We start from the raw sequence: 72,089 nt of genomic DNA, 5'->3' as shown, positions 1-72,089 counted from the left end.
GGAGAAAAGTTTAAGCTGGGAATGGACATTTTGAAGGCATCAGTCATATAGGAGGTATCAATAGGGAAAACTTTTAGAGAAGTTACCCATTTCTTTTTAGAGAACTACAAAGATGAAATGTTTTAAAGGGTCCCCAAACCTGGAATTTTAGTCAATTAAATGCAGAATGTATTTATGAAATTATAAATGTTGCAATGACATTTTTGTAAATGATTTTTTATAAATATAGGAAAGTAAATTATTAGAAAATTGGTTATATTTTTGATATTGTTGGTATCTTCTCCATTTTGAATTATTGATAATGTTTTATGTTATATAGCATAAAGGCAAGGCAGAAGTTTTAGCATTGAGATCCAAAGACAGAAATTCTGATGAATAAAGGTGACAATTTCCTTGTACTGAAGAAGGAGTATGCTATCCTTGTGATGGCTTTGCTTGGTTGCAGTAATGAGTGAATGACTTTGAATTATACGAAGGTTAATTAACTGGTCATTCTTGATGAGAGTGTAACTCTGTGGTGGGTCATTTGTGAGGCGCCGTAAATTCATGGCAGATTCAACTTGCAACTCCTTTTTCAGGCCATCCTTTGTTCTGAACACAATTCTAAATGCGCTTTCTGTTAAATTTTGACTGCTACCATATGTATGAATTAACAAAGTCTAAACAGCTGGGTAAATACACAAATTAGCTGTGTTAGGTCTATTCAAAGGCATAAGTGTCGGGAGGGATAGGGGTTTGAAGTGTCTCTAATGGAAAAATGGCTCTAAGGGGTCTCTGCAGAGGCAGCCAATGCAAGACTAATTGAGGAAAAAGAAGCTTCACAAAAAGTCAACCACTCAGCGGATAAGAGAGAGGGCAAAACCATTTGAAATGCCATGAATGATTTTTTCAAAAGATAAGGAAGTATAGTAAGCTAGAAATTAGAGATGACATATTATTCGCTTAAATAGTGGATTCTGGAAATGATTCCACCCAGAGGCACCACATGTGGCTGTAAACTGCACAGCTGTCCAGTGAGAATGGCGCCTTCCAGAGGTGAGGCCAGCCTGAACATTCACCTTTTCCTTTATGAATCTGTGAAGGATTCTGCTTCCAGCAAACAATTATTTTTTGCTTTAGACAAACATTTCACCTTAAAAAAACAAGATAAAAAAGAAGTAAATTATGTTTTTCTAAAGCACTACCATATTATAATATATTGATGATTTTTATAAAGCATGTAGTTTAGTGAATTACAAATTTATGACTCACTGTGTAAATCCCTAATATATGATTCTGAGAAATCTAAAACATATTAAGTATATTGCTATATGTATATAATATAAAGTGTTATCTTACAATACTTTATATATATAGGGTTTTTAATTATTCCATTTAGTCAATTATAGCTAGCTGAAATTATTCTAGAATTGTTGAAAAAGCCGTTTCAGTTTACGGTGACAAAACGACATTTGACTGGAATCTATTATAGCAGACACTGTGGCTTTTTTGCTTTATTCTCAGTGCCGAATGCAGATATCATTTATTTTAATATTCCTCTTCTCTGGCAATGTAATAAGGGCCTAGTAAGCCAAGACTTATAAATAAATAAAACATGTGCTTATTTCATTAATATTTTCATGATTAGCTGCTTGGGGATTTATGGATATGTTGTAGTGAACTGAGATTGAACTAGGGTATAGATTCCCTCCATATAGAGCCAGATGCCATGTATTTTTGTAAATATGAATCAGTTGTGTTGATTGCCACATTTTTTTGTAATAATTATAAATACTCAAATTCCAAGGATAACGAAACAAAGCAACATACAAGATTGCTTTATTTAAAGGCATATCATAATTATTTTGTGGTAGAGAAAAAGATTATTATGTAAATGTTTTTCTGTGTATGTCTGTGAGTAAAATGAAAGTACAGAAAGAGGAAAAGAAACTGCCACTTGCTACCTTAATGCTCTGATACGTTTTTGTGTCCTCAAGTACACACAAACACGCTTCCGCATGTCAGAACTATTACCTTGCTATTATCAGGACTACTTCACTGTTTGTGGGTTTGTGTTGTGCTAGTCTGCTTATGGTAAAGGAAGAGTCAAAGCGTATACAACATCAGACACACTGCACTCAATTTTTATAACAGTGGATACACTATGTTCTCTCTGGCTCTGATAATGTGTGGTCTCTCATTTTGATAATTAAACACATGTTTAAATGAGTTGAAGGGTTTCCCTCATATGTTACTCAGATTTTATTAAGTTATGATTTAATAAGTGAAATACAACAATAAGTCTTTGAATCAGTACAGATTGCAAGCTATTTTACAAGGGTATTCAATAAAACATGTTATAAAGACTCTGTGCTTTGGATTTTGATATATTTGTGTCTCTCTGTCTTTTACCACATATGCATCTCAACATTTATCAGTGGTTATCCCACAATCTGCTTTTCTTTTATTCTTCTTTTTATTTTATTTATTTATGTTTAACAGTCTTTATTGCAGTATAATTGCTTTACAATGGTGTGTTAGTTTCTGCTATATAACAAAGTGAATCAGCTATACATATACATACATCCCCATATCTCCTCCCTCTTGGGTCTCCCTCCCACCCTCCCTATCCCACCCCTCTAGGTGGACACAAAGCACCAAGCTGAACTCGCTGTGCAATGTGGCTGCTTCCCACTAGCTATCTATTTTACATTTGGGAGTATATATATGTCTATGCCACTCTCTCACTTCGTTGCAGCTTACCCTTCCACCTCCCCATGTCCTCAAGTCCATTCACTATGTCTGCATCTTTATTCCTGTCCTGCCCCTAGGTTCTTCAGAACCTTTTTTTTTTTTTTAGATTCCATATATATGTGTTAGCATACAGTATTTGTTTTTCTCTTTCTGACTTACTTCACTCTGTATGACAGTCTCTAGGTCCATCGACCTCACTACAAATAACTCAATTTCATTTCTTTTTATGGCTGAGTAATATTCCATTGTATATATGTGTGACATCTTCTTTATCCATTCATCTGTCGATGGACACTTAGGTTGCTTCTGCGTCCTGGCTATTGTAAATAGAGCTGCAGTGAACATTGTGGTACATGACTCTTTTGAATTATGGTATTCTCAGGGTATATGCCCAGTAGTGGGATTGCTGTGTCATATGGTAGTTCTATTTTTAGTTTTTTGAGGAACCTCCATACTGTTCTCCATAGTGGCTGTATCAATTTACATTCCCACCAATAGTGCAAGAGGGTTCCCTTTTTTCCACACCCTCTCCAGCATTTACTGTTTGTAGATTTTTTTGATAATGGCCATTCTGACCAGTGTGACGTGATACCTCATTGTAGTTTTGATTTGCATTTCTCTAATGATTAGTGATCTTGAGCATCCTTTCATGTGTTTGTTGGCAATCTGTGTATCTTCTCTGGAGAAATGTCTATTTAGGTCTTCTGCCCATTTTTGGATTGGGTTTTTTTTTTTTTTTGATATTGAGCTGCATGAGCTGCTTGTATATTTTGGAGATGAATCCTTTGTCAGTTGCTTTGTTTGCAAATATTTTCTCCCATTCTGAGGGTTGTCTTTTCATCTTGTTTATGGTTTCCTTTGCTGTGTAAAAACTTTTAAGTTCCATTAGGTACCATTTGTTTATTTTTATTTCTATTTCCATTCCTCTAGGAGGTGGGTCAAAAAGGATCTTGCTGTGATTTATGTCATAGAGTGTTTTCCCTATGTTTTCGTCTAAGAGTTTTATAGTGTTTGGCCTTACATTTAGGTCTTTAATCCATTTTGACTTTATTTTTGTGTATGGTGTTAGGGTGTGTTCTAATTTTATTCTTCTACATGTAGCTGTCCAGTTTTCCCAGCACCACTTATTGAAGAGACTGTCTTTCTCCATTGTATATTTTTGCCTCCTTTATCAAAGATAATGTGACCATATGTGTATGGGTTTATCACTGGGCTTTCTATCCTTTGATCTATATTTCTGTTTATCTGCCAGTACCATACCGTCTTAATTACTATAGCTGTAGTCTGTAGTGTAGTCTGCAGTCGGGGAGCCTGATTCCTCGAGCTCCGTTTTTCTTTCTCAAGATTGCTTTGCTATTTGAGGTCTTTTGTGTTTCCATACAAACTGTGAAATATTTTGTTCTGTGAAAAATGCCATTGGTAGTTTGATAGGGATTGCATTGAATCTGTAGATTGCTTTGGGTAATATAGTCATTTTCACAATGTTGATTCTTCCAATCCAGGAACATCATATATCTGTCTGTTTGTATCATCTTTAATTTCTTTCATCAGTGTCTTATAGTTTTCTGCATACAGGTCTTTTGTCTCCTAGGTAGGTTTATTCCTAGGTATTTTATTCTTTTTGTTGCAGTGGTAAATGGGAGTGTTTCCGTAATTTCTCTTTCAGATTTTTCATCGTTAGTATATAGGAATGCAGGATATTTCTGTGCATTAATTTTGTATCCTGTTACTTTACCAAGTTCATTGATTAGCTCGAGTACTTTTCTGGTAGCATCTTTAGGATTCTGTATGTATAGTATCATGTTATATGCAAACAGTGACATTTTTACTTCTTCTTTTCCGATTTGGATTACTTTTATTTCTTTTTCTTCTCTGATTGCTGTGGCTGAAACTTCCAAAACTATGTTGAATAATAGTGGTGAGAGTGGGCAACCCTGTCTTGTTCCTTATCTTAGTGGAAATGGTTTCAGTTTTTCACCATTGAGAACGATGTTGACTGTGGGTTTGTCATATATGGCCTTTATTATGTTGAGGTAAGTTCCTCTATGGCTACTTTCTGGAGGGTTTTTATCATAAATGGGTGTTGAATTTTGTTGAACGCTTTCTCGGCATCTATTGAGATGATCATATGGTTTTCCTCCTTCAATTAGTTAATATGGTTTATCACATTGATTGATTTGCGCATATTGAAGAATCCTTGCATCCCTGGGATTAAATCCCACTTGATCATGGTGTATGATCCGTTTAATGTGCTGTTGGATTCTGTTTGCTAGTATTTTGTTGAGGATTTTTACATCTATGTTCATCAGTGATATTGGCCTGTAGGTTTTTTTTTTTTTTTTTTTTTTTTTGTGTCATCTTGGTCTAGTTTTGGTATCAGGGTGATGCTGACCTTGTAGAATGAGTTTGGGAGTGTTCCTTCCTCTGCTATATTTTGGAAGAGTTTGAAAAGGATATGTGTTAGCCCTTCTCTAAATGTTTGATAGAATTCGCCTGTGAAGCCATGTGGTCCTGGGCTTTTGTTTATTGGAAGATTTTTAATCACATGATCAATTTCGGTGCCTGTGATTGGTCTGTTTATGTTTTCTATTTTTTCCTGGTTCAGGCTTGGAAGGTTGTGCTTTGCTATGAATTTGTTCATTTCTTCCAGGCTGTGCATTTTATTGGCATAGAGTTGCTTGTAGTAATCTCTCATGATCCTTTGTATTTCTGCAGTGTCACTTGTTACTTCTCCTTTTTCATTTCTAATTCTGTTGATTTGAGTCTTCTCCCCTTTTTTCTTGATGAGTCTGGCTAATGGTTTATCGATTTTGTTTATCTTCTCAAAGAACTATCTTTTAGTTGTATTGATCTTTGCTATCATTTCATTCATTTCTGTTTCATTTATTTCTGATCTGATCTTTATGATTTCTTTCCTTCTACCTTTGGGGATTTTTTGTTCTTCGTTCTCTAATTGCTTTAGGTATAAGGTTCGGTTGTTTATTTGAGATGTTTCTTGTTTCTTGAGGTAGGATTGTATTGCTATAAACTTCCCTCTTAGAACTGCTTTTGGTGCATCCCATAGATTTTGGGTCATCACATTTTCATTTTCATTTGTTTCTAGGTATTTTTTGATTTCTTCTTTGATTTCCTCAGTGATCTCTTGGTTATTTATTTATTTATTATTCTTTTTTTTTTTTTTTGCGGAATGCAGGCCTCTCACTGTTGTGGCCTCACCCGTTGCGGAGCACAGGCACTGGATGCCCAGGCTCAGTAGCCATGGCTCACGGGCCTAGCCGCTCCGCGGCATGTGAGATCTTTCCAGACCGGGGCACAAACCCGTGTCCCCGGCTTCAGCAGGCGGACTCTCAACCACTGTGCCACCAAGGAAGCCCCTCTTGGTTATTTATTATTAGTAGTTTTTGTTTAGCCTGCATGTTTGTGTATTTTTTACAGATTTTTTCCTGTAATTGATATCTAGTCTCATAGTGTTGTGGTTAGAAAAGATACTTGATATGACTTCAGTTTTCTTAATTTTACCAAGGGTTTATTTGTGACCCAAGATATGATCTATCCTGGAGAATGTTCCTTGAGAACTTGAGAAGAAAGTGTAATCTGCTGTTTTTGGAGGAAATGTCTTATAAATATCAATTAAGTCCATCTTGCTTAATGTATCATTTAAAGCTTGTGTTTCCTTATTTATTTTCATTTTGGATGATCTGTCCATTTGTGAAAGTGAGGTGTTATAGTCCCCCACTATTATTGTGTTACTGTCAGTTTCCCCTTTTATGGCTGTTAGCATTTGCCTTATGTATTGAGGTGCTCCTATGTTGGGTGCATAAATATTTACAATTATTATATCTTCTTCCTGGATCAATCCCTTGATCATTATGTAGTGTCCTTCTTTGTCTCTTCTAATAGTCTTTATTTTAAAGTCTATTTTGTCTGATATGAGAATTGCTACTCCAGCTTTCTTCTGGTTTCCATTTGCATGGAATATCTTTTTCCATCCCCTCACTTTCAGTCTGTATGTGTCCCTAGGTCTGAAGTGGGTCTCTTGTAGATAGCATATGTACAGGTCTTGTGTTTGTATCCATTCAGCCAGTCTATGTCTTTTGTTTGGAGCATTTAATCCATTTACATTTAAGGTAGTTATTGATATGTATGTTCCGACTACCATTTTCTTAATTGTTTTGCGTTTGTTATTGTAAGTCTTATCCTTCTCTTGTGTTTCCTGCCTAGAGAAGTTCCTTTAGCATTTGTTGTAGAGCTGGTTTGGTGGTGTTGAATTCTGTTAGCTTTTGCTTGTCTGAAAAGGTTTTAATTTCTCCATCAAATCTGAATGAGATCCTTGCTGGGTAGAGTAATCTTGGTTATAGGTTTTTCCCTTTCTTCACTTTAAATATGTCCTGCCACTCCCTTCTGGCTTGCAGAGTTTCTGCTGAAAGATCAGCTGTTAACCTTATGGGGATTCCTTTGTATGTTAATTGTTGTTTTTCCCTTGCTGCTTTTAATATTTTTTCTTTGTATTTAATTTTTGATAGTTTGATTCATATGTGTCTTGGCACCTTTCTCCTTGGAATTATCCTGTAAGGGACTCTGTGAGCTTCCTGGACTTGCTTGACTATTTCCTTACCCATATTAGGGAAGTTTTCAACTATAATCTCATCAAATATTTTCTCAGTCCCTTTTTTTTCTCTTCTTCTTCTGGAACCCCTATAATTCGAATGTTTGTGTGTTTTATGTCATCCCAGAGGTCTCTGAGATTGTCTTCAATTCTTTTCATTCTTTTTTCTTTTTTCTGCTCTGCAGTAGTTATTTCCACTATCTTATCTTCCATGTCACTTCTCCGTTCTTTTGCCTCAGTTGTTCTGCTATTAATTCCTTCTAGAGAATGTTTAATTCCATTTATTATGTTGTTCATCATTGTTTGTTTGCTCTTTGTTTCTTCTAGGTCTTTATTAAACGTTTCTTGTATATTCTCCATTCTATTTCCAAGATTTTGGATCATCTTTACTATCATTAGTCTGAATTCTTCTTCAGGTAGACTCTCTATTTCCTCTTCATTTATTTGGTCTGGTGGGTTTTTACCTTGCTCCTTCATCTGCTGTGTATTTCTCTGTCTTCTCATTTTGCTTAACTTACTGTGTTTGGCGTCTCTGCTTCATAGGCTGCAGATTCATAGTTCTCATTGTTTTTGGTGTCTGCTCCCAGTGGGTAACTTTGGTTCAGTGGGTTGTGTAGGCTTCCTGGTGGAGGGGACTGGTGCCTATGTTCTGGTGGATGAGGCTGCATCTTGTCTTTCTGGTTGGCAGGACCACATCCGGTGGTGTGTTTTGGGGTGTCTGTGAGCTTATTATGAGTTTAGGCAGCCTCTCTGCTAATGGTTTGGTTTGTGTTCCTGTCTTGCTAGTTGTTTGGCATAGGGTGTCAAGAACTGCAGCTTACTGGTCTTTGAGTGGAGCTGGGTCTTAGCATTGAGATGGAGATCTCTGGGAGAGCTTTCGCCATTTGATATTATGTGGGGCCGGACGGTCTCTGGCGAACCAGTGTCCTGAGCTCGGCTCTCCCACCTCAGAGGCTCTGGCCTGACACCTGGCCAGAACACCAAGACCCTGTCAGCCACACGGCTCAGAAGAAAATGGAGAGAGAGCGAGAGAGAGAGAGAGAGAGAGAGAGAGAAGGAGGGAGGGAGGGAGGAAGGAAGGAAGAAAGAAAAAATAAAGTTACTAAAATAGAAGAAAATTATTAAAAATTAAAAAATTAAAAAGTAATACAAAAAGAGAAAGAAAGAAAGAGAGCAACCAAAGGAAAAAATAAGTCAACCAATGATAAAAGTGCTAAAAAGTATACTAAAAAAAACAAAAACAAAAAACAGACAGTCAGAACCCTAGGACAAATGGCAAAAGCAAAGCTATACAGGCAAAATCACAAAAAGAAGCATATACACATACACACTCACTAAGAGAGAAAAAGGAAAAATATATATATATACATAAAATTTAAAAAAGGAAGACAGCAACCAAATCAATAAACAAATCTACCAGTGATAATAAGCTCTAAATACTAAGCTGAGATAAACATAAAACCAGAAACAAATTAGACTCAGAAAGCAAACTCCAAGTCTACATTTGCTCCCAAAGTCTACCGCCTCAATTTGGGATGATTCGTTGTCTATTCAGGTATTCCACAGATGCAGGGTACATCAAGTTGACTGTGGAGGTTTAATCCACTGCTCCTGCGGCTGCTGGGAGAGATTTCCCTTTCTCTTCTCTGTTCCCACAGCTCCTGAGGTTCAGCTTTGGATTTGAATCTGCCTCTGTGTGTAGGTCACCTGAGGGTGTCTGTTCTTCACTCAGACAGGAGGGGGTTAAAGGAGCAACCGATCAGGGGGCTCTGGCTCACTCAGGCTTGGGGGAGGGAGGGGTATGGAATGCGGGGTGAGCCTGCAGCGGCAGAGGCCAGTGTGACGTTGCACCAACCTGAGGCATGCCATGCGTTCTCCCGGGGAAGTTGTCCCTGGATCACAGGACCCTGGCAGTGGCAGGCTACACAGGCTCCCAGGAGGGGAGTTGTGGATAGTGACCTGTGCTTTCACACAGGCTTCTTGGTGGCTGCAGCAGCAGCCTTAGCGTTTCATGCCTGTCTCTGGTGTCCACGCTGAGAGCCATGGCTCACACCCATCTCTGGAGCTCATTTAGGTGGTGCTCTGAATCCCCTCTCCTCGCGCACACTGAAACAGTGGTCTCTTGCCTCTTAGGCAGGTCCAGAGCTTTTCCCAGACTCCCTCTCAGCTAGCTGTGGCGCACCAGCCCCCTTCACGCAGTGTTCACACAGTCAACCCCAGTTCTCTCCCTGGGATCTGACCTCCGAAGCCTAAGCCTCAGCTCCCAGCCCATGCCCGCCCCAGCAAGTGAGCAGACAAGCCTCTCGGGCTGGTAAGTGCTGGTCGGCACCGATCCTCTGTGCAGGAATCTCTCCGCTTTACCCTCCACACCCCTGTGGCTGTGCTCTCCTCCGTGGCTCCGAAGCTCCCCCCCACCCACCGCCACCCGCGGTCTCTGCCCACAAAGGGCCTTCCTAGTGTGTGGAAACCTTTCCTCCCAGAGGGGCAGGTCCCGTCCCTATTCTTTGTCTTTGTTTTTTCTTTTTTCGTTTGCCCTACCCAGGTACGTGGGGAGTTTCTTGCCTTTTGGGAAGCCTGAGGTCTTCTGCCAGTGTTCAGTAGGTGTTCTGTAGGAGTTGTTCCAAATGTAGATGTAGTTTTGATGTATTTGTGGGGAGGAAGTTGATCTCCATGTCTTACTTCTCCATCATTTTGAAGGCACCCCTGCTTTTCTTTTAAAATGCCTATTTCTATAAAATGGGATAGCAATTCCCAGAGATGATACTTCAAATATTTAATTACTAGAAAGGCAAGGTCCAGTCAGAAGGAAAGGTGCTAATTAAGTCACACTGGACAAAGCACTTAAATGTCAGTCCTTATAATACCCATCTTACATAGGAGGTGTGATAAATTTGAGACATAAAACAAATACCATATATGTAATGCACAAGGAGAGAGTGCTTACCAGACATTAGCCAAGTTAACAAATGTTAGCTGAGAGTTTTACCTCCTTCTTTGGCTGATCTCTCAACATTAATTGAACAAACTATATAAATTAGAGGGCAAGTTATTTTTAAATGTTTAAGATTGAATTAAGGACTGATAAAATGGATGAATAATTCTCAATTCTTGTTTAAACCCGACCAAAGACAAGGTGAACAATCACAAAAGAAAAGGTTTCTATGTACTGTGATGAAATTTATAATGTAAATTCCATGATAAATGGAGGACACAGGAATCAATACATTTTCTGCTTAATTGTGACCTCTCCTTGTGCTTATTTGCAATTCCTTGGTTGCTAAAATAAAGCTTGATAAGTTAATACCTGTGCAGAAAGCACATTCTAATTTCCCCAGAAAATCTTAGTGAAAGACACAGTGATTAGGACTGCATCCTCAGGGTTAGGTATATCCTTCAACACTAGTGGGTAAGTTTCAAAAGCATAATAAAATAAATTGACTGAAAATGACAGTTTCTCTCAAAAGCAACTGCTTAGGATTGTTTAGCATGGCATATTCAAATTAGGTATTAATCACAAAGCATTTGTTTAGCTTTTGAAAAGGGTTAATGCCCAGAATGCCATGAGAACTTCTATTTTAAGGCTTCCATTACTGGCTGTGAATACCCATCCTACACAGCAGTTTACAATCTTTAATAGCTACTTATATCATTTGTTTTTTAACTTGTAGAATTTCCTTCTTTTTGTAACAAATTTATCATTGGTGTTCATAAAGTGAGAACTGAAGGAGTATCTATTAAATTTTCCTGTTAAATCAGCAAAAAGCTTGAGGAATGTTTTGAACCTAGACTTTTTTTTTTTTTTTTTTTTTTTTAGTATACGGCACCTACCCACTCTAAGAGAATGGTGTTCATAGAGTAATTTTACTTGTATGCAGTAAAATAAAATTAAGATGTGAAATATCTACTAGTCATTTTTTATGTCAAGCATTGTTCAAGGAATGCTATTTTATATATGTGTAAATGATGAGAAATGGGCCATGGCAGAGACTGGCTGGCTATTCATCAAATAAATTTAACTGCCTCTAGGGTTCAGAGCTAAATTCCCCTTGCAATGGAAGGTGGTCATATAATTGAGTTCCTGCTAATGGAATGTGGTTGGAAGTGATATTGACCACTTATAAGGCCTAGCCCATACAAGCCTTCTGTTTTCCCTCTATAATCTCTATTACCCAATCTTCAGTGGAGTAAGAGGTGAATTCCACTTGGAAGCCACATTTATTTTTTAAAGCAATTTATTTTATTGACCATGCTGAGCAGCATGCGGGATCTTAGTTCCCCAAAGCAGGGGTTGAACCCGTGCCCCCTGCAGTGGAAGCACAGAGTCCTAACCACTGGACCTGGGCCAGGGAGTTCCTGGAAGCCACATTTTGCAGATGTTAAGGCCACTGGCAGCCTGGATCCCCGAGTGACTTCGTAAAGCATAATCTCCCTGTACCAAAACAAATACCCATTCTTGTTCTGCAAGGTCATTGGAAGAATTTACATTCCCACTAGTATTGCGTGAGAATTTTCCTTGGGTCTCAACTGAAAGCAGGGCGTCTTCTTCTGGAAGCCCAAACTTTAATTTTTGTTTCCCTAGCAATATAAGGTTGCTAGAAGCTCTGCCTAGATTTTTAGCCTCTTTGCCTCCATTTTACTAATCTCAGCTTCTCATCCCATGAAACTTCAGCATCTACAAATCTCAAATGAAAATGCAGCTCAGAATATTCTCTCTCTTCTCCATTATTTCCTTGTTTTCCTAGGATCTTGGCCCCAAAAGTCCTGGCTGCTTTAATAGCCCAAATTCCAACTATTCTTTCCCAGTATTGTGAGATTCCTGAAAGCTCTGCTTAACTCAGTTTCTTAGATGCCACTTTAATTTTGGATTCTTCTCTTAATGCATGTGGATTAAGAATAAAGAAATACTTCAAGGAAAATGAACAGAAAACGTCAATTCACTTCAATGATTTTGCCTGTTCTCTGAGATTGTGGCCCCTCCAATTCTGAAGCCTTGATTGCTTTGTAATGCCATAAAAGTCTGTGACTGTCATTGCTTGTTTGCTATTTTGTTTTATTTTTATTTTATTCAACGACTATGGTTATTCTTGATAGGAGGGCTACACTGAGAGCAGCTGCCCTATGTGTATTATCTAGTAGCAGTAGTTTCTCGGTTTCCTTTCAAATATGTGTGACATTCTTTTTGTAGACTGATGATAATTTACTTTAGTGCTGATATTATGAAATGCACTTTTTATTGTTTCATCTGTGGCCCTAAGATTTATTCCCCAAACTGTAGGCCATTCCAGTGACTGTGAGGTCGTGCCTCTCTTCATGTGCAGCTCTTCATCTTCCTCAGTATTACCTTGTAGTATCCTCCCAATTTCAACATTCTTTAAAATAACAAACAATGGATTCTTTTCTTTTTTTTTATTTCTACCTTTTAAAAAATAAATTTATTTATTTATTTATTTTTGGCTGCGTTGGGTCTTCATTGCTGCGAGTGGACTTTCTCTATTTGTGGCGAGCAGGGGCTACTCTTTGTTGTGGTGCATGGGCTTCTCACTGTGGTGGCTTCAATTGTTGCAGAGCACAGGCTCTAGGCACGTGGGCTTCAGCAGTCGTGGCACGCGGGCTCGGTAGTTGTGGCTCGCAGGCTCTAGAGCACAGGCTTAATAGCTGTGGCGCACAGGCTTAGTGGCTCCGTGGCATGTGGGATCTTCCCGGACCAGGGATCGAACCCATATCCCCTGAACTGGCAGGTGGATTCTTAACCACTGCACCACCAGGGAAGTCCCCCCAAAATGGATTATTTTTAACAATGACAATCTGGAAATACAATGTACACATTTGCAGTTATTCAGGATAAAAATATTATGATACTCAGAACAGTGATCTCAAAACTCTTTTGGTGAGCCTCAACTCTTTAGGAGGTAACGTTCCCTCCATTTGAAGAAGACAATAATATTGTTTAGTTTGTAATATCACAATTATTATATGGTCTTCTACAAAGAAGAATTGTGCTTGAAATGCACATCTTCAAGCAAAGTCCTTGAGGTTTACTCATTAAAATATTTTCATAATTTTATTGGCAACATTTTTATGTTTATGTAAAACTATGCATATAAACTTTTCTGGGCAAATCGAAGGCATGGGGCAAAACATGACTGTTGATATCTTCCTTTCTTTTGTTAGGTGAAGTGTTAACTATATACAAATAGATGATTACAACACAACATGTGTGAAATAAAGTAGAATATGTAGTTTCTGACTTGCTGAAGGGACGTTGATGAATCCTAGAGAAAACATACTTTTCATTTTCACCTAGGTTAGATACCCTCCTCTCTTTCAACCTATCCTTGACTATACAGCTCTCCTGTGTCTGTATTTTACTGTATTTATGAAACATCTGCTACATTTCAAAGATTGTGCTAGGTGGCGAAGATAAAATTTTACTTTGACTTATGTTTATTAACTTTCCCCAGATACATAGATTTGATATCTTATATTCTTCTTCATTATTTAAAGTCCTAAATGTATATTACTGAGTGTTTTAAAGCATATTGTTTATATTGTTCTTGTTATCTATTACCAGGTAATAAACCATCCCAAAGCTGAGTGACTTAAAACAACAATTTACAGTAAGTCTCCTACATACACAACCTTCAAGGTGCGAACTTTCAAAGATACAAATGTGCGTTGGCATGTCCAATCACATAAGTTAGTTCACGTGTCTGACATACATTATCACATGCATGCATCCTCTACAAGTGGTTGTGCTTTTGGGTACTTTAGTGTACAGTACTGTGTAGAGTACAGTAGTACAGTATCTTTATTTCAAGCCCAGGATGTCTGGAAGCACGCGTAAAAGCAGTGGTGATATAGCTGGTATTACTGTACTTTTTGAGGTACTGTACTGTAAGATTAAAAATGTTTTATTTTTTGTGTTTGTTTTATATGTATTATTTGGGTGAAAAGTATTATAAACCCATTACAGTACAGTACTCTATAGCCAATTGTGTTAGTTAGGTACCTAGGCTAACTTTGTTGGACTTACGAACAAATTGGACTTATGAACACACTCTCGGAACAGAACTTGTTCGTATGTAGGGGACTTACTGTATAATTATCTTTCATAATTCTGTGTGTTGACTGGGCTCAGCTGGGCAATTCTTGTTTGCAGTCTTTAGTGCTATTGTAGTCATATGTTGCAGGGTCATCTAGACTGAATATCCAAGATGGCTCATGTACATGGCCTGCAGTAGATATTGACTGTTGGCTGGGGACTCTTGACGCCCCATGACTTAGGCTTCTCACAGCCTGTTGGCTAGTTTCACATAGGAAACAACCTGAGAGCGAGTGTTCCAAGAGAGCAGAAGTGGAAGTGGCCAATGTGTTAAGACCTGGGCCTGGAAACCGTTTCAGCAACAGTGCTGCCGTATTCTATTATTCAGTACAGCTCAATAGACTGAGCCCAGAACCAAGGGAAAAGTACACAGCTGCCACCTGTCAAAGGGGGGAATGTTAAAAAAATTTGTGGTCGTTCTTATTCCACCATATATATGTATGTCTGTGTTTGTGCATTTATAATTATACAATAAATAAATCCACAATTATTTTAAAATTTCAAACATACAAAGTAAGAGTGAAAACTTCCTTTTCCTCTCCCCTAATTGCACTTTCTTTTCAAATATTATTAGTATTAGTTGGTCTTTATCCATGTGAATCTTTTTCTACTTACTAAGTATATTTTGATTTTGCTTACTTTTACATAAATAGAATCAAGTCCCTATTTTCTGAAAATTACTCTTTTTATTTAACAATATATTTTAGATAATTTATCAATATATGTATGCACATATAATTTAAAATTACCTAGTATTCTATAGTGTTGATATATTTATTATATTTCTAGATGATGATTTAGATTGTTTACAACCTTTGGTTATTTCATACAGGTTATTGTTTCATAAGGTTATTGTTCCTTTTCATTCCTCTTTGTACGTATGCAAAAGTTTCACTAAGATATATAGCAAAAGTGGAATCACTAAATTGATGGATATCAACATTTTTTAAAAAGATGCTGTTTAAGTAGGCATTACCATTTTATACTTTCTTCAGCTATACTGTATGAGAGTGCTTCTTATTCTTCATCATTGTCAATTCTGGTTATTACATGTCTTTTCAATTTTTTAAAATCTAATGGATGAAAATGCTTCTAAGTGTAGGCATTTCAATTTTCAATCCCTTAGTTTTTGCTTATGCCTATTGCCATTGAGTCAATTTTGTATTTTTTTCTGTGAATTGCCTGTCTTTACAATTTACCTATTTTCCTACTGGTTGTATGTCATTTAAAAAAGTGATATAAAGATACTCTTTACAAATTCTCTACGTCCATTAATTCTTAGTTCATCATACATCACACATAAAATGGGTACATGGGGGCTCTATCTTGCTCCACATCTTGTAACTCACTCTTGGAGATGTGTTCTCGTGGTTCTCCATCCCCTTTGGGAGGCCAGAGTCAGTTTCAGGTTGGTGAAGTTTTGTGACCTGCAATGTGTTCACTTGGAAAGCAGGCTGTGCGTGGTGGAAGGTCAGCTTGCACATGCTGCTGGGATGCTAAGACCGCCACATGTTGGGTGCACCTCAGCAGCAAATGAGTCAGGCACCAGAAGCCCAAATCACAGATATCTGTGAACTTTTGTATGTATTTGTGCTTATTTTTCAGTAGTGAAATGAAAGCATATACAAACAAATCTCAGTCATCATTTTTAGTATCTGAACTTAGACTGGACTTTGTGATCTGGCCAATTTGTTTGATACAGTCCACAAGATAGGCAAGAAGGACATCACACTTTTAGTGGAGGGCAAGTGGAGAAAAATAACAACATTAGCAGGAAATCCAAAGATACTGGACCTCACCCTTTTGCTCACATCCATTACTGTATCCCCACTTGAGCTCGAGCAGAGAGCTCTTTGTGAAGGCATTTAGAGAAAGACTTTGATGGGGGAGGCTGATGAAGTGCTACTGAGTCACCCTCCAGAGTGTTGTGAATGACAGAGAAATTTTAGTGGAAAAGTGTTGGACCCTGCACCTCTAGCCACGTGGACTGTTCAAGACTTGGCTTGGTGGCCTACAGCAAAGAGACGACACCTGGGTTGTCTCAGGTATGATAGTCTCATGGACACATCCAGAGGCCTGGGAGGCTGAGCTGGCCTCCACGGTGAGGCCAGTGCATCCTCCATCGTCTGCCATCAATTTGTGGCAGGTTGGTTGCAGTAGAAGAGTAGCTCCTATAGTTAGAATCCACCTCCTTCTAGGTGTACCGCTGGGTAGAATTAGCAGAGAAAATAGAGGACTCCTAGTTAAATCTGAATTTCAGATTTCAAACAATGAAAATTTTTTAGTATAAATGTGTCTCCTGTAACATTTGAACATACTTATATTAAAAAAAATTAGTCATTGCTTATCTGAATTCCAATTTTAACTGGGTGTTTTAGATTTTCATTAGCTAAATTTGGCAACCCAATACCTAGCTGTCAATTTCATGTAGTATCTTCTTTTGGCCTGCACCTTACAGCTGAGTTTGAACTGGTGTAGAACAGAGAATTATCTGCCAACATTATCATTCTGATTCTTTAATAGAAGTCTGTGGAACTTACCAAGTCCACGTAGGCCTTTGGCTATGTTCTCTCCCATGGGGTGGGGAATCCTGAGAACACATCCTGGTCAGTGAGTCCTACAGAGTAAAGGTCGACAAATAAGTCTTGAGGAACTGTCTGGTGAGGGCAGGCCAGATAATCACTACTTCATAACTGAGGACCCTGAGGTAAAACATAGCAAGTCGCTGAAATGTAAAGCCTTATGAACTGAGAGTCATGTAACGTAAAAGGCAAGTATGTTTCTGCCACATTATAGAGTTGTCATTCCCATGCCCAGTCAGGAGCTAGAGGTTGGTTGTCCACAAGGGCTGGTCACCCATGTTCACAATCAAGGGTAGGATCTTTGAAGAGTACGACAGGCCCACTGCCAGTAGCCTTATGATGTAAGAAAAACACTGAGTGTGGAAATAGGTAATTTACATTTTCTTGTATAGTAAGAGGATGGATCCTGGCATACCTCATCCCCAGCCACAAGAAACCCCATGAGCAGGCTTCCCTGGTGGTGCAGTGGTTAAGAATCCACCTGCCAATGCAGGGGACATGGGTTCGAGCACTGGTCCGGGAAGATCCCACACGCTGCAGAGCAACTAAGCCCGTGCGCCACAACTGCTGAGCCTGTGCTCTAGAGCCCGTGAGCCACAGCTACTGAAGCCCGCGTGCCACAACTACCGAGGCCTGCGCACCTAGAGCCTGTGCTCCGCAACAAGAGAAGCCACTGCATTGAGAAGCCCTCGCACTGCAAGGAAGAGGAGCCCCTGCTCGCCGCAACTAGAGAAAGCCTGCGCACAGCAACAAAGACCCAACGCAGCCAAAAAACTTAATTAATTAATTAAATAAATCTAAGAAAAAGTAACCCCATGACTTCCTCTTAACTGCCACCTCCCTCACTCCATGCAAGCTAAGACTACAGAACTTAAGAGAGTTTAGATTAGCGTCCCCAGACAAAGAGCCTGAGGTGGGGATTCTTACTCAGGTGGTTTACTAGGAGAGTTCTCAGTCGAAGGGAAGTAGGAAAGGGAGAAAATGTTAGTAAATAATGTGAGACTAGCTTTATTCTGGTCCCAGAGGGGACTCTGGAGCTGAATGATGCCATAGACTTGATCCAGCTTTGAAGCTGGTGAGGTGAGGAGTTGAGGATAAGGGGCAGCCTTTTTGTCTCCTGTCAACTGAACTGCTGGGAAGGGGAGATGAAGGGTTGATGAACATTCCAAGACCTAGGTCAATTCTTTGGAGAAAGGGGTGGCTGTGAGCCATGAGTAAGCAACATTCACAGCTGGATATGGGTACATCAGCCTGGTAAAGGGGACCTACGTGGGCATCGACAGCATCTATACACCATCTCATTAGTTATTTCCTTGGTTTTATGTATGCCTTTTGCTATGGGTTTTGCTGGTTCAGTTTTAAACCAATTCTGCTCATTATCTCCAATATTAAAACTAATCTACCCTTGTCTTCTGGCCCAGCTCTACCTTAATTCACTCAAATAGCTTAATTCTCTTGCCAATAACATAAGGAGATTTTATACATTGGTTGGATTCATGTGTCTTTTAGTAAATGAGAAATTCCATCTACCAATTACATCTCTAGAAACCTATATACATTTATAACTCTTCTTTCCCAATCTCTTATATTTTTTCTTTCCCAGTATAGTTAAGATCTGCTCTTACCTGTGTCTTTAATCATTCTTGTACTTTTTTCCCCCTTACAAGAAGAGAAATATGCTTGTTAATCATTCTACTCAAAATCACTAGATGTTTAGGCTTGCTAATAGATGAAGATGAATTTTTCACCATAAGAATCACAATAATTGATAGTGTTTGCTTCCTTGTTAACATGTTTGAGATATGAAGACAAGAATTAAATCATAGAGCATAGCAGGGGAAAAAATCCTCAAAGTGAATGGTAAACAGAAATATCTGAGCTAGGTTTAAGCATGTGTATAAAGAATTAGTTTTGAAAAAAAATAGTCTCTTTCAGAAAACTGAACTAAATAATAAAATATGTCTAAAACTGTATGTCTGTGCTAAAAAAGTATCAGCTTAACCTTTTTGAAAGTGCCATAAAATAAGCAAATGAATGTCTCAAAGAAAATAATAGCCAGCTTATAATTTAAGTATAAGAAATATGTGGACACGGGGAGGGGGGAAGGGGAGGTGGGATGAATTGGGAGATTGGGATTGATGTATATACACTACCATGCATAAAACAGATAGCTGTGGGAACTTGCTGTATAGTGCAGGGAGCTCAGCTTGGTGCTCCTTGGTGACCTAGACGGGTGGGATGGGGGTGGTGGGAGGGAGGTCCAAGAGGGAGGGGATATATGTATACATATAGCTGATTCACTTCGTTGTACAGCAGAAACTAACACAACGTTGTAAAACAACTATACCCCAATTTAAAAAGAGAAATACGCCTATGTGTAAATACAGAAGTCTAGTAATGCAGGTATCTATAGTTGGTGCCCACAGACTTTTGGTTGATATTGTATAATGCAGTTAGGAACTTACCTTCTAACAATACCACATCAGTAAGGACAATAGAATGCATTACTAAGATACTCTTCTATGTGAACTGTTTTTGTTTTTCAGAGAGTCTGTGTAGACCTTGTCCTCTATGAATGGAGTAGACCCACTACTGTTTTTCTGCCTGTTTGGTGCACTTCTCATGGAGATTGAATGAAGAGTGCTTTTCAGACATCATTGTGAATTGTAGGTAGTTTCATGACTATGACATGATCGTTCAGGTCTCTGTGGTAGGTGAGGGCAGTGCACGCTGATATAATACTTTTTTGACTGATACTGTCCTCAGTTGTATGACTCTACACAGGATTTTAACCTCAGGTGAAACCACAGGTTCCACAGTGGTTTGTTCATTTTCTGGTCTTTAAAGGCTTTACCTTAATCTATATACCAAAAAAAGAAAAAGAAAAAAAAAAAACAACAACGAACCTTTAGAGCTTCAGACTGTCAATTCTAGACTAGCTAGCTTATCAAGGGTCAAGTAAAATTATGCCCACGTGGGGCACTGATTGGGTTTTTCAAGGTAGAGTGATGGGGACTTGTACTAACATGGTGGTTCTCAATCTTGGCTGCATTTTGGAATCTCCTGCCAAGATTTTCAAGTGTACTTCTTCCTGGGTTCCATCCCAAGAACTTGATTAAACTGGTGTGGGTATGGCCTGGGCATGAGAATTTTTTTTTTTTTTTTAACTCCCAGGTCTTTCTAATGTATAGCTAAGGATGCAAAGCACTGGGGACATTCATCTGCATGTGCCTGAGATTGTCAGGGATTCAGCTTCCTAGCAGGTAGTCATATGCTTGAGTTAATGTACCAAACAGAAGGGCTTCATTAAGCTCTGCTATAAAGACTATCCTCTTAGTCTCACAGGTTGTGAAATCTTTTGGGGTGGTGAGCTTGTGGCATTTGCTCAGTAAATGATTGTAGTCCCCTCAATTCTAAGAACTTGCTTGTACTTCTTTGTGATAAGTGGAGTTAAATACTGTACTTTCCCAGCTCCTAAGTTTAGTTTTACCAGAATTTTTTGTGCCACAGATAGATTTGCCTGTCAGGGTAGTTTACAAAATAATTTTTCATTACAAATTTAAAGGTCATGCCTAACAAATATTTTTCTCAAAGCTAACAGGTGTATCCTTTGATTAATATTGTTTTAAAATGATTTTTATTTCTCCATGCAAGCACAGCTAACATTTATTGAATGTTTACTGCATGACAGTGTTCTAAGTTCTTATTTTACAGATAAAGAAACTGAAGCAGAGAGAGGTTGTGGGTGTTCCCAAATTACACAGCTAATTAGTGAAAGGGCCGTGATACAAACTGAAGCTGTCTGGTTTCAGTGTCTTTGCATCTGTGTAAGCCTGTCTGTTGAAAGAAAACTAAAAAAATTTTAAACTTCACCTTTAACAGAAAAGCACCAAATTGACTTCCAAAGTAGTTGCACAATTTACCTTTTCCTAGCATTATGTAACAGTTCTAGTTACTCTGCATCTTTGCCATTATTTGACCTTGTGAAATTTTGAAATCTTGTTTAGCTTAGCTGGTGAGTATAAACTCTGATCTCACTATGATTTTAATTTTTAATTCCTTTGAGAGCTCATAATGTGATGCATCTTTTATATATTTATTGGTCATTTGTCTTTTCTTATTTTCTCTTTTTATAAAAGAAGTATCTTTTCCCATTTTTTGGGGGGGGGATTGTCTGTCTCGTATTCATTTGTAGGTTTAAAAACGTTATTTTCTACATAACCGTCCTTTTCAGTTTTATGTGATGCAGATGTTTCACCAAGTTTGCCTTGTCCTTTATGAACGTAAGTTCTAATTAATGTAGTGGAACTTGTAAGTTTTTTTTTTGTTTATGTGTTTTTACATTTATTTTATTAACGTTTTCTCTGCCCCCAATATCAGATGCACCTTCTACTCTATTGTCTTTTAGTAGCTTTATGGTTTTGTATTTTTACATTGATTTTAATCCACCTGAAATTGATTTGGGGGTATGGTATGAATGGGGATCCAGTTTTTCTTTTTTTAAAAAATTTATTTATTTTTGGCTGCATTGGGTCTTCGTTGCTGTGCGCAGGTTTTCTCTGGTTGCAGTGAGTGGGGGCTACTCTTCGTTGCGGTGCGTGGGCTTCTCATTGTGGTGGCTTCCCCTGTGGTGGAGCATGGGCTCTAGGCATGCAGGCTGCAGTAGTTGTGGCACATGGGCTCAGTAGTTGTGGCTCGCGGGCTCAGTAGTTGTGGCTCGCGGGCTCTAGAGTGCAAGCTCAGTAGTTGTGGTGCACAGGCTTAGTTGCTCCACGGCATGTGGGATTTTCCCGGACCTGGGCTCAAACCCATGTCCCCTGCATTGGCAGGTGGATTCTTATCCACTGTGCCACCAGGGAAGTCCCCAATTTATTTTTCAACATGGCTAATTACTTGTTCAAACACCACTGACCATGTTTCCATATATTTGTGGGTCTTTTTTTCTGGATACTCTGTTCTGTTGCATTAGTTTATTTGTCTGTCTCTATATTCATAACATTTTAGGTTCATTTCTGTGGTGCGGTACTTATGAGAAGTAAATCTCTTCTCTGTGTGTTACTTCTTCGGGAGTGTTTTTGCGACATTCAACTGTATTTTCTCAATCCATTAATTAGCGAATCACTTTCTAATGTTATACCAAACATGGATTCCCTCGATAAATCCAACTTGCTTATGGTATATCTTGATTTGATATGTTGGAAGATTCACCTTCCTGATTATTTACTCAGGATTTTTGTTTCTGTATTGATTAATGGAATTTACCTCTATTCTTTCATTCTCTTATGTCCTTTCATGGTGTTGATAAGATTATGCTGGATTTATACAATGAGTTGAAGATATAGAAGATATATCTTTTTTTTTCTATTCTCTGAAAGAGTCATAATAGAGTTGAAGTTATGTGTCTTTTGAGTATTTGGTAATCCTGGTAAGTAATATCACTTAGGTCTATGGGTTTTGGTGAGAGAAAGATACTTAGTTATCGATTCATTCTTAAATGCTTATTGTACTATTCAAGTTGTCAGTGTCTTCTTTAGCCCGTTTTGATGCATCTTATATTTCTAGGAAGTTGTTCATTTCTTACAGCTTTCAAATTTATAAGAATACATTTCTCTTTATCACTCTCATCATAGGTTTTTAAATATTAGTCTTTAAAAAAACGTTTATTCTTTTGACTTTTATTCTTTTGGTTGCTATGTCATGAATTTTTGTTTTTCTTTTTTTATTATTCCTTGTTATATTCTCCTGATGTATTCTGATCTTTTTCTTTCTTCTTATATTAGTGGATTAGCTTATTAATTTTAATCCTTTATACATTTGTATTCTAAAATTAGCATTTAAAATATGCTTTTGACTTAAAGTTTATTTTATCTCAAGTATCTCATAAGCTGAATTCTATAAGTATTTCTTTATGATTTACATCTAAAATTTGTTGCTTCTCAGTATGATTTATCTTTGAATGAGGATTTATTTAGATTTGCATTCTTAAATTTCTAGCTAGGTGGGAAGTTCTACTTTTCTTTAAATTATTTTAAATTAATTTAGGGCATGGAGTTTTATGATAACAGTCATTTTGAATTTGTAGAAATTTATATGAATTTTCATAAATGCCTTATCTGTGCTTAAAATAATTCTCGAGGAATATGTTCTTTATATGCCTATTGTATTAAGCTTATTAATTTTGTTCTTTAATTTTTCTATATACTTTCTGGCTTGGGCAAATGGATCTATCCAAGAAGCTGTGTTAAAATTCTCTTGGTGTGGTGAATCTGAGACCTTCTCTTCGTAATTCTATCAGCTGGTGTTTACAAACTTTATTATTTGATACATAGGAGTTTAGAATTAATTTTTCTAACTGGAAAAACAATTATCAATATATGACTCTATTTTTAATATTGCTTTTTATTTAAAGTCTAGTCAACACCAACTTTCTTTTGGATAAAGTTTTCCTGCTATGTTTGTTTGGTTTTTTTTAAATTGGGTTTTGTCTCTTCTACTCCTATCCTTGTCAGGCATGTAAATGCAAAGTTCACAGCTTACTTATCCAAGCTACCTGAAATTGCTGAGAAATACAAAGAAGCCAGCAAATGTGTTGACAAGTATTTCATCTTACCTAAGATTTACTTAGTAAACTCTTAAGTACTTTAGTAAGCTAAAAGATGTTAGTAAAAATATTGGGGTTAGAATATCTAACTGCTTTGGGATACCGAGAACTTGGGCATGGTTTTATGAAAAGGGCATTTGAGTTATCGGTTATGTGTCCATGATTTGACTAAGAACCATTATTTGTGTTTAAGTTTTCTTAGTAGCTTTTGAAAGTGGAAATGTTGCTGGTCGCCCTTCCTGGCATTCAGTTCTCTGCCATCCTTGGGCGCGCTGCTGCTGTTGTCCTGGTTTTATGGCCGTTCTACTACATGCTGCCGGTTCTGTGCAGCTCTTCCTTTCTTCTGTGCCAATAGTAACAGCTGTTCCTGTTTGTTGCCTGCTTTCCCAAATGTTTTTTATGTTTAGGATGGCAATAGGAGTAAGAAAAAGCTGTGGCGATTTCAGAGGGTTGATAAAGAACAATGGAAAGCTAGACTTTGAGTATTTTGCTAATGTTCTCACCACTTATCAGTGGCCCTTGGGGTGATTTCCAGTTTCCCACCCTCTGTGGAATCTTACTCCATGACTTGGCCTCTTTTCATTCACTCAGTACACAACTGTTTCCAATTCTATTGATGAGCTACAATTCTAAAACTCTACTGTAGGACAAGACAGATATTACCCTTTTTCACTTTCTCTTTTTAAACAATATAGTGATTTTATTAAAATACACAATGACTAAGTATACAGCTTGATACATTTTTACATATATGCACACCTGTAATTAGACACAGATTAAAGATAGAGAAAATTTCATTTCTCCAGAAGGTTCCCTCGTGTCTCTTTCCAGCCTATACCTATACCCACTCATGCCTACACCCATTCACCATCAGAGGTAATCACTATTCTGACTTTTGTTACTACCGATTAGGTTTGCTTGTTTTTGAATTTCATATAAATGGAACATACAGTATTTTTGTGTGTGTGTGAAGTTTCTTACCCATATCAAACTACAGCCCTTAAACTTTGATGTGTGATGATGGGGAAATAGAAAAGAACAGATAAAACTAAGATGAGTTTTATTTAAATGTGCTAGTCAGGATATAAAGGTAGATTATTTCCTTGTAAAAGTATAAAAGTACTACACATGAAAGGAGCTATGGACTTGTCAAAGTTACTGTAATAACACAACAAATGTATATGGCTTAAGAAATTAAACAAACGGAATTTATGACTATCACTTTAATCTCAGATTGCTAACAGTGTTGCAAGTGAAAAAGAAAATTCCATGAATATTATCACATAACTTTATTTTTTTAACATCTTTATTGGAGTATAATTGCTTTACAATGGTGTGTTAGTTTCTGCTTTATAACAAAGTGAATCAGTTATACATATACATATATCTCCATATCCCCTCCCTCTTGTATCTCCCTCCCACCCTCCCTATCCCACCCCTCTAGGTGGACACAAAGCGCCGAGCTGATCTCCCTGTGCTACGTGGCTGCTTCCCACTAGCTATCTGTTTTACATTTGGTAGCGTATATATGTCCATGCTACTCTCTCACTTCGTCCCAGTTTACCCTTCCCCCTCCCTGTGTCCTCAAGTCCATTCTCTACGTCTGCGTCTTTATTCCTGTCCTGCCCCTAGGTTCTTTAGAACCTTTTTTTTTTTTTTAGATTCCATATATATGTGTTAGCATATGGTATTTGTTTTCTCTTTCTGACCCACTTCACTCTGTATGAGTCTCTAGGTCCATCCACCTCACTACAAATAACTCAATTTTGTTTCTTTTTATGGCTGAGTAATATTCCATTGTATATACATGCCACATCTTTATCCGTTCATCTGTCGATGGACAGTTAGCTTGCTTCCATGCCCTGGCTATTGTAAATAGAGCTGCAATGAACGTCGTGGTACATGACCCTTTTTGAATTACGGTTTTCTCAGGGTATATGCCCAGTAGTGGGATTGCTAGGTCGTATGGTAGTTCTGTTTTTAGTTTTTTAAGGAACCTCCATAGTGTCTGTATCAATTTACATTTCCACCAACAGTGCAAATATAAAATTCAATTTTCAATGCCCATAAATACAGTTTTATTGGAACACAATCATGTCCATTCATTGACATATTTTTCTATAGCTACTTTCATACTACAACAGCAGAGAAAATATTTACTTGCTTGATGTTTTACCAGAAAAAAAGAAAGAAAAAATGTGCTGAAGCCTGTACAACAAAAAAGTTTCCCAACCCTTTCTCCACACCCTCTCCAGCATTTATTGTTTGTAGACCTTTTGATGATGGCCATTCTGACCGGTGGGAGGTGATACCTCATTGTAGTTTTGATTTACATTTCTCTAATGATCAGTGATGTTGAGTATCCCTTTCATGTGTTTGTTGGCAATCTGTATATCTTCTTTGGAGAAATGTCTATTTAGGTCTTCTGCCCACTTTTGGATTGGGTTGTTTGTTTTTTTGATATTGAGCTGCATGAGCTGCTTGTATATTTTGGAGATGAATCCTTTGTCAGTTGCTTTGTTTGCAAATATTTTCTCCCATTCTGAGGGTTGTCTTTTCATCTTGCTTATGGTTTCCTTTGCTGTATAACATAACTTTAGACTGAACCTAAAACCAGAAGGAAAATATAAATATGTAAATATATTTATGAATTTGAGCAAATTTATGCCAACTCAACCAAATTCATATCTAACCTTAAATTTCCTAGAAAGGCTAGAAGTTGGTGCTCTTTGAATCTATTTTTTATTAAATATCTAAACTGTTAACTTGCCTGCAGAAATCTTATAAAAACTTGGAGAAAAAATATGAAAAGACTTTATATACTGTTCCAGGAGACTCTTAACTACATGCATTGGTAAAATCCTTGTGTTCAACTAATTTAATATATTGGAGAAAATGTTTTCTCTTATTAAAAACATTAAATTCTTAATATATATGGGAGGGAAAAATGTAAAATGTATCATATTTCTTCTCTATATTCCAGCATCTGAAATATATTACTTTTGTTAGTGGATTTTAAGGGTTAAGTCAAAAGGGTTCAGGAATACACAGACTATAGACTCATTTTTTGTGTCTAAACTTAACCCCTCCACTATAGTATTAGGAAGAAATGCTATTATTTTCCTGTTATTTTTAATTTCTCAACCACCACATAATTTTTTTCTCTTATCCTTCCCTATGCTTTAAGTAATATTTTCAGGATTAAGACTATCTCTGTCACTGCCCCTTAATCTTTCATTGGGATTTAATATAAACAAAGTTATGAATTAATTTACATTACTAGATTGTTGTTATATAATATCTTTGAATTTTGAGAGTTATTTTTGTTTTTCTGGAGATCAATGTTGAAAATAACATGTATGTTTAATGATACTACACAATTTAAATTAAAAAGTAAATATAAAAAGAAAAAATGCTAATTTTATTGTTAAGCAGTGGTCTAAGGGCCTGCCCTATAATAACACATGGAATTCTCACAACCCTCTGAATTGTGTCCTATTATTATTACCAATCAAATATTGCTGTTCAGAAATAGTATGTCAATTTCCCAAGATTACAGAGTTGGTAAATGGAGGAGCCAGGTCTCAGGCTTCAGAGCCTCTGCTCTTAGCAGCTATCCAGCCTCTAAATAATAAAATCTTGGTTTGGGAAACTTTTTTGTTTTTTGTTGAACAGGCTTCAGCACATTTTTTCTTTCTTTTTTTCTGGTAAAACATCAAGCAAGTAAATATTTTCTCTGCTGTTGTAGCTATAGAAAAATATGTCAATGAATGGACATGATTGTGTTCCAATAAAACTGTATTTATGGGCATTGAAAATTGAATTTTATATAATCTTCATGTTACAAACTATTATTCTTTGGATTTTTCCCCCCAACCATTTGAAGATATAAAGCCATCCTTTGCTTGTGGGTCATGCAAGAATAGACAGTTGGCTGACTTGGCCTGCAGGCTCTGGCTGACTGACCCTGTCTATAGTATATACTAGTGACAGCAAGGAACCTGAAACTTGGAAGGTAAGGTTACAGACATTATGAGGATGAATTTAGAAGCAATTGGCATGTCTTGACTGGGATCAATAATGGCTAAGGTGCAGCAAGTCCCACACTAATAAATAATCTGTCAGTGGTAAAGCTAAGGGGCAAATTTGTTAAGATAGCCTGACCATTATTATAACAAATCAACCCTAAAATCTCAGTGGCTTACAGAAGTTAATATGAGGAAGAGTGGAGGAAAAGACTGATAGATGGTTTTCCTGTTTCTTTTTATTTCGAAACAATGGTCAGTTCAGTTCCAAGAATAGCATTAATGTTTTGGTGTGCATTTTCTACAAACAAGGACATTTTCCCACATAATAATGATGCAATAAAAAATCAGGAAATTAACTCATATACATTACTGTCATCGAATCCCCACACCCATTCAAGTTTTGTTGTCCCAATAAATGTCCAGGATTATACATTACTTTAGTTGTCAGGTCCCTTTAGTCCTTTTTAATCTGGAACATTTCCTCAGTCCTTGACCTTCGTGGCCAGGGAATCTTTGAAGATTACATGACTATTATTTTGTAGAATAGCCTCTATTTGTGTTTGTCTAAAGTTTGCTCATGATTAGATTCAGGTGATACATTTTTGCCAGGGATACCTTAGAAGTGATTTTTTTATTTCCTTACATTTTATTAGATGGTACATGATTACAGTGTGCCTTATGAAAGCTGATGTTTATTTTTGTTTTTTTCCAGTTTCATTGAGATATGATTGACATATAGCACTGTATAAGTTTAAGGTATACAGCATAATGATTTGATTTACACATATTTTGAAATTATTACCACAGTAAGTTTAGTTAACATCCATCATCATATATGTGTAAATATATATTTTTCCTTTGTGAATAGAACTGTTAGAATTTACTCTCTTCACTTTCAAATATACCATACAGCAGTGTGAACTAGAGTCACCATGTTGTACATGACATCCCTAGTACTTAACTGATTTTATAACTGGAAGTTTGTACCCTTTGACCCCCTTTATCCAGTTCCCCCTCTTCCCACCCACCTTGTCTGGTAACCACAAATCTGATCTCTATTTCTATGAGGTTTTGTTTTGTTTTGGTTTTTTGAGATTCCATGAGATCATACAGTATCTGTCTTTTTCTGTCTGACTTCACTCAGCATAATGCCTTCAAGGTCCATATATGTTGTTGCAAATGGCAGGCTTTCCTTCTTTTTTAATGGCTGAATAATACTTCTTTGTACTGACGTATTTATACCACAACTTCTTTATCCAGTCATCCACTTATGGACACTTACTTTGTTTTTATGTCTTGACTATTGTAAATAGTGCTTCTATGAACATGGGTGTGCAGCTATCTCTATGACATAGTGTTTTCAATTTCTTTGGCTATATTCCCAGAAGTGGAAATGCTGGATCATATGGAAATTCTATGTTTAACTTTCTGAGGGACCTCCAAACTGTTTTCCATAGTGTCTTTACCAATTTACATTTCCACCACCAGTGCATGAGGGGTCCCTTTTCTCCACATCCTCTCCAGCATTTATCATCTCTTCTCTTTTTGAGGACAACATTGGTGAGGTGGTGAGGTAATACCTTATTGTAGTTTTGATTTGTATTTCCCTTATGATTAGTGATTTTGAGCATCTTTTCGTGTATGTGTTGGCTTTCATAAACCTTCTTTGGAAAAATGTTCAGGTCCTTTACCCATTTTTTAAATCAGATTGTTCCGGTTTGGTTGGTGGGTTGGTTGGTTTGATATTGAGTTGTATAAGTTCTTTATTTTGGATATTAACCCCTTATCAGATATATGGTTTGCAAATATTTTCTTCCATCCCATAGATTCTTTTCATTTTGTTGATCCTTTCTTTTGTTGTACAGAGGTTTTTAGTTTGATGTGGTCCTACTATTTTTTGTTTTGTTCCTTGTGCTTTAGGTGTCATATCCAAAATATCACTGCCAAGACCTGTGTAATAGAGCTGACCATTTGTTTTCTTCTAGGAGTTCTGTAGTTTTGGCCTTATATTTTAGTCTTAATGCATTTTGAGGTAATTTTTGTGAGTGATGTAAAATAAGGGGTCTAGCTTACATGTGAATATCCAGTTTTTCTGGCACCATTTATTGATGAGACTGTCTTTTCTCCATTGGATATTCTTGGCTCCCTTGTCAGATGTTAGTTGATCATACATGTATGGTTTAATTTCTGGGTTCTAAACTCTGTTCCATTGGTCTATGTGTCTGCTTTTGTGCTAGTGTCATAATTCTTTGATTATTATACCTTTATAATATAGCTGGAAATAAGGAAGTATGATGCCTCCCACTTTATTCTTCTCAGGATTTCTTTGGCTATTTGTGGTCTGTTGTTTTATATAAATTTTAGGATTGTTTTTTCTATTTCGGTAAAAAAATGCCTTTGGAATTTTGGTAGGAATTGCTTTGTAGTAGTATGGGTATTTTAACAATATTAATTCTACCCATTCATGAACTCAGGATACCTTCCCATTTATTTGTGTCTTTTCTGATTTCTTTTATCAGTGTCTTGTAGTTTTTGATGTAGAGATCTTTAACCTCCTTGGTTAAACTTATTTCTAATATTTTATTATTTTTAATGCTATTATTAATAGGATCATTTTCTTTGTTTCTTTTTCAGATAATATATTATTAGTGGAGAGAAATGCTATTAATTTTTGTATGTTAATTTTGTATCCTGGAACTTTACTGAATTCATTAATTAGATATAACAGTTTGGTGGAGACTTTAGGATTTTCTATACATAAAATCATGTCTGCTGCAAATATAGCCAATTTTATTTCTTCCTTTCCAGTTCTGATGCTTTATGTATTTTTCTTGCCTGGCTGCTCGAGCTAGGACTTCCAGTACTATAATGAATAGGAGTTGTGAGAGTGGGCACTCTTGTGCTTTCCTGATCTTGGAGGAAAAGTTTTTCAACTTTTATTATTGAGTAAGATGTAAGCTGTGGGCTTGTTATATATAGGCTTTATTACGTTGAGGCACTTTATTTCTATACCTAATTTGTTAAGTGTTCTTATCATGAACAGGTAATGAATTTTGTCAAATGCTTTTTCTGCATTTATTGAAATATTTTTTTCATTACATTAATACAATATAACACATATACTGAGTTGTATATGTTGAACCATCCTTGTATCCCAGGGTTAAATCTCACTGATCATGGTGAAGGATCCTTTTAATGTGCTGCTGAATTCATTTTGTTAGTTTTTATTGAGAATTTTTATATCTATATTCATCAGGGTTATTGGCCTGCAGTTTGTTTGTTTTTAGTAGTATCCCTTTCTAGCTTTGGTCTCAGGGTAATGCAGGTTCTGAAAAATAAATATGAGAGTGTTCCTTCCTCTGGGATTTTGTGGGAGATTTTGAGAAGGATTAATGTTAATTCTTTAAATGTTTGGTAAAATATATCAGTGAAGCCACTTGGTCCTGAGTTTTTCTTTGTTGGGAGATTTTTGATTACTGATTCCATCTCTTTACCAGTAGTTGGTCTTTTCAGATTTTCTATTTCTTTTCAGATTTTCTATTTCTTCCTGATTCAATTTTGGCATATTGTATGTTTCAAGAATTTTTCCATACCTTCTAGATTTTCCAGTTTGTTGGCATATATTTGTTCACAGTAGGCTCTTATGATCCTTTGTATTTCTGTGATGTCACCTGTAATGTCTCTTTTTTCAGTTGTAATTTTGTTGATTTGGGTCCTCTTTTTTTTTCTTGCTAATCTTTTCAAAGAACCAACCCCAGTTTTGTTCATCTTCTCTATTGCTTTCCTGTTCTCTGTTTTACTTATTTCTGCTCTAATCTTTATTCTTTCTTTACTTCTGCTAACGTTGGGCTCAATTTGCTCTACCTCCCCTGTAATTTCTTTTTTGTTCTATTGGTTTTTCAGGAGAATGTTGTTTAATTTCCATGTATTCGTGAGTTTTCCAGTCTTCCTCCTGTTATTAATTTTTATTAATACCACAGGATCAGAGAAGACATTCATATGATTTCAATCTTCTTGAATTTGCTAAGGCTTATGGACTAACATATGATCTATCCTAGAAAATGTTCCATGTGTACTTGAGAAGAATGTGTCTTCTGCTGCTGTCAGATAGTGTTCTGTATATGTCTGTCATGTTCATTTGATCTATAGTGTTGTTCAGATCTGTTGTTTCCTTATTGATTTTCTGTCTGGATGATCTATCCATAGTTGAGAGTGGGATTTAAAGTCCTCAACTATAATTGTATTACTGTTTATTTCTCCTTTTAGCTTGGTTAGTTTTGTTTTATATATTTAGGTGCTCCAGTGTTGGGTGCATAAATATTTACAATTGTTATGTCTTCTTGATGGATTAACCCCTTTATCATTATAAAGACCTTCTATGTTTATTTTTACCATTTTTAGTTTAAAGTATATTTATGTCTGACCTAAGTATAGCTATTCCTTCCTTATTATGTTTACCATCTGCTTTCCAGCCCTTCACTATCACTTCATTCTCATTCTATGTGTGTCTTTAAGGCTAAAGTGAGTCTCTTATAGGCAGCATATTGTTGGATCTTCTTTTTTGATTCATTCAGCCATTCTATGTCTTTTGATTGGAGAATTATATCCATTTACATTTAAAGTAGTTATCCATTTGTAAGGACTTAGTTTTGCCATTTTGTTCATTGTTTTCTGGCTGTTTTGTAGATTCATTGCTCCTTGCTTCTTATCCCGCTCTCTTTTCTTGTGTCTTGATGTCTTTTGGCATCAGTATGCTTTGATGTATCATGCTCTTTTATGTAATTACTACAGGTTTTTTCTTTGTGGTTCCCATGGCGCTTATATTAACACGCTATTTTAAGCTAATAGCAATTTAACATGGATGGCATTTCTAAACATTCACCTCCCCCTCACATTTTAGGATATTGATGTTACACTTTACATACTTTTATATTGTGTATCCAATAACAGATTATTGTAGTTACGGTTATTTCTACCATGTTTGTTTTTAACTTTTAAACAACTTGTAACTAAATTATGCACCATCATTACCATATTACAGAATCTAATTTTGACTAAAAACTTACATTAGTTTCTTCTATTTTTTGTTGTTGTGCTCTTAATTTAATTTCTATTTTATATTGGATTATAGTTGATTTACAGTACTGTGTTAGTTTCAGGTGTACAGCAAAGTGATTCAGTTTATATATATATATATATATATATATATATGTATGTATATATTTATATATATATATATATCCATTGTTTTACAGATTCTTTTCCATATAGGTTATTACAGAATATTGAGTAGAGCTCCCTGTGCTATACAGTAGGTTCTTATCGGTTATCTATTTTATATATAGTAGTGTGTATATGTTAATCCCAAGCTCCTAATTTATCCCTCCCCTCAACCTTTCCCCTTTGGTAACCATAAGTTTGTTTTCTAAGTCTGTGTGTCTGTTTCTCTTTTGTAAATAAATTCATTTGTATCATTTTTTTAGATTCCACATATAAGTGATATCAAATGATATTTGTCTTTCTCTGACTTATTTCACCTAGTATGGTAATCTCTAGGTCCATCCATGCCGTTGCAAATGGCATTATTTTGTTCTTTTTTGTGGCTAATAGTCCATTGTATATATGTACCACATCTTCTTTATCCACTCCTCTGTCGGTGGACATTTAGGTTGCTTCCATATCTTGGCTATTGTAAACAGTGCTGCAGTGAACACTGAGGTGCATGTATGTTTTCTAATTAAAGTTTTCTCCACATATATGTTCAGGAGTGGGATTGCTGGATCATATGGTAGTTCTATTTTTAGTTTTTTAAGGAACCTCCATACTGTTCTTCATAGTAGCTATACCGATTTACATTGCCACCAACAGTGTAGGAGGGTTCCCTTTTCTCCACACCCTCTCCAGCATTTATTGTTTATTTTTTTAATGAGGGCCATTCTGACTGGTGAGGTGAGATTTCATTGTAGTTTTGATTTGCATTCCTCTGATAATTAGTGATGTTGAGCATCTTTTCATGTGCCTCTTGGCCATCTGTATGTCTTCTTTGGAGAAATGTCTATTTAGATCTTCTTCCTATTTAGATCTTCTGCCTATTTTGGTAGTATTGTTTGTTCTGACGTAGAGCTGCATGAGCTGTTTGTATATTTTGGAGATTAATCCCTTGTTGGTCACTTTGTTTACACATATTTTCTCCCATTCTCTGGTATGTTTTTTCATTTTGTTTATGGTTTTCTTTGCTGTGCAGAAGCTTTTGAGTTTAATTATGTCCCATTTGTTAATTTTTGTTTTTCTTTTCATTACTGTAAGAGGTGGTTCAAAAAATATCATACTGCGATTTGTGTCAAAGAGTGTTCTGCCTATGTTTTCCTCTAAGAATTTTATAGCATCTGACCTTACATTTAGGTCTTTGACCCACTTTGAGTTCATTTTTGCATACGGTGTTAAAGAATGAAATTAGAACACTCTCTAACATGTAGCTGTCCAGTTTTCCCAGCACCACTTATTGAAGAGACTTTCTTTTCTCCATTGTATATTCTTGCTTCCTTTGTTGTAGATTAGTTGACCATAGGTGCGTGAATTTATTTCTGGGCTTTCTATCCTGCTCCATTGATCTATGTTTCTGTTTTTGTGCCAGTACCATACTGCTTTGATTACTGTAGCTTTGCAGTATAGACTGAAGTCAGGGAGTCTCCAGTTCTGTGTTTCTTTCTCAGGATTTCCTTGGCTATTCAAGGTCTTTTGTCTTTCCATATAATTTTAGAATTGTTCTAGTTCTGTGAAAAATGCCATTGGTAATTTGATAGGGATTGTACTAAATCTGTAGATTACTTTGGGTAGTATAGTCATTTTGACAATATTGATTCTTGCAATCCAAGAACGTGGTATATCCTTCCATCTGCTTGTGTCATATCTGATTTCTTTTATCAACATCTTATATAGTCTGCAGTGTATAGCTCTTTGGTCTCCTTAGGTAGGTTTATTCCTAAGTATTTTATTCTTTTTGATGTGACGGTAAATGGGATTGTTTCCTTAATTTCTCTTTCTGATCTTTCATTTTTAGTATATAGGAATGCAAGGGATTTCTGTGTATTAAGTTTGTATCCTTTACCATATTCATTGATGAGCTTTAGTAGTTTTCTGGTAGCCTCTAGGATTTTCTATGTATAGTATCATGTCACCTGCAAACAGTTACAGTTTTACTTCTTCTTTTCCAATTTGGATACATTTTATTTCTTTTTCTTCTCTGATTGCTGTCTAGGACTTCCAAAAAACTGTGTTGGATAAAAGAGGTGACAGAGGACATCCTTGCCTTGTTCCTGATCTTAGAGGAAATGCCTTCAGCTTTTCACCATTGAGAATGATGTTAGCTGTTGGTTTGTCATATATGGCCTTTATTATGTTGAGGTAAGTTCCATCTATGCCCACCTTCTACAGAGCTTTTATTATAAATCGGTTTTGAATTTTGTGAAAAGCTTTTTCTGCATCTATTGAGATGATCCTATGGTTTTTATTCTTCAATTTGTTTTTCTTTTTAACATCTGTATTGGAGTGTAATTGCTTTACAATGGTGTGTTCGATTCTGCTGTATAACAAATCAGCTATACATATATCCCCATATCTCCTCCCTCTTGCATCTCCCTCCCACCCTCCCTATCCCACCCCTCTAGGTGGACACGGAGCACTAAGCTGATCTCCCTGTACTATGTGGCTGTTTCCCGTTAGCTATCTGTTTTACATTTGGTAGTGTAAATAGGTCCATGCCACTCTCTCACTTTGTCACAGCTTACCCTTCCCCCTCACCATATCAAGTCCATTCTGTACATCTGCATCTTTATTCCTGTCCTCCTCCTAGGTTCTTCAGAGCCTTTTTTTTTTTTAAGATACCATATATATGCGTTAGCATATGGTATTTGTTTTTCTCTTTCTGACTTACTTCACTCTGTATGACAGACTCTGGGTCCATCCACCTCACTACAAATAACTCAATTTTGTTTCTTTTTATGGCTGAGTAATATTCCATTGTATATAGGTGCCACATCTTCTTTATCCATTCATCTGTTGATGGACACTTAGGTTGCTCTCATGTCCTGGCTATTATAAATAGAGCTGCAATGACCATTGTGGTACATGACTCTTTTTGAATTATGGTTTTCTCAGGGTATATGCCCAGTAGTGGGATTGCTGGGTCATATGGTAGTTCTATTTTTAGTTTTTTAAGGAACTTCCGTACTGTTCTCCATAGTGTCTGTATCAATTTACATTCCCACCAACAGTGCAGGAGGGTTCCCTTTTCTCCACACCCTCTCCAGCATTTCTTGTTTGTAGATTTTTTGATAATGGCCATTCTGACTGGTGTGAGTTGATACCTCATTGTGGTTTTGATCTGCATTTCTCTAATGATTAGTAATGTTGGGCATTCTTTCATGTGTTTGTTGGCAATCTGTATATCTTCTATGGAGAAATGTATATTTAGGTCTTCTGCCCATTTTTGGATTGGGTTGTTTGTTTTTTTGATATTGAGCTGTTTGTATATTTTGGTGATTAATCCTTTGTCAGTTGCTTCATTAGCAAATATTTTCAACCATTCTGAGGGTTGTCTTTTCATCTTGTTCATGGTTTCCTTTGCTGTGCAAAAAGCTTTTAAGTTCCATTAGGTCCCATTTGTTTATTTTTGTTTTTATTTCCATTTCTCTAGGAGGTGTGGTTTATGTAAAAGAGTGTTTTTCCTATGTTTTCCTGAATGAGTTTTATAGTGTCTGGTCTTACATTTAAGTCTTTAATCCATTTTGAGTTTATTTTTGTGTATGGTGTTAGGGAGTGTTCTAACTTCATTCTTTTACATGTAGCTGTCCAGTTTTGCCAGTACCAAACTGTCTTGATGACTGTAGCTGTGTAGTATAGTCTGAAGTCAGGGAGCCTGATTCCTTCAGCTCCTTTTTTCTTTCTCAAGATTGCTTTGGCTATTCAGGGTCTTTTGTGTTTCCATACAAGTTGTGCAATTTTTTGTTCTAGTTCTTTGAAAAATGCCATTGGTATTTTGATAGGGATTGCATTGAATCTGTAGATTGCTTTGCATAGTATAGTCCTTTTCACAATGTTGATTCTTCCAGTCCAAGAACATATATCTCTCCATCTGTTTGTATCATCTTTTATTTCTTTCATCAGTGTCTTATAGTTTTCTGCATACAGGTCTTTTGTCTCCTTAGGTAGGTTTAATCCTAGGTATTTTATTCTTTTTGTTGAAGTGGTAAATGGGAGTGTTTCCTTAATTTCTCTTTCAGATATTTCATCATTGGTGTATAGGAATCCATGAGATTTCTGTGCATTAATTTTGTATCCTGTTACTTTACTGAATTCATTGATTAGCTCCAGTGGTTTTCTGGTAGCATCTTTAGTATTCTCTACGTATAGTATCATGTCATCTGCAAACAGTGGCAGTTTTACTTCTTTTCCAATTTGCATTCCTTTTATTTCTTGTTCTACTCTGATTGCCATGACTAGGACTTCTAGAACTATGTTGGATAAAAGAGGTGACAGTGGACATCCTTGCCTTTTTCCTGATCTTAGAGGAAATGCCTTCAGCTTTTTACCATTGAGAATGATGTTACCTGTGGATTTGTCATATATGGCCTTTATTATGTTGAGGTAAGTTCCATCTATGCCCACTTTCTAGAGAGCTTTTATTATAAATCAGTGTTGAATTTTGTGAAAAGCTTTTTCTGCATCTATTGAGATGATCATATGGTTTTTATTCTTCAATTTGTTGATGTGGTGTATCATACTGATTGATTTGCAGATACTGAAGAATCCTTGCATCCTTGGGATAAAAATCCCACTTGATCATGGTGTATTATCCTTTTAGTGTGTTGTTGGATTCAGTTTGCTAGTATTTTGTTTAGGATTTTCATGTCTATGTTTATCAGTGATATTGGCCTATAATTCTTTTTTTGTGATATCTTTGTCTGGGTTTGGTATCAGGGTGATAGTGGCCTCACAGAATGACTTGGGAGTTTTCCTTCTTCTTCAGTTTTTTGGAAGAGTTTCAGAAGGATAGGTGTTAACTCTTCTGTAAATGTTTGATAGAATTCTCCTGTGAAGCCATCTGGTCCTGGAATTTTATTTGTTGGGATTTTTAAAATCAGTTTCAATTTCAATTTCAGTAATTGTGATTGGTCTGTTCATATTTTCTGTTTCTTCCTGGTTCATTTTGGAAGAATCTGTCCATTGCTTCTATGTTGTCCATTTTATTGGCATATAGTTTTTTATAGTAGTCTCTTAACAATCCTTTGTATTTCTGTAGTGTGCATTGAAACCTCTCCTTTTTCATTTCTAATTTTATTGATTTGAGCCCTCTTCCTTTTTTTTTTTTTTTTTGATGAATCTGGCTTAAGGTTTATCTTCTCAAAGAACTAGCTTTTAGTTTCATTGATCTTTGCTATTGTTTCTTTGCCTCTATTTCTTTTATTTCTGCTCTGATCTTTATGATTTCTTTGCTTCTACTATGTTTTGTTTGTGCTTCCTTCTCTAGTTGCTTTAGGTGTAAGGTTAGGTTGTTTGAGATTTTTCTTGTTTCCTGAAGTAAGATTGTATTGCTATAAGCTTCCGTCTTAGAACTGCTTTTGCTATATGCCAAAGGTTTTGGACTGTCATTTGTCTCGAGGTATTTTTTGATTTCCTCTTTGATTTCTTTAGTGATCCATTGGTTGTTTAGTAACATATTGTTTAGCCTCCATGAGTTTGTGTTTTTTACAATTTTTTTTCTTGTAGTTGATTTTTAATATCAGAGCATTTTGGTTGGAAAAGATGCTTGATATGATTTCAGTTTTCTTATATTTACTGAGGCTTGATTTGTGGCCCAAGATGTGATCTGTCCTGGAGAATGTTCCATGTGCATTTGAGAAGAAAGTATATTTGGCTGCTTTCAGATGGAATGTTCTATAAATATCAGTTAAGTCCATCTGGTCTAGTGTGTCATTTAAGGCCTGTGTTTCCTTATTGATTTTCTGTCTGGATGATCTGTCCATTGATGTAAAGTGCAGTGTTAAAATCCCCCACTATTAGGGTACTTTTTATTTCCACTCAAGGAACTCCCTTTAGCATTTCTTGTAAGTCAGAGTTAGTGGCAATGAATTCCCTCAGCTTTTGTTTGTTTGGGAAAGTATTTCTCTCTCCTTAATTTTTGAAGGATGGTTTTGCCAGATATAGATTTCTTGGTTGGTGGGGGGGGGGTTGTTTCAACATTTTAATATATTATTCCATTTTTTTCTTGGCCTGAAAAGTTGCTGTTGAAAAATCTGCCAAGTCTTAGGGAGGCTCCCTTTTATTTAAGTGTCTCTTTTCCTTTGCTGCTTTCAAAATTCTTTGTTTTTGACTTTTGACAATTTAATTGTAATGTGTCTAGGTGTTGCCCTATTTGGGAACTTTTGAGTCTCATGTGTCTGGATGTCCATTTCTCTCCCCAGGTTTGGGAAGTTGTCAGCCATTATTGCTTTAAATACACTTTCTATTTTCCTTCTGGAATTTCCATAATGCAGATATTATTTCTTTTGGCTGTGTCCAATAAGTTCCATAGGCTTTGTTCACTTTTTCCTTTTGGCTCCTCTTACTGGGTAATTTCAAACATCCTGTGTTCTAGGTCACTGATTCTTCTGCATGATTGAGTCTGCTCTTGAAGCTCTCTATTGAGTTCTTCAGTCATTTTATTTTTAAACTCTGGGATTTCTGGGGTTTTTCCCCCAACGATCTCTCTTTCTTCATTGAACTTCTCATTTTGTTCATGCATTGTTTTCCTAATTTGGTTGTCTGGATTTTCTGGTATTTCAGTAAAATTTAAGAGGATTAGTCTGAACTATTTATTTGTCTGACACTTCATATACTTCTTTCTTTAGGGTCAGTTATTGGAGCCTTATTAGTTTCCTTTGGTGGTGTCATGTTTACCTCATTTTTCGTGGTCCTTGATTTCTTTCATTGGTATCTGTGAATTTGAGTAAGTGTGTGTTATTCTCTTCCAGACTTTACAGGTTCACTGTGGCAGAGACAGTTTTGTTTTGTTTTGTTTTTTAACCAGTCAGCTCAGTTTGAGTTTCTGGATGTGTCCACAGGTAATTCCCTTGGGCAGGTTTGGCTTGATATCAGGGACTATTTTTAGGTGAGGCAACTGTCTGAGCTCTGAGGTCAGAGTGGGATATCTGCTAACTGAGGAGATTTAGATAGGATTGCTGGCTTTCTTCCCTGCCCAAGCAAGGCTGAAGTATGGTTTCTGCATTTGCTTGGTGAGATTTAGACAGTTGGGACTGGGTTCTATATTTATTTAGTAGTAGTTGGGGGCTATGAATTAGCTTACCTGCCCTGGCAGGGCAGCAGAACTGTCCCCAGGACCTGCACAGCTTCTTGTTTGGGGACCCAAATCAGGCAAAACTATGCACTGAATTCCCTGGCCAGAGAAACCACCAGTTTTGCTCTGCAGGTGGGGCAAGCCACAGGCTGTGCTCTCTGTTCATCTTATACTTTAAACAGATCTGCTGGGTGGGCTCTGGTTAGATCACCTGGTTGGGAGGCCTGAAGCTGGGTTTAGCAATGAACATGGCTATGAATTAGTTTTCTTGCCAGGGCAGCGTGGGAGAACTGGATCCAAATCAGTAAGGCTCTTTTTGCTCTTGACTGAAGTTGACCTGCACCCGAAGTTCCCTGGGCAAGTGGGGCCACTAGCTTTGCTCTGTGGACAATTAACTCTGCCTGCTGGACTCTTCAGTTGAGCATTATTGGGCTACATGGCTTTACAGTCAGATGAGGCTGGGAGCTATACTCAGCAATAGATGGGGCTATGAATTAGCTCCCCTGCCTGGGCAGGGGCCGAATAGGCTCCAGAGCCAAGAGGCTCTTGGTTTGAGGACCCGAATCAGGCTGACCTGCACCCTGCCAAGTTCCCTGGTCAGACTGCACCACCATCTTGGCTCTGCAGATGAGCAAAGCTGCTAGTCGGGATTACTACTTGGGCGCTGCAAGTAGGAACTTGGTCTGCCAAGATCTGAGTGCTGATTGTTGGAAGCCCTTTCCTCCTCCTCTGTCATAATTAGATTCCCAGCAGTAAAGCCTGTCAGATTCCCCCATGGGGCAGTACCAGAATGGGGGCTCCCAAGAAGTGACCGACAATGCTGGGGGAGATGGATGTTTACCCTGGGTACTCCTTCTCCTCTGGAGGAACCACAGGCTCAGGGACAACCATTCCGTGTGATGCTATGCTGGCCTGAGGGAGGGGCAACGTGGTCAGCATACAGCTACTTTTCTTACCTTCTAATGCAATCTGTCTTGGTCTCTGGTGCAGGGGGTGCTTCCTCCTCAGTCTCATGTTCTAGGATTTTTTTCATTAATGTTTTGCCTATGAATAGTTGTTAGTTGTTCTTCTTGTGCTGGGGAGCAAAGTCAGGAATGACTAGGTCACAATCTTGGTGATATCACTCTCTAGAAGCATTTCTTTATATGTTCATTTGGGAACCCAAATGATGGGGGATCTACCATCTTCAGCAGAAGCTCCAGATGTCACCTTGGAAGGCTTGATTCTGAGCAAAAATCAGGATTATAGGATCTTATAAGAGGTTTTTATTGGCTAGGGCTAGAATTGCTATAAGAACTTTGGCCCACGTTCCACTGTTCAGAACCCAGTCACATGGACATAAGATGTTTAAGGAAGATTGGAAAATAATATTGTCTACTCAGGCAGTTGCTATCAGTAGGAATTGTACACAATGATAAGGGAGCAAAAGTTTTGGGCAGACAACTAGCCATCTTTGCCACAGGAGATTTAAAAATATATAAGCCCAAATTAACACAACATTGTAAAGCAACTATTCTCCACTAAAAATTAATTTTAAAAATATTTATAAATCCTATTCATGTTGTCTAGTATGTAGTTGAAAAGATATAACTCTCATAGAAGGTCCGCTTATGTAGCATGTTCAAATATATTATACCCTGTCTGAAGAAAGATTCCTTTACCTGAAGGGAATGATTTGAATATTTACCTAGAAGCTAGAAAAAGGGTGGCAAAGAAGAAAATTTTAGTATCTTCAGCAGTTCTAGTGAAGAACCTATAATGACCAGTAGAGTTAAGCATCTAGACCTCTTGACAGGCATATCTTTTTAAGAAAATAGATGCATCAAACTTGTGTGTTGATGATGGTAGCCATCCAGATTACCCAGTAAGCCTTACCCTGATTGTTTATTTATTTAACATAAAATCATGTAATAATCATAGGATTTCCCACATAATTTTTCTTATAGGAAAAGATGATACCAGCTAACAAGCATTCTCTTTTGCCTGGCTGTTTTATTTCTCTCTGTAAGAAAGACAATTAATTAGCATTTTGGTTAATACATAGGTTTTAGAGTTTTATAGCACTAATTTCATCATCCAATTTCTAATCAATTGGGAAATAAGACCAACAGAGTGAGGCAGATGAGAGATCAAATATGACTTTTTTAAATTAATAAAGTTAGTATTGGAAAATAGGGCATATATCTGTAGTCAAGTGGATTACTGTATTTTGAAAAATTACACAGGTTTACCCTTCCAGTTAAGGCAATGGTGTCAGGATGCAGACCATCCTCTATAGAGCTTCCCCTGCATAGTTTATGGCAAAAAGAAGCGAAGGATAGCATTGGACACATGCTGGAAGCTCAAAGAAAGTGGCACAAGCATGCCCAGCCCCTCAAACTAGCAAGTCAGAGAAGTCATCTATTTTCCATGAAGCAGAGAAATGTTAGAAGAACTAAACTAGAAGAGCTCATGTGAAACTAATTTGATTGGGGGCAGCTGAAGACAGCAGCGTTAACATATTATAAATGAGTTAGCCTCCTAGAGATAACCAGTGACCTATGGCTGTATGTAATTTTTTTTATTTGTAGGTCTGAGAACCAAGGTTTATACCACAGAAAACAGTGTGTTTTCTAAGTGCTTAGGCATCATTTTCAAATAATGTTTCTATCTCATTGCTCCTTACCTTCAGCAGTTTCTAATATTTATAGTTTCTTATAACACTTGTTAATGCAACATTCTTATTTTGTCCAGCCACTTTTGATACAGAGCAGTCTTAACATATAAGTAGACGCTCATTTTTTATATCAGAGCATTTGTGTATTTCCAAAAGTTAAAATCGTACAGCTGAATGAAAATAGGAAACAACTGAAAACATGTAAGATGCTGTTATATTAAGGATGATTTCAAAGTTATATTGCCAGGAAGAAATTTCTTAAGATAGATAGGAAGAAAAAAATTAGTATCATGATATACTGAATGAGAGCACAATCAGATTTTAAAGATCTATTACTGAGGGTTTACAATTGAAAGGCAGATGTGCTCATGCAAAAATCAAAGAAAATGGTCTGATATGCCAAGAAAGCAAAACACTACTTCAGCAAAGCTGAAAAATTAAGCATTGACTAATGGAAATAAGACACTGAGGAAACATTTTTGTACCTTTTGCCTTTAAAAGATACAAGGAAACCTTTGAGAAAGGAATAAAGTACATTTCACATTGTTTGGGCAAATGATATTTAGAAGTTGTATATTTTAATTTTAGCATGCTCTCCTTTTCTTATGGAAGACTAATGCGATAGCAGATAGTTGCTAGTTCATTTAATCATATAGTAACTCAGTAAAAGAGTGTGAATATTGCTATTAGTATATCCAGAAATAATTTTTCTTGCTTTAAACAATTTGGAGTTCTATTTTAAACACTTTTCATAATTTTGCATTATGGCATGTAAGTCGCAACTTCATTTAAACCTACTGTGAACAATCCATTGCAGTGAAAGTGACACAGACCTTTCCCCAATGGTCGTCAGGTAATTGATGCTTTATGTGAAAGAATCAATGCAAAGCAAGAAGTTTACTTCTGGTTTCATGGAAATAGTAATTAAACTGTGATTTATATATACAACCAAGTGAGTTAGATTAAATTTATAAAGTGAAATTCAGAAAAGATACATTCAGTGGCCAAACTGAGAAAGAAAGAAAATTGTTGGTAAAGCAGTAGCCTGTTTATACTACATTTCTTCTGAAACCCGGTAAAACATTATGGATAAAAGAAGGAAGGATATTGTTGATGCACCATCTCTATTTCTAGGCCAAGAAAAGCATTATGGTGATGAATTGTAATAGAGGCTAGAATATGAGTAGCATCCAATTTTACAGCAGGGGATGGAATTGACTAAACAGAAATCAACACTAACCATCATACAAAATACCCAAGCACTACAAGCTTCACTGAGAAGTAACATCTTCTGTCTGGGTGACTGCTTGTCCTGAGGGTGGAATGCCAAAAGCTGAATTCTCAGCATTTTCTTCCTGAAGTTGTGATCACAGATCAATATCCATCTACTTGCCTTAACCACTGCTGAACAAACAGCTGTACCATATAGAATTATCTCATTCAAAGATGAAGTGGAGACAAAGAAGAACATATGCACAGATACAGTAGAAAAGGGAGGAGTGACAATGAAAATTCAGATGAATTGTTAGATTTAACACACCTCAGAAAAAATAATTCTGTCCAGGTAACAGAAAACATTTCACACAAATACATCTACATACCCTTAAATAAACTAAAGGAAAAATTCTAATATAAAAAGGAGATTGCAGTAGTGATTAAAAAAGAGAGGAGACATACTAGCAGATAAAATATGAATTAGCAAAACACAGAAAACAGAGAAATAAAATAAAACCACTACAGAAATGAAAACTACATTTGAACCAGAAAGAAACAGAATAAATACTACTGAAGAGAGATAGGAATAAGGACAAACACAAGGTGACTATGAAAAACAAACAAATTACTTAAAAACATTTTAATAACTGTGCTTAATGAGATGATAGACATGGAAAAAACATAGGAAAACAAATGAGTGGATTTCTAAAAGAAGAGAATATTTTAAAAATCAAAAGGAATAAGATATTTCCTGAAATAATAGAAGAATTGACTTTCTAAACCAAAAATGCAAAATTTGTTCCAGGAAAAGTTGATTTAAAATGATGAACACTGACACATATGTTGATAACATTATTGAACTTGAAGGATCAAGAAAGAAACCTATGGTATTCAGACAGAAAAATTAAATTACTTGTAAAGATGAAGCATAAAATAACTGGCTCCAGGATTCTCCTCAGTAAATTTGATGTAAGCCAACCATTGAGCTATATAGAGAGTGTTCCTAAAAATTTTATAACACTCATATTTTTATTCATTTAAACTATGACTGGAAGTTCTGGTTCAAGATGACGATGTATAAAGACCCTGAACTCACCTCCGTCCACAGACACACTGAATCTATGCTACATATGGAGCAATATCCTCTGAGGAAGAAGAAAAAAACCTAGCTGAGCAGCTCCTGCGTAGCAGGTAAGTGAGAAGGAAAACACATCGAAGTGGGTAGGAGAGGCTGAGTCAAACTCAGCATAATCCCCACCACCCCACCATGGTGACTCACAGTCAGGAGGGGATTCCAAACCCCACCTTCTGCCTGAGAAGCAAAAGGTGTGAACTACACACTGAGCACCCCAACTTTGAAGACTTCCACCTGAGAAACAAGACACCAAAGCATCTAGTTTTGAAAGCTAACGTGGCTTGCATCCATGAGAACCAGAGGGCTAGAGTGAACGCAGAAAGGGTTCTTAAAGGGCTCTCACACTCAGACTCACCTGCCCTAAAGCCCAGCATCGAAGCAGCCAATCGAAAAGCACCCAGACTTTCTGTGAAAGAGGTTATTTGCTTCTAGCATTGATGTGAGGCGCAGGCATCTAATTGACACACATTTAGGAGCCAACTGAAATACTCTCCAGGGATAAAGTCTCACAGGCACCATTCTTACACTCTCCCTGTGCCTCACTCCAGCTCACTGCTATCTTCCAGAAAGAGCTTGTACCCTTGTTGGTACCCTGATTTTTGTGGCTGCTGCCCAGGGGACACCCCTATGTCGCCTGGCTCTGGTGGCCAGAGGGGCTTATGCTCTCAGACCCCCACAGGCCTGTAAGAAACTGAGAAAGAATTCTTAACTGGTTACCAACTCCAGGACACAGCAAGAGGCAGCAGACAGAAATGCCCAGTTTTTCTATGAAAGAGGCTTAGGAGCTGATATTCCTAGGTACAGTTTGAGGGGCAGGGTTGTACTTCAACACATGTGTAAGGGCCAACTTTAATCGTCTCCAGAGGCCTCAGAGGATGGGCGATATCTTTGTCCTCTCCCTCTGCCATGCCCCAGAGTGCCAACATCTCCCAGAAGGGAACCTGTACACGTGTCTGGTGCCCCAGTTTGTAGCTGCTGCCCAGGGGATGCCCTGTGAATGTCTGGCTGTGGTGGCCAGTGGGGCTTGAATTCCTGAGTCCCATGGCACTGTACAAATGGAAAGACAGTTCTTGGCTGGCTGCCACCTCCATGGCACAGTACAGATGGCAGACTGAAACACATCCAAAGTCTTTCTATGAAAGAGGACTATTATTGACTTGTCCTGGAAGCCTGAAGGGCAGGCATCTCCTTTGGCACACAATTAGATGCCTACTGAGGTGCTATCCAGGGATGAAAGCTAGTGGGTGCTGTCTTTGCTCTCTTTCCCTGAATCACTATGGCTCACCAGTATCTCACAGAAAGGAGCTCGTACACTCTTCTGACACCTCAATTTTTGTGGCTGCATGCAGGAAACACCTCTAAATTACTTAGCTCTGGCTGCCTTACGCTTGCAGGGAGCTAAGAATATACAACGGGAACAGGGTAGTCTCTTCAATAAATACTGTGGGAAAACTGGACAGTCACATGCAAAAAATGAACCTGGATCACCATCTTATACCATTAACAAAAATTAACTCAAAATGGATGAAAGGCTTGAACATAAGACCTGAAACCATAAACTCCTAGAGGAAGACATAGGCATTAAGCTTTTTACATTGGTCTCGATATTTTTTTGAATTTGACACCAAAAGCAACAAAAGCAAAAATAAACAAGTGGGACTACATCAAATTAAAATGCTTCTGCACAGAAAAGGAAACCATTAACATAATGAAAAAACAGCCTACTGAATGAGAAAAAATATTTGCAAATGATGTATCTGATCTATGAATTCTTTACTTATTTTTTGCATATATAACTCAATAACAAAGAAACAGGCAATCCATTAAAAAATAGGCAGAGGATCTAAACAGACATTTTTCCAGAGAAGACATGCAGATGGCCAACAGGTACATGGAAAGATGCTCAACATCACTAATCATCAGGGAAATAAAAATCAAAACCACAGTGAGATATCACCTCACACCAGTTAGAATGGATATTATTGAAAAGACAAATGAAATAAATGAAATATGAAATAACAAATGTTGGCAAGGATGTGAGAAAAAGGAATGTGCACTGTTGGTGGGAATGTAAATTGGTGCAGCCACTATGGAAAACAATATGGACGTTCCTCAAAAAATTAAAAATAGAACTACCGTATAATTCAGCAATTTCACTTCTGGGTATTTATCCTAAGAAGACCAAAACAGTATCAAAAAGATATCTGCACTCCCCATTCACTGAAGTATAATTACCATAGCCAAGATATGGAAGCATCCCACGTTTCCATTGATGGATGAATGGATAAAGAAAGCATATAGAGATATAGAGATAGATAGGGATATAAACACACACACACTGGAATATTATTCAGCCTTGAAAAAAAGAAGAAAACATTGCCATTTGCAATAATCTGGATGGATCCTAGGGCATTAATGCTAAGTGAAATAAGTCAGAGAAAGACAAATACCACATGATCTCATTTACATACAGAATCTAAAGAAAACCCCACAAAAGACACAACCAAACCAAGCTCATGGATACAGATAACAGACTGGTGATTGCTAGATGTGGGGTATGATGGGTGAAATGGATGAAGAAGATCAAAAACTTCCAGTTATAAAATAAATAAGCCATGGGGATGTAATGTACAGTATGGTGAGTACGGTTATACTGTATTGTAGATTTGAAAGTTGCTAAGAGTAAATCTTAAAAGTTTTCATCACAAGAAAAACTTTGTAACATGATGAATATTAACTATACTTATTGTGGTGATCACTCTGCAATATATGTAAATATTGAATCATTATGTATACCTGAAACTAATATATTGTTATATGTCAATTATATCCCAATTAAAAATAATTAAAATTTAAAAAACATGAATATAAAGTATTTCCTAAGTATATACATTTAACAAATGTAGACATGTATAAACCTTTCTTGATAAAGAAAAATTATTTGATAAAGATATTCAACCAAGAGATAAATTTAGCATATACAAATCAGGAATGATGAAACCATGATTTTAAAGGTGTTGTTTCTATAGAAATATATGTATGTGTATATATATATATATATATATATAGAGAGAGAGAGAGAGAGAGAGAGAGAGAGAGGGAGGGAGGGAGAGAGAGAGAGAGAGAATAAATATAAAAATAAATCTAGGAGAACTTCGGGGATTATTGATACAGAGATGACAATGGTTTAAACCTTATTGATACAGAGATGACAGTGTCTTGGGAGAATCTCTCTCTTTCTCTCTCAAAGGATCCTTTCCCCCTCCTCCTCCTCAATATTCAATGAGTTATAGAAGATGCAAATTTTCATTTGTGCTGTGTAAGAGCCAGTAATATCTTTTACTATGTTTAGTGGCTGTTTAAACAAATCGTTCTATAACTCTGAAAGAATAAGAAATCTTTAACTACATTCTTTGTTCCTCGTTTGTAATGGTACCTGTGAAATGGACATTTACAGACTCTGATTTGTACTTACCTTTCTTCATGCAATGCCTCTATTCAACCTTTTTCAACTTACCCTTTTTGTGTATCATAGATTTCTTTCCAAAGAATCATTTCTTTGTCCTGCATGTCACCAATAAGTTCTTCAAAGTTTCTAAAATTTCATGAAATACACATGAAACAGGTGCTAAACTGAATTCAGTTTAATCATATCAGACCAAAAAATCTTTATCGAACTAACTCAAAATGGCTTTTTCTGTAGGTAAACCACAAGAAAGAAGAAAATATCAGTTTTACAGCTCATTCATTCCAAAATATTTATGGAGAGTCTTAATTATCAGTGACAATTTGATGTCTGGCAAATTATGTATCTATGCTTCTTTATTTGTTAAACGTTAAATTAAGTAGTGATAATGCTATCAGTAAAATTTTTTAAAGGACATTAACTCACAGAATTATTACAATTGAATTAAATGATGCAATGAGAAATCTCTCAAGTTAGTGCCTGCGATTTATCAAATGCTCAGTAATTATTCAGTTTGCTTCTCCCAGAGAATTGGCCCACCCAATGCATTCACATAAAACAGCCCTACTCTCTACAAGGTGTAAAGCCAAGCACTCCCAACAAAATAGCACTCCCCAAACAAGATATTTCTAGCCAGAAATCACTTTGGGGAATACAAAACTGTATTGCCTCTTTCCTTTCAGGTCTGAGAAATGTAGCTTGGATAGGTCTACCTTTCACAGAGTGACTTTTTGGCCTTTGCTTTGTCTTCCTGCTTGTCTAAATCCTGTTTTCTGCCAATTCTATTTCAAGATTGACATGATTCCAGGTGCTGTTGCTGCCAGTTCTACAACATCTTGCCTGTTTGCCATCACAGGACTGGAAGGACAGTTTATAAGAGAGAGAGATCCTTACTGCCTGCTGTGGCAATGAGCCTGTTACTGTGGTCTCCTTGGCTGTTCACTTTCTCTATGTGGGATCTGGCTGTCCTTTTGGATTACCCTGTCTTGGACTTGGACGCAGAGCTTCTGAGACTAATACCATGAGTCTTCCCTGATATACTACCCAGACTATTTTGTCCATTATATAAATGCTCACAGCTTGTCATTTATCAGACACTGACGAAGCAAAAATTAATTATCGAGTACCACACTAAGTATTAGGGACATAAAGATAACTAAAGATAGCTCCCTATCTTCAAAACCTTCTGCTAATAAAATAATCCTTAGTAATTTTTTCTGGCATCCCTAAGAGAACAGAGATCCAGGATCACAACTCCTCATTTCATCTGGCCACACTGCTCTACCAGATTCCTCAGCATAGATGGTCAGGGGATATTATAGGCAAAAAGCTTCAACAAAGTAATAATAAAAATAGCAACCAACATTTCTTGAGAGTGTAAAACTAGCAAAAGGGTTTTACATATATTCATTTATTTGCCTAACAATCATAGAAGTGTGGTACCATTATTATCTGTTTTACTGATGAAATGGAAGCATAAGGAAATTAACGCAGGTTACATAGTTAGTAAATTAGAGCTATATTTTGAACACATAAAATAAAAATTTGTATTCTATGGCAAGTCAAGGAAGATTTAAACATAAAAATTTTTCTCTGCCCTTTGGCCTCCTCTCTCCCCTCTACTGTGCATTAGGTATCTGTATTATGCATCGACCAGACCTCCCCATCAGCAGAAATACTTGCTCAACTATAAAGAACAACATTCTCCTAGCACCAACAGGACAACTCCTTAGGAGATAACCTTCCTTCTTAATTTTGTAAGGGGCCACGGTGACCCATAACCCACTATTCGTTTCGTACTTGCAGACCTGGATTGTGCAAAGTATCTACATCATTTTAATGTATGGCCCTTTGTCTCAAAAACCTGTATAACTGTGCTTTGACCTCCCAGGAGCAGGACAGTTCTCAGAGCTTTCTGAGAGGCTCTTCCCAGGTTATAATCCTCAACTTGGCTCAAATACAATTTTCTATTTCTTTCTTAGATCGACTGATTAATTTTTTTCATCAACAGAACTCAGCTCTCGAGTACTAGAAAAATCACACATACACACACAAGATCATTAGTAACAGATATAAATACACGTAGAGATACCACTAGACATCTGGAATGCTAGAATATTACTTTACTAGATCACTGCATTGCTACCCTAGTATTCTGAGATTCAAGTGCTGTAAATTGTACTGCAGCCATTCCACTAAATATATATGGGCTTTGATTTCAATAAATCTTTAAATTATACAGCATAAACATTTCCTTAACACAAACTAAAAGACCAGTAGCATACAAAGGCTGACACGTGCACGCATACCTTACACATTCACTGAATTATTTTCCTAGGTTTATACTTTTTGTTGTCCCAATTAGAAGATTACTCTTTTATAGCCTATTCTTCTACTTATGTTTAGACTTTCTTCAATCAAATATCAGACTTTAAGCAAGAATGCAAATTTCTTAAAATACTTGAGGGTGCTGTCAATTTAGGTATGATTTGTTAATCCTGTGAGTATGAATTTTGTTCTTGTAACCAATATTACATTTTCAGGTGCATATATCTCACCTAGTAAACTAGGAAGGAAAAAATTTCATAAACTCCATAAGCTTTAGCACTGGAATGGAACAATTTCAGAGGATAATGGTTGTTATTTTTAGTGCAGGGATTATTTCAAAATACCAGACACATACAGGTAAAAAAGAGTTTACTATAATTTGTGAAGCAGCTTTTTATGTATTTTTACATGCTTTTATTACTAGAAACTTATTATTACATTTACAGTGCTCTAAGGGTGTGTTCCCATTGTAGGGACAGCAATGTTTTTAGCTATTGTAGCTATTCTGGGATCATTGTCAAGCTTTATAGGTTGCTTCTTCCAGAGTTTTTCAGGGTGAATCAAAGTAGTCTTTAAAATCTGTGGCCTGACACATTGTGTATATTAGCCCTGTCAATATTGTGTGTTGATCTGAATCCTAGCTAAATTGAAAGTGCTGAATTCCCAAACTTTAGAAGAAATCAGAGCTATCTAAACTCGATTTTCTATAATCTCTAGAAAACACATAGTGGCAGTTATCTTTTTTTTTTTTTTTTCTCTCTCTGAAAGTCATTTCTTCAGCTCATTTTCCTTCCAGTATCTGTTAACGAGCTTTCTATGCCTGGCTGATTTTGAGCAAGTTAAAAATCTTATTAGGTATAAAAAAACTCATGTCCCTTGGACTTTTATCCCTGTAATGTGGAAGCATGGCACTTCAAATGTGAAAGTACCCATGAATAATTGAGAATTTACAGAGCAATGGAAAATAAGACCCTTTAAATATAAAAACAACTTGAGCAAATTAAAGCCTTACCAACACCTGTATGTTGACTGCTGATTCATAATGAATGTTGGAGCAATCATTGCCAGATATTAAGGTGCCCCTAACGATAACTCGAGGTACATAGAAATTATAAGTTATGAGATGATTCTCATTGACGCAGGTGTTAGAACCCATGTTTTAAGAAATAGTTTATTAGAAGACTGGGATATCCTGGACAAATTTTTAAACAACTAAAAAAATATGGAACATGCTAACAAAACCAAGAGGGAGAATGGAAACTAATAACTTTCTTTGACAAAAAGGTGCAGTGAAAAAGAGTCTTTAAAGGTACAACACTGCAGTATGCAGCTAATTGCAGAAATGCTCTATACATTTACACTTGCCAGAAAAGATTGCATATGATGTTTGATTCTTTTAGAGAATTTGTAAATTTCTCTAAAATTTTACAACTGGCCTGATTTGTAAATGTGTGATTAATTTACAGCCTATTATTTAAGAGTGGAACTGGCCTCTTTCTTTCAACTTACTCTGAAGGTTAAGCAGTGTGGTTGAGTTTAGCCCAGATGTTAGCTATCACTTGCTTTCATGGAATTATCATGCTGTATGTTGGCAGAAATATAGGTGTTTTGTAGCTTGCACTTAAATGGCTCACTTTTCAAATAGGAAAAATTAATGACCAATAGATGTGACATAAGCCTTAAAAAATCCACTCAGCAGTCAACTTTAGCTACAAGATTTAACAAGCTTGGGCAATACTAAGTTTTAGACAGTGTTGTCTATAATTTGCACATAATCTATATAACCTTTTGAGCACAACTTTAAATATTGTAGCATACTGGCATCACAGCAGAGCACACTAATCATTAGAATCTCAAGGAATGCAAAATGAAATTCAGTGTGGGTTTTTGTTCTTACTTAACCTTAAAAGTGAATAGACTATTTTAATCTAATAAATGAGCCATGTGAAGGTGACTTAAAACGTTCAAAAACTCACTTTTTTCAAGATATATAATTAACTCTTTAAGATATTTTATTTAATAAATGCTTGGTATGGCTTAATTGCCCTTTAATAAGATAATGAGCCTTTTATGAACATCTCCCCTGTTTTGTGTCTCATAAAAAAAATCTCCTGAAGCATCTGCTGTCGACTTTATATCCAAGAGACTGTCTTTACATAGAGTAATGAAGAGCCATCTGTCTCAGTTTTAGAGTCATTGGCATTATGCTACCTAAGAATGAGACTCAATACCTATTTTACAATTATTTTTTGGAATATATGATTACGTCTTCTAAATGGGAAGACAGAATTTTTGAAAAAAATTTTTTAAATTATTTTTTTGGTCTTAATGTTCCCCCTATATTTTCGTGGTTAGAATAATGGGAGAGTTACAGGGAAGGTGCTATTATTGGGAAAAACCCTGTCTTTACATAGCAAAGTTAACAAAAGCTCATACTTATTATATTCTTAAAATTATAAAACTTGTCTTATTGTGGAATTTTGTAGTCCCATATCAGCAAACACAAGTGTATGTTATAGAATATATTTCCCTATATAGAAGAAGCAACAAGTGAATACATATTAAAGAGCTCCTGTTTTGCAGAATGTGTCCAGTAATCTTAAAGATATGCCAAAGCGATGAATCAGATAAGAATACACCTGGCGGTTGAGGTTGAAGATGCAGTTCTCAAAGATGTTGCTGTTTGAGTAGGGAGAAAAAGAACCGGGTAGCAGGACACATTTTGCTCACTGGAGGCTAAGGAATCAATTCTAGAAAGGCACCTAGCTCTCAAAATTAGACCTGACGGACATACCTGAGCTGTGTGAATCCAGGCGACCTAATGGTATAATAAACAAAAGAGGTCAGTTACATGGGTAGGACTGAGGCCTTAATCCGAAAGATGGAGAATTACTGCAAAGCCAATCTAGGGGAGGATGAAAACACAGGGGAGTAATTTACTTTGGAGATTTGCCTATAACAGAGGATGGCAGGGCACATGGGGGAAAGGTCCAGTGCTTCAAGGAAAGAAAGTAATGGAGAAGTATTCTTTCTGACTACTGTAAGATTAGCCATTCTTCTCAAATACATTTAAAATTTTTTGTTTTGTTTTGTTTTTGTTCTTTTCTCTTTGGATATTTTGCAGAGTTATCTCTGTTGTTTTTAATTTGATTTGTCAAATCTTTTCTGTGTATTTCTTTACTTATTTATATGTGTAACAAATATCTTTTCCCTGTGGATGGATTTGCTTTTAACTCGTTTATGCTGATTCAGGTGTCCAGAAGATTTTAATTTTAATTATAAAGTAGTCAAATGTATTAAATGTTTCCTTACTGGTTTATGCTATCTTGATTCTTGCCAATAGAGTCCTTCTTTGCCCCACTTTCAGAAAGATATTCTCCTATATTTTCTACAATTTTTATACTTTACTCTAAATATTTAGGTTGAATTTTACTGCGATTATTTGTATACATGCATGTGTGTACTGAATAATCCACTTTGATTTTTTAACTATTAATCAATTTTCCCAGCACATTTACTAAATGATTTAACTGTTCCCCACAGACTTGGAAAATCATCTCTATCACACATTAAAACCTCATTCACTATTGGGTCTATTTCTGACTCCTTAATCTGTTTCATTGTTTCTTTGTTCCTGCATTGTCCTAATTCCTTAGCTTTCATCCTTATTTCCCTTCCCTTTCACATTTTTAACTGAATTCATATGAATTCTTATTTTTTAAATGACTACATAAATGCTATTTTACTGTTGATCCAAATGGGGTACTGTATTTATTTAGCTTTGCTTATACTATCTCCTAATCTTTTCTCTGGCTTAATTTCCTATTGGTTTTCTCTTTCTTAATTTACATGTGTTAAATCTCTGTTAAATTATGGATATTCTCTGACCTTTATGGAAATCACCTCTCAATCAAATATTTCTCATATTTATATCTTTGTTATTCCACTCTGAGAGGGTAAAATAAGAGAGCAGATAAATAAAATTGGAAAGTGGAAGGCAAGGAGGGCAGAAGAGAATGAGGGCATCAAGTGATCATGCATTAGGAGTATTTTCAGCTGAAAGTAAGAGACTAGTCAAATGAACCTGACATAACCCATACGGTCATTTATTATTTTCTTTAACAAAATGTTTGGAATTAAGCATCCCCAGAGTTTTTTTTTTTTTTTTTTTTTTGAGACTCATTCAAGTTATCAAGGACCAGGGTCTACCTTTCTTCATGGCCATCCTTAGTGCATTAGTGGTTTACCCCACAAGGTCAGCCATAGCTCTAGCAGCATCCTTACATGGGATAATCCTAAACAGAATGAAAGGGTAGTAGGGAGATCAGTAGAAAATATTATCCTGTAAACCAAGCAAGAAAGGGGGAAATAGCTGCTATCTAGACATCCAATAGTGTCTTCCATGATACTCTGCATAATTTATTGAATAAGAAACAGATGTGCAAGTACATTACATATAGGTACCAAGTAAATTTACTTGAAGGTTTTAAAGAGTGGAATTACAAATACTGACATAACTATATTGAAGGAATGGAGGACTCAGGACAAGACGGCAGAGTAAAAGGACACTGAGCTCACCTCCTCTCAGGAGCACACCAAAACCACAACTAACTGCTGAGCAACCATTGATAAAAAGGGCTGGAATCTACCAAAAAAAGATATTTGACATCCAAAGACATAAAGAAGAAACCAGGAGATGGTAGGAGGGGCGCACTCATGATATAATTAAATCCTATACCACCTGGCTGGGTGACCCCCACACTGGAGAATAATTATATCACAGAAGTTCTTCCACGGGAGTGAGAGCTCTGAGCCCCACACTGGGCCCTTCAGCCTAGGGGTCTGGCATGGGGAGGAGGAGCCCCAGAGAAACTGGCTTTGAAGGCCAGTGGGGCTTGATTGCAGGAGCTCCACAGGACTGGCACAAACAGAGACTCCATTCCAGGAGGGCGTACAAAAGGTCTTGTGCACACCGGGACCCAGGGCAAAAGCAGTGACTCCGTAGGAGCCTGGGCCAGACCTACCTGCTGGTCTTGGAGGGTCTCCTGGGGAGGTCGGGGGATGGCCGTGGCTCCCTCTGGGGACATAAAAGCTGGTGGCAGACATAGCAGGGACCTACATGACCACCGGCTGGAGGCATATATCTTGGGTCCTTGGCACAGAGACCTGGCCTCACCCAACAGCCTGTAAGTTCCAGTGCTGGGACGCCTCAGGCCAAAAAACAACAGGGTGGGAGCAGAGCCCCACTCATCAGCAAACAGGCCACCTAAAGACTTCCTGACCCCAGAGCTGCCTCTAGACATACCCTTGACATGGCCCTGCCCACCAGAGGGCCAAGACCCAGCTCCACCTACCAGTGAGCAGGTACAGTCCTTCCCACCAGGAAGCCTGCACAAGCCTCTAAACCAGCCTCACCCACCAGACACCAGAAGGAAGGAAACTATAATCCTGCAACCTGCAGAACTGAGTCCACAAATACAGGTCAAAACCTACCCTGGGACCAGCCGATCCCTGGCCCTTGGGTGACAAAATGGGGGTGCACTGCTGGGACACACAGGACATCCCCTACAGAAGGCTACTTCTCCAAGCTCAAGAAATGTAACTAAGCTACTACATACATAAAAATACAAATAGAAATTTAAACAAAATGAGATGGCAACGGAATATGTATGTTCCAGACAAAGGAACAAGATAAAACCCCAGAAGAACAACAGCTAAGTGAAGTGGAGATAGGCAATCTACCCGAGAAAGGGTTCTGAGTAATGATGGTAAAGACGATCCAAGAACTCGGGAAAAGAATGGATGCACAGGAGAGCTTCAAGATGGCAGAAGAGTAAGATGCAGAGATCACCTTCCTCCCCACAGATACATCAGAAATACATGTACATGTGGAACAACTCCTACAGAACACCTACTGAATGCTGGCAGAAGACCTCAAGACTTCCCCAAAAGCTAGAAACTCCCCACGTACCTGGGTAGGGCAAAAGAAAAAAGAAAAAACAGAGACAAAAGAATACGGACAGGACCTGCACCAGTGGGAGGGAGCTGTGAAGGAGGAAAGGTTTCCACACACTAGGAAGCCCCTTCACGGGCAGAGACTGCGGGTGGCGGAGGGGGGAGCTTTGGAGCTGCGGAGGAGAGCACAGCCACGGGTGCGGAGGGCAAAGCAGAGAGATTCCCACACGGAGGATCGGTGCCGACCGGCACTAACCAGCCCGAGAGGCTTGTCTGCTCACCCGCCGGGGAGGGCGGGGCTGGGAGCTGAGGCTCAGGCTTCGGTCGGAGCGCAGGGAGAGGACTGGGGTTGGCAGCGTGAACACGGCCTGCAGGAGGCTAGTGCACCACAGCTCTCCGGGAGGGAGTCCGGGGAAAAGTCTGGACCTGCCGAAGAGGCAAGAGACTTTTTCTTCCCTCTTTGTTTCCTGGTGCGCAAGGAGAGGGGATTAAGAGCACCTCTTAAAGGAGCTCCAGAGGGGCACGAGCCACGGCTAACAGAGCGGACCTCAGAGATGGGCATGAGATGTTAAGGCTGCTGCTGCCACCAACAAGAAGCCTGTGTGCGAGCACAGGTCACTCTCCACACCTCCCCTCCTGGGAGCCTGTGCAGCCCGCCACTGCCAGGGTCCTGGATTCCAGGGACAACTTCCCCAGGAGAACGCACGGCATGCCTCAGGCTGGTGCAACGTCACGCCGGCCTCTGCCACTGCAGACTCACCCCACATCGTGCCCCTCCCTCCCCTCGGCATGAGTGAGCCAGAGCCCCCAAATCAGCGGCTCATATAACCCCATCCTGTCTGAGCGGGAACAGATGCCCTCAGGCGACCTACATGCAGAGGCGGGGACAAATCCAAAGCTGAACCCCGGGAGCTGTGCGAACAAAGAAGAGAAAGGGAAATTTCTCCCAGCAGCCTCAGGAACACAGGATTAAAGCTCCACAATCAATTTGATGTACCCTGCATCTGTGGAATACCTGAAGAGACAATGAGTCATCCCAAATTGAGGAGGTGGACTTTGAGAGTAAAGATATATTATTCTTTCCCCTTTTACTCTTTTTGTGAGTGTATGTGTATGCTTCTGTGTGTGATTTTATCTGTATAGTTTTGCTTTTACCATTTGTCCGAGGGTTCTGTCCATCTTTTTTACTTAAAAACAAATTTTAATAATTATTTTTTAATTTTAATAACTTTATTTTATTTTATTTTATCTTATCCTCTCTCTCTCTTTCTTTCTTTCTTATTTTTTCTCCCTTTTATTCTAAGTCGTGTGGATGAAAGGCTCTGGGTTCTCCAGCCAGGAGTCAGTGCTGTGCCTCTGAGGTGGCAGAGCCAACTTCAGGACACTGGTCCACAAGAGACCTCCCAGCTCCACGTAATATCAAATGCCGAAAATCTCCCAGAGATCTCCATCTCAACACCAGCACCCAGCTTCACTCAATGACCAACAAGCTACAGTGCTGGACACCCTATGCCAAACAACTAGCAAGACAGTAACACAGCCCCATCCATTATCAGAGAGGCTGCCTAAAATCATAAGTCCACAGACACCCCAAAACACACAGACAGATGTGGTCCTGCCAACCAGAAACACAATATCCAGCCTCACCCACCAGAACACAGGCACTAGTCCCCTCCACCAGGAAGCCTACACAGCCCACTGAACCAACCTTAGCCACTGGGGACAGACACAAAAAAACAATGGGAACTACAAACCTGCAGCCTGCGAAAAGGAGACCCCCCAACACAGTAAGTTAAGCAAAATAAGACAGGAAAACACACAGCAGTTGAAGGAGCAAGGTAAAAACCCACCAGACCAAACAAAGAGAAAACAGGCCATCTACCAGAAAAATAATTCAGAATAATGATAGTAAAGAAATCTGGAAATAGAATGAGAAAATACAAGAAACGTTTAACAAGGACCTAGAAGAACTAAAGAGCAAACAAACAAGGATGAACAACACAATAAATGAAATTTAAAATTCTCTAGAAGGGATCAATAGCAGAATTACTGAGGCAGAAGAATGGATAAGTGACCTGGAAGATAAAATACTGGAAATAACTACTGCAGAGCAGAATAAAGAAAAAAGAATGAAAAGAACTGAGGACAGTCTCAGAGACCACTGGGACAAGATGAAATGCACCAACATTCGAATTCTAGGGGTCCCAGAAGAAGGAGAGAAAAAGAAAGGGACTGAGAAAATATTTGAATAGATTATAGTTGAAAACTTTCCTAATATGGGAAAGGAAATAGTTAATCAAGTCCAGGAGGCACAGAGAGTCCCATACAGGATAAATCCAAGGAGAAACACACCAAGACACATATTAATCAAACTATCAAAACTTAAATACAAAGAAAACATATTAAAAGCAGCAAGGGAAAAACAACAAATAACACACAAGGGAATCCCCGTAAGGTTAACAGCTGATCTTTCAGCAGAAACTCTGCAAGCCAGAAAGGAGTGGCAGGACATATTTAAAGTGATGAAGGAGAAAAACCTACAACCAAGATTACTCTACCCAGCAAGGATCTCATTCGGATTTGATGGAGAAATTACAACGTTTACAGACAAGCAAAAGCTGAGAGAGTTCAGCACCATCAAACCAGCTTTACAACAAATGCTAAAGGAACTTCTCTAGGAAGGAAACACAGAGAAGGAAAAGACCTACAACAACAAACCCAAAACAATTAAGAAAATGGTAATAGGAACACACATATCGATAACAACCTTAAATGTAAATGGATTAAATGCTCCAACCAAAAGACATAGACAGGCTGAATGGATACAAAAACAAGACTCATATATATGCTGTCTACAAGAGACCCCACTTCAGACCTAGGGACACATACAGACTGAAAGTGAGGGGATGGAAAAAGATATTCCATGTAAATGGAAATCACAAGAAAGCTGGAGTAGCAATTCTCATATCAGACAAAATAGACTTTAAAACAAAGACTATTACAAGAGACAAAGAAGGTCACTACCTAATGATCAAGGGATCGATCCAAGAAGAAGTTATAACAATTGTAAATATTTATGCACCCAACATAGGAGCATCTCAATACATAAGGAAAATACTAACAGCCATAAAAGGGGAAACTGACAGTAACACAATCATAGTAGGGGACTTTAACACCCCACTTTCACCAATGGACAGATCATCCAAAATGAAAATAAATAAGGAAACACAAGCTTTAAATGATACATTAAACAAGATGGACTTAATTGATATTTATAGGACATTCCATCCAAAAACAACAGAATACACATTCTTCTCAAGTGCTCATGGAACATTCTCCAGGATAGATCATCATATCTTGGGTCACAAATCAAGCCTTGGTAAATTTAAGAAAACTGAAATCATGTCAAGTATCTTTTCTGACCACAACACTATGAGACTAGATTGCAATTACAGGAAAAGATCTGTAAAAAATACAAACACATGGAGGCTAAACAATACTTAATAACCAAGTGATCATGGAAGAAATCAAAAGGAAATCAAAACATACCTAGAAACAAATGACAATGGATACATGAAGACCCAAAACCTATGGGATGCAGCAAAAGCAGTTCTAAGAGGAAAGTTATATAGCAATACATTCCTACCTTAAGAAACAGAAAACATCTCAAATAAACAATCTAACCTTGCACCTAAAGCAATTAGAGAAAGAAGAACAAAAAAAACCCAAAGTTAGCAGAAGGAAAGAAATGATAAAGATCAGATCAGAAATAAATGAAAAAGAAATGAAGGAAATGATAGCAAACATCAATAAATCTAGAAGCTTGTTCTTTGAGAAGATAAACAAAATTGATAAACCATTAGCCAGACTCATCAAGAAAAAAAGGGAGAAGACTCAAATCAATAGAATTAGAAATGAAAAAGGAGAAGTAACAACTGACACTGCAGAAATACAAAGGATCATGAGAGATTACTACAAGCAACTCTATGCCAATAAAACGGACAACCTGGAAGAAATGGACAAATTCTTATAAAAGCACAACCTTCCAAGACTGAACCATGAAGAAATAGAAAATATAAACAGACCAATCTCAAGCACTGAAATTGAAACTGTGATTAAAAATCTTCCAACAAACAAAAGCCCAGGACCAGGAGGCTTCATAGGCAAATTCTATCAAACATTCAGAGAAGAACTAACACCTATCCTTCTCAAACTCTTCCAAAATATAGCAGAGGGGGGGAACACTCCAAAACTCATTCTACGAGGCCCCCATCACCCTGATACCAAAATCAGACAAAGATGTCACAAAGAAAGAAAACTACAGGCCCATATCACTGATGAACATAGATGCAAATATGCTCAGCAAAATACTAGCAAACAGAATCCAACAACACGTTACAAGGTTCATACTCCATGATCAAATGGGGTTTATTCCAGGAATGCAAGGATTCTTCAATATATGCAAATCAATCAGTGTGATAAACCATATTAACAAACTGAAGGAAAAACATATAATCATCTCAATAGATGCAGAAAAAGCTTTTGACAAAATTCAACACCATTTATGATAAAAAACCCTCCAGAAAGTAGGCACAGAGGGAACTTAACCTCAACATAATAAAGGTCATATATGACAAACCCACAGCCAACGTCGTTCTCAATGGTGAGAAACTGAAACCATTTCCTCTAGGATCAGGAACAAGACAAGGTTGTCTACTCTCAACACTATTATTCTACATAGTTCTGGAGGTTTTAGCCACAGCAATCAGAGAAGAAAAAGAAATAAAAGGAATCCAAACTAAAAAAGAAGTAAAACTGTCACTGCTTGCAGATGACACGATACTATACACAGAGAATCCTAAAGATGCTACCAGAAAACTACTAGAGCTAATTAACAAATTTGGTAAAGTAGCAGGATACAAAATTACTGCACAGAAATCTCTTGCATTTCTATACACTAATAATGAAAAATCTGAAAGTGAAATTAAGAAAACACTCCCATTTACCATTGCAACAAAAACGATAAAATATCTAGGAATAAACCTACCTAAGGAGACAAAAGACCTGTATGCAGAAAATTATAAGACACTGATGAAAGAAATTAAAGATGATACAAATAGATGGAGAGATGTACGAAGTTCTTGGATTGGAAGAATCAACATTGTGAAAATGACTCTATTACCCAAAACAATCTACAGATTTAATGCAATCCCTATCAAACTACCACTGGCATTTTTCACAGAACTAGAACCAAAAATTTCACAATTTGTATTGAAACACAAAAGACCCAGAATAGCCAAAGCAATCTTGAGAGCAAAAAATGGAGCCAGAGGAATCAGGCTCCCTGACTTCAGACTATACTACACAGTTACAGTAATCAAGACAGTATGGTACTGGCACAAAAACAGATATATAGATCAATGGAACAGGATAGAAAGCCCAGAGATAAACCCACGCACATATGATCATGTTACCTTTGATAAAGGAGGCAAGAATATTCAGTGGAGAAAAGACAGCCTCTTCAATAAGTGGTGCTGGGAAAACTGGACAGCTACATGTAAAAGAAGGAAATTAGAACACTCCCTAACACCATACACAAAAATAAACTCAAAATGGATTAAAGACCTAAATGTAAGGCCAGACACTATAAAACTCTTAGAGGAAAACATAGGCAGAACACTCTATGACATAAATCACAGCAAGATCCTTTTGGACCCACCTCCTAGAGAAATGGAAATAAAAACAAAAATAAACAAATGGGACCTATTGAAACTAAAAAGCTTTTGCACAGCAAAGGAAACCATAAACAAGACAAAAACACAATCCTCAGAATGGGAGAAAATATTTGCAAATGAAGCAACTGACAAAGGATTAATCTCCAAAATTTATAAGCAGCTCATGCAGCTCAATATGAAAAAAACAAACAACCCAATCCAAAAATGGGCAGAAGACCTAAATAGACATTTCTCCAGAGAAGATATACAGATTGTCAACAAACACATGAAAGAATGCTCAACATCATTAATCATTAGAGAAGTGCAAATCAAAAGTACAATGAGATATCACCTCACACCAGTCAGAATGGCCATCATCAAAAAATCTACAAACAAGAAATGCTGGAGAGGGTGTGGAGAAAAGGGAACCCTCCTGCACTGTTGGTGGGAATGTAAATTGATACAGCCACTATGGAGAACAGTATGGAAGTTCCTTAAAGAACTAAAAATAGAACTACCGTATGACCCAGCAATCCCATTACTGGGCATATCCCCTGAGAAAAGCATAATTCAAAAAGAGTCATATACCAAAATGTTCATTGCAGCTCTATTTACAATAGCCAGGACATGGAAGCAACCTAAGTGTCCATCAACAGATGAATGGATAAAGAAGATGTGTCACATATATACAATGGGATATTACTCAGCCATAAAAAGAAACGAAATTGAGTTATTTGTAGTGAGGTGGATGGACCTAGAGTCTGTCAGAGTGAAGTAAGTCAAAAAGAGAAGAATCAATACTGTATGCTAATGCATATATATGGAATCTAAGAAAAAAATAAAGTCATGAAGATCCTAGGGGCAAGACAGGAATAAAGACACAGACCTACTAGAGAATGGACTTGAGGATATGGGGAGGGGGAAGGGTAAGCTGTGACAAAGTGAGAGAGTGTCATGGACATATATACAGTACCAAACATAAAATAGATAGCTAGTGGGAAGTAGCCACATAGCACAGGGAGATCAGCTCGGTGCTTTGTGACCACCTAGAGGGGTGGGATAGGGAGGGTGGGAGGGAGGGAGACGCAAGAGGGAAGAAATATGGGAACATATGTATATGTATAACTGATTCACTTTGTTATAAAGCAGAAACTAGCACACCATTGTAAAGCAATTTTACTCCAATAAAGATGTTTAAAAAAAAAACAAGAAAAGGAATGGATGCACAAATCGAGCAGTTACAAGAAGTTCTTGGCAAAGAGGTAGATAATATAGAGAACAACCAAAGAGAGTTGAATACAATAACTGAAGAGAAACATACACTAGAAGGAATCTAACAGGGGAACAAATGAGGCAGAAGAACGAATCAGTGAGCTGGAAGACAGAGTGCTGGAAATCACTGCCATAGAACAGAATAAAGAAAAAAGAATGAAAAGAAATGGGGATAGTTTAAGAGACCTCTGGGACAAAGTCAGATGCACCAACCTTCACATTATATGGGTCCCAGAAGAGAAGAGGGAGAGAAAGGGTGTGAAAAAATACTTGAAGAGATAATGGCTGAAAACTCGCCTCTAATGGGAAAGGAAACAGTCACCCAAGTCCAGGAAGTTCAGAGTCCCAAATAGAATTAACCAAAAGAGGAAGACGCTGAGACATAGTAATCAAATTGACAAAAATTAAAGACAAAGAAAAAATATTAAAAGCAACAAGGGAAAAGTAACAAATAACATACAAGGGAATTCCCATAAAGTTATCAGCTGACTTTTCAGCAGAAACTCTACAGGCCAGAAGGGAGTCACATTATATATTTAAAATGATAAAAGGGAAAAACCTACAACCAAGAATACTCTACACAGCAAGGCTCTCATTCAGATCTGACGGAGAAATCATAAGCTTTACAGACAGACAAAAGCTAAAAGAATTCAGCACCACCAAACCAGCATTCCAAAAAATGCTAAAGGAACTTCTTTAGGCAGAAAAGAAAAGGCCACAACTAGAAACAAGAAAATTACAAAGTGGGAAAACTCACTGGTAAAGGCAAACATACAATAAAGGTAGGAAATCATCCACACACAAATGTGATGTCAAAACCAGTAATCAAGATTGGAGGAGAGTACAAATGCAGGATATTTGAAATGCATTTGAAATTAAGAGATCAGCAACTTAAAACAATCATGTATACATATAGACTGCTATATCAGAACCTCATGGTAACTGCAGTGGAAAAATTTATCATAGATAAACGAATAAAAAAGAAAAAGGAAGAATGGAGAAGGGAAGGGAGGATAAGGAAATTTGTAGTTGAGCTATATTCTCTTTTTTTTTAGAGTAAAAAGTCTATAGGTAATGGTTAAAATTGATTTTAAAATATCTTTAAGAGAATACACTTTAGATAAAATTAGGTTTCAGAAGAAAGATCCAAGAGAATACAAAGTATTCTTTTCCTGCAAGGAACAGGACAGAATATGAAAAAAATAGGGAAGGGACAGTTGCTTTTATGTCAAGTAAGTATGCTCCATTTTTTTAAAATCATGTGCATACTTTATTTGATCAAAACTTAAAACATTTCATTTATTTCTCCACAAGGTCTTCCACTAAGATAAAAGATCTATTATGATGACAGTTAATCTTCTATTTCCTACCCTAGGTATTTTTAAAAATCTGTCTATCTCAAAATCGATTCCTGCCTATTTTAGTCTCTTTGAAGCATTTAGTAGTATCTCAGAAATTGCCACATCTTCAATTATACTATAATTCAATGAGAACTCCGTACCGCTTGACTTTGAAATAGACTGTTACATTCCCCAAACACCAATTCTGGAGCTAACTGGCAAGTCTATAGTGAAACACTGTTACATTAATTGTTCTCTCTCTTTGTAATTTTTTTGGCTTCCTAACTCTAGGTCTCTCTCCACACACATGTGTGGGTGCGCACACACACACACACACACTTTTTAAGTGATATAATTCTTTAACTCATTAATCCTTTCAATCCTCTATAGTTCCTTTAAAGCATTCCTTGAAAATTAACTGGGTCATTGAAGCTCCCCCGTGGTGCTCGTGCCCCTGCCTTAACCACCACACAGACATCTTGTAACATCCTCAACGGAGTCACAGCAGTCCGTGGGTTTCATCATGTCAGAGTGCTTTTAAAGAACTATAGTTGTCAAACAAGACATTTAGTAGGATTTTCAGGGTTTCCTCAATTGGCACTGACTCCTGAGGACAAAGAGGACTTATGTGCCTCAGTTCTAAAATGAGCCTCAAAAATTGGGACCAGACAAGTCTTTATAAAGAAGCTGAACTAGTCCAACCACAGTCAAGCACTACCATGACTGCCTTAAGAGTGGCACTCCTATGTCTAGGAACTACCTTAGGATCTTTCAAAGGAGTAACAGGAACTCTCCAAGATAGAGCCAGCATTTTATATTTGCCACATGGAGGTCATCGATGCCCAGACAGTATTAGCTAAAGACAGTGACAATGAATAGAAGCGTCCTTCAATGGGCAGTTGAATTGAGATAGTTGCCACTTCTGCCCCATCTCCCTCCTGTTTCACTTTACCAATGTAGCAGGAGAAGAGAGATTGTAGGGCCAGTCCAGGCATCAGACTCTTCTGCTTTAAGGAGGTAGACTGGGAAAAAGAGTAAAGAGCAGAGCAGGTTGGCTTTCACCAACCTGGATGGCACTTGCCAGAGGTAGCAGGGTAGGGATGGGGATGATGGACATCATTTTAACCTGATGAGACTCTTAAGAGCCACAATATTATAAAGCACTTCATAAACAATGGACTCTATGCCAAATATAGAGCATTAGCATTTAATTATGTACTATTTAGCATTCCTTGATACAGATAAGTTCAATGGTTCACATGGTTTCCTGGAATTGAGATGTCAAAACACTGTATTTTGAGCTGCCTTATCAAGACTTAAGCATATTCCTAGAATATAGTTATATAGTCATAGGCAATACACTTCTCCTTAACTAGCCCTACAGGCATTTGCAGAAGGATTATTTTTGTGAAGTCACATGTAAACACAACCCAACAATAGGTTAGTAGTCTGAGTTAGAGAGAAAGAAATTGAGGAAAAGACAAATGTGAAAAGAAGGAAAGGGGAAAATGAAAAGATAACTAGAGCTTAAGTTGATGGATATGTAGATTGTAAGTGAAGGAATCTGAGTTTTCCAAATGTCTGTATTTATCTATTTATTTTAGTTTGCCAGGGTAAAATTCTGATTAAGAAAATGGACAGGTTTGATAATATATAGTAGTGGCTATGTCTAAAACTACGAAAGTTTCTTTATGCCACTACTTCTGTTGTAAGTATGAGGAGTCCTTAACCTCCTGCTAAAGTCAGATTAAATTCCACTTACCATCTCCTAAATGGCAGAGCATTTGTTCCTGCTCCCAGAGCATTTTGTGCTAGATCACAGAGGCACATTTTATATATAATACTTAATGATCAAGTAATTGTAGTGTAAGATTCTATCTGTTCAAAAGTCAGAAGTAGTGTTAAAATATTCAGCCCAGCTATGCACATGGTAAAAGTCTAAAGAAGCTAAAACTTTTCCTTTTTTGAAAAAATTATTTGAAAAAGAATACAGCAATCCATTATTCGTTAGACATATGCATTATACAAAGCAGCTGTTTTAGTTTTACAGAACATTTCATTTCTACCAAAGCTATCTTCCTAATTCAGCTCATCTATGGAGTTTAGCAGTGTCTGAATACTTGCTTTATTTCATCAGTATTTCACAGATTCTTTGTTAAATTTAACTAGATCTATGGTGTGTTTCTGAAAATAAAGCTTTATAAGATTCAAATTTTATGGTCAATGTGTTCTTTCACTGGGATAACTACTCAACTGTTTAACTTAACACAAGCTATAATGGTAAAGTTATGTTCTGTCATTTGAATTATCAAAAAAGAAGAAAAATTTAACAGCTCAAAGTTCAACTAAGCTTTGGTGAGTTTGCCTTTAAAGCAGCATTTATCACTCTTACTGATAAATAATGTGCTCCACATGTAAATGCTGTATAATCCATTTCCATGCCTCACTTGATTCAAGTGCTCAACTCCCTAATTAGACTTATGTTAGACAATGAAACTTTGTTTTCCCACACATAATATTGGTCTCTTTACTAGTGTAGCTTGAATAACAACTTCTTTCTCAAGAGATTAATTTGATGCCTAAAGTATCAGGAGGAAAGATTCAACGTTTTCATTATATTAATTGTTAGGTTGTGAATATGACATTGTTATTACAGAAAGCCACATATTTTAAAATTCAGTCATGGAAACCAAAACCCGACAATTGTGAACACAGGAAATACTGCCACATCAATGAGATATCAATGAATATGGTTTCCATGACTGTTTATTTTATAGGCTGTTATATTCAAATAGACTAACTGACATATCATTCTTCTTTGCTTTGTCTATAAATATGAGTCTAGATAGCCAGTAGTTTTATCTGTATTCTTAGGAGAGGACATTTTCGCCATTAGAAAATTCAGTGTATAAAAAAGTCTGTGTTACTTGGTCATTAGTTTCATAAAAAGAAAGTTGTCTAAGGAAAACCACCCAATGAACAGAGAAGAGTTATGAGCATGTGGAGCTCTCAGATGTCAAAGTGGTCAGTTAGGATACCGAGTCAAACAGGAGGTAACAAGCACGCCTATTGACTCACTGTAACAGCATAACAAGAGGCAAAAGTAGGTGCCAGTTCCCCAGTGTTCTATGTCTCATAGAACAGCAAGGCAAGTGTTCAGTGACGCACAGTGCAGACAGGAGGCATCGTCTAACTGCCAAGGATCCCCAAACAGACAGCCCCTATCTCTTTATGGAACTGAGGGGCTTGGGAGAAGGGAAGGGCTAAGAGTGGAGAAGTACTGAGCCACTGGAGAAAAGTGTCTTAGTCAAGGTTCCCCACTAAGAAGGTCCTGGCAGAGACACCTGAAAAGTGCCTCGGCCAGTTGCCCCAGTAAAGAGGCTTCTGAATGGAGGCACCAAGGCTAGGAAGCAGGTATGTGTCTGAACATGGCTGGCCTGTGGGACCTCGAGTCCTGAACTTGACTCTCTCCAGCAAACTCTAATATGCGGGCTGCACACCAAGTCTGGTGAGGAGGGAGCAGCTTTCCCCATGAGACCTGTAAGGCAGAGCCTGTGTAATTGCCTACAGTCGGGCCTGAAAGGTCACACAGAGATCCCTGGCCTGGAACCAGACACCTCAAACCAATGCTGTCAGATTCAAAAAATACACCCCATACTTCTGAAGACCTGTCGCCTTCACAAATAGCACGGTGGAAACCGTTTTTGCTATTTTTCATCATTAAAATTAAAGTTCAATTCTTCATTCAAATTTTCTATTGTATAAGAAGAGAATGGCTTACTTTATTTTGTTGAGTTTGGTATGTTGAAGTGTTATATAACTATAATTTCAGTGTTCACAGAATGCCTGACCTCAGATGCTATGGCATGTGACATTTACAACGTGGATGAAATACTAAGCCTGTGAATGACTGCTTTCTTGGGTTGGAATTTATTGCAGCAATGGTACAGCTTCTCTGAAAGGAAAACTGTATTTTTTTCAAGATGCATCATTGTGAAGCAAAAAATATTGGCTACAATGATGCAGTTATATACCAGCAATAATGAGGAAAGCAGAATTACTGTTGAGCTGAAGTAATAGTTAAATAGTTTTTCATTCACTTGAACGGTACATGAGATGTAATAAAGATGAAAATTTTACTGAAGTAATTTTCTCTTCATTATGGAAACATTTCTGACAATATTGAAAAGCAATGTGAAGGAAAAAAACAATCCTGTTTAGCTTTAAAGAACTGTTTGAAAAAGTAATGGATAAATAGAGAAGTTCTACTGAGCTGAAAATCCAAACAATTATTTCCTTACCAAGAAATCCCAGCATTTAATCAAATACAGTTCCCATCTCATTTTTAAAATTTTTTTTTTTAAGCAAAAAGAAATGTATGAGCTATATAGAATAGTGAGGACAAAAAATAAGCAGGAAAATGAACATAGTTAATATCTATGTATTATAAATAGATACCCCATACATACACATAAGCCCTAATCCTTGAAAATGTATTATTTAACAATTTTTGAGCATTAATTTTGCTTTAATTTTTTAAATTCGTTTTAAGTCAGAGTTTCCTCTGATTTATCAAATGATATGAATATGCATATAAAAGTACTGGGCAAAACACTGAAAGTAAGTACTACAAAAATACATACATGCAAAACATATGGCATGAAAGGATGTTATATACACTATTTTATAGTTCCCTTTATAAAACCATATGACATGGGGTGATGATCTGCAGCCTAGAAACTAGGTTTGTCTAATTCCCAGCTATCCCTGGTTTGCCACTTGGCTAGTCACTTGACATAAAGCATTGATTTATAACAATCCTGACAGTTAAATTCACTGAACTAATAGGTCTATTGTAAGTAGCACAAGAATAATAAGTATAAATGACTTGGGAATTATGTAGGACTGTTTAGACTAATCTTAAAGTAATAACATATTTGGCAGAAAAGTGAGTCATGAAAACAATATTTTTCCTAGAGCTGAAAAATCAAATTTAGTATGTATAAAACAATATAAACAGGATTCAAGTATCCTTGGATTGTCACAGGTTATATTTCTTTATATTTCCCTTCTCAAAGTAATGTGGTGGTGCTATGTCAAATTTGCAACATTCATATCTTTAAATAAGTTCCTTCACTCTTTATTTATGGAATAATTTTGTAACTTATGGTTATATGATCAATAAATGTCAATATTTCACAATGTTATTTTTTCAAATATATTTGCCTACCTGATAATTTGAATTAAAATGAACACATTCATAAAATTGGAATTGTAGTTACTCAGTAGAACTAAATACATATTGTCTTATCAAATGCAATATGGGTGCTCAAAAACAAAGACTTCATTTATAGCAAACAAAATCATATTCTTGTCCTGATTCCTGTTTGTGTTTCACTTAAACATTAACCATGTTAAAACGAAACCGACAGGGCTGTAACAGTTTTTGTTGTTGTTCTGCTAGCACATTTTTGCTTTCCTAAGCAGGCAAATAGCATAGTGAATTACATGGATCTTCTTAATGCCAAGTCAAAGACAACTGCTTTTCAGTACCAAATTATCTTTGATATTTGAATTGAAAACTCAACATAAGCAAGCATAGCATTCTAAAGATGATTGATAAAGCAAAATTCAATTAGTCAGATGTATCTCAGCTCCTTCTTCCTTGCAGCTTAATCTTTATAACTGTATAACCTGTGCGACTTGTAACTTTTGCAGGGTCATACTGTCACAAACTACTTTAAAATAAGAATACCTGGACAGAATCAGGATTATGATATAGAAACTAAAACTGCTTCTGGTAGTTTTACTTTACAAAATAGCAGGACTAATTTAGCTATTTTACTGAGACTATATTCATTTTTGTTTCATCTAGCTTATCTCCTATAAGCATAATGGAAAGCCATGTGCAAGGGTAAAGAAATGCCTGCTTACGAGGGTAGAAAAATAAGGATTCAATAGTCAAATAATAATACCATCATGTCTTCGTGTCTTTGGCATTCGTGGAGATTTTCACCTTGACCTGAAAGTATATACAAACTACAAGTTGCTTTCCAACTATGTAGATTTGAGTAACATGTTTTTGTGTATGCCTTCAGTATAGCTCTGACCAATCTTCATACATAATCTTAACATAAAATCCCAGGCTCGACAACCTAGGTAGAGTAATTCTGGCTTTGGTAATATGGTGAAATAGATAACATGGCTTCAATCTCTGACCGCGACTGACAAAAACTAACCCTGCTACAAATGGATAAAATTTAAGAGGCATTCTCACAGGGAAGAAAGGGAAATCCCCAAGCAAAAGAAACAAAATAGAACCTCAACATAGATTATAAGAAAATGAGCTGGCAGTGGGCTGCAGGGAGATCTTAGTTATTGCTCTTTGTAACCTAAGCAGGGATTTAGTACTTAGACTCCCATGTAAAGCTGAGACCCTCAGAGCCTCCATTCATGTGAAGAGGGTACACAGAGAAAGTTTGCCTAATTGCACATGCAGATGATGAGGAAGATACCTGGATAATGATCCAAAACAATGGATCTTTATCTGCTGGGCTTTTGGTTCAGTGTATAGCAGTGGTCCCCAACCTTTTTAGCACCAGGGACTGGTTTCCTGGAAGATAATTTTTCCACAGACGGTGGGGGGCGGCAGTGGTGGGGGGTTCAAGTGGTAATGCGAGCGATGGGGAGCGGCAGATGAAGCTTTGCGCGCTTGCCCGCCGCTCGTCTCCTGCTGTGCGGCCTGGTTCCTAACAGGCCACAGACTGGTACCGGTCCATGGCCTGGGGTTGGGGACCCTTGGTATATACTAACCAAATGGTTCTGGAAACCCTACAGTAAGAAACCTACACTATGACATAAGTGTTGGCCCAGAAGACAGTGGTAGGCTTGGGGTACTAGGGAAAAGCAAGTGCAAAATCTCTTTGACCCTACAGGATCCCTATAAATAAAGCCCAGAAGGCAAGCTTTCACAGTCCAAAGTTATAACACACTCAAACAAAACTATCCCATATAAGAGAGTC

The sequence above is a fragment of the Mesoplodon bidens genome, assembly GCF_964165515.1.
Source record: "Mesoplodon bidens genome assembly, chromosome: 1".
In the NCBI taxonomy this organism is placed as follows: Eukaryota; Metazoa; Chordata; class Mammalia; order Artiodactyla; family Ziphiidae; genus Mesoplodon; species Mesoplodon bidens.
Note: the sequence above shows the minus strand (reverse complement) of the source record.